Source organism: Mixophyes fleayi, chromosome 2, assembly GCF_038048845.1.
Source record: "Mixophyes fleayi isolate aMixFle1 chromosome 2, aMixFle1.hap1, whole genome shotgun sequence".
Lineage (NCBI taxonomy): Eukaryota > Metazoa > Chordata > Amphibia > Anura > Limnodynastidae > Mixophyes > Mixophyes fleayi.
This window is the reverse complement of record NC_134403.1, coordinates 292,806,882-292,878,970: the sequence shown is the minus strand read 5'-3', so window position 1 is coordinate 292,878,970 and position 72,089 is coordinate 292,806,882. Positions and strand designations below refer to the sequence as shown.

Sequence of the window (72,089 nt, the reverse complement as noted above, 5' to 3'; positions counted from 1 at the left end):
GAATGACAGGTATCCGGGAACATCTAAAATCACATATCTTTGGAAACGGTATGTCACATTGTCAAAAGGTCATCATGTTTGGTATCAAAAGATGAACAGAGTCATAGGGGATTTATTAATGATAAAATTGGATCGATGTAACGCTCTACAGAAAAAATAGATCACATAGCAGAATTGGTTAGTAAATCAACATGCAAAAGGTGATTGAAAAAGTGTCACAATCCACAACCCCCGGTTAGCATTAAATGCTGCCCCTGTGAAGACCATCCCATTTGCTTAAAAACCTGTGTTCTGAAGGACAAGGGGTCAACTTCTTGGGGATCAATCTAATTGAAGGACTGTCCATCTTTTCTGCCTGCCCCAGGCATAAAGATTATTATATGCAAGTGATGCTCTGTACTTTCATCCCATTTGTTTTTTTAACTGTTTGCAATTTTTTTATTTGTATGTCAAATCGTTATCTAACTGTTTTTTTATTCTCTGTAAGCATTGTACTTTTTGTATATTAAATCTAAAATTTAATAGTTCTGCCCTTATTACTCTAAACTAACTCATTGCCTGTTTAGAAGAGACAGATTGCTTGGCTCGATTAACTCTTTAGAAACCAGTGTGTGAAGGGTTAACTGTTTAGGTACCAGGGCACATAGTGTGCACAATTGGGTGACTAAGTCATAGGTTTGCTACGGGCCTTATACATAGCTGGTGGCAGTTGCTGAGAGGTGTGAAGCGTGCGTCTGTGTTGGGAAAAAGGGACCAGCGAAATCTGTAGCCTTAGAGAAAGAGGTGAGTGTGAGATTTGGGGCTGGTATCCTGTGTTCCCTTACAGTAAGCTTCTAAGTCACAAGTGCGCAGAGTGCGGTTTGTGACAGATAAAGGGGTTCAGGAGCGGTTTCCTGACAGAATAGAGGTGATATATTTTATGGCGGTTGGAATATATGATATATATAATATATGATCTAATCAGGAAGTAGCTAGAGGGGCTTCTCCCTGACAATTCTGATTACATCATTTATCCAAACTTAAAACATCTTTTTAACAAACTCATTCAATAGCACCTTATATAGTGTTGTCAGGGATAGGCCCCTCTGGCTACTCCCTGATTAGATATCTTATCATATATTCCAACAGTCATACAATATCACCTCTATTTTGTCAGAAAACCGCTCCTGAACCCTTTTATCTGTCACAAACTGCACTTTGAGCACTCGTGACTTGGAAGTGTTTACGGTATGGGGTTACACATAATCCCAACACTCAATCTTCTTCTCACCTATCGCACAGGCTACACATTTGCTGAATCACCCCAAACAGCGCTCACACAGCCACACCCACTTCGGTCTTGCCGCCACCTATAGAATACTGGCAATAGGACCCCAATATCCTGTCCCACACTGTCACACTATGAACACTCCTTGTTACACACAGCTAACAAGGCATCAGCAATCAAATGGTTAAGCCTTAACTACTCAAGGCTCTATGACACAAATGTACATTCAGGCACAGACTAGGCTTGGTATACAAATGTATTCGCAATTCACACTCACAATGAAAGGTTTTAGCATGGTCAAGCAATCTTATCTCTTTTACACAGGCAATGAATTTGTTTAGACCAATAAGAACATAAACTATTACATTTTAGATTTAATGGACAATAAATATATATAAAGTACAATGTTTACAGATTATCATCATCATCAACATTTATTTATATAGCCCCAGCAAATTCCGTAGCTTTTTGCTGGCGCTATTTATTAAGATGACATGACATACATAACAAGCAAAGCAGTTTAAAATAAAGGGATTAAATTCAGAGTATAACTAACAGATAAGTGGTATATTCTGGCCAAGGGAAATTGGCGTGAAGATAGATAGCTTATCAATAAAGTTTGATTTCCCAAAAGACTGACAATTTGCCCCCTCACAGCACAGGTTTTTAAGCAAAATGAAATAAGACGGCCTTCACCGGGGCAGTATTGATGGGGGCAGGAATGTCCCTTGGGTGTCACTATAGCTTCCTTACAAATATTCCAAAAGTTTTGACCTTTGGTAACTCTCCACAGATATATCCCAGAGACATAAATCCCCCTTCAATTAACCAGTCATAATCTCACGCACATTTAATTACCAAACATGATGGAATTATAACAATCTGACATCCCTTTCCCAAAGACATATGATTATAGCTGATACCTGATACCGCTAGTAAGTATAATTCAAAACCTGGGTGTGGTTTTTGCCCCTAAGTATGGAGTAGCACACAGGTTTTCCAAAATATTAAATATAAAGGCATTCCCCTTAAAGTTCATATTTCTATATACCTTCATAAAGAGCCTTCAGGTTTTACCTGGGTCTCCAAGATTCTCACCTAGGCATATGGCTCTCTAATTTGCACCTGGTTCAATTGTGTTTACAATACCTATTGAAAGGAATTCAATTAGGAAGTGGAATACAGGATCAAATCAATGGATGTGTATGATCTGCATATCTTAAATTGGTCTCCTCACAAACAATCTGCTCAACCTAGTTACCTTCTACTGAGCTTATTGACCAAATGTTTTAAAAAGGAAACAAACATTTATCTGAGGCACGATCATGTTCACTTCTATGTATCAATGCAATATTTTATTTGGGCACTGACATTTAATATTCTATTTCATCCTATCAGATTTATGCTCTCATTCTGACAAGTATGTTTAAAAGAAAGTACTTATCCAAAACCACAGGCCTGGATCAATTAGCCTGTTGTGTGTTGTTTTGGCTGATGCATTTAGGAAAGTTTCTATATTTTTTAAATGTATGTAATGATCACAGCTCACCTTAAATGGTCACAATCATCTTTAGAACATTGATTGACTTATTCATTCTTTAAATATGAGGCTACTATCTTAGGAGAAAGAAATGAAGTTTTTTAAAAAATTCTTAAGAAAATTATATAGCCTATAACTTTGCAATGAAAGATTTAGGACTAGATTTACTAAATGATGGTTTGCTCAAACCGCTGCTTTTTGGCTATTTTTCTGGCAGTTTTGAAACTGCTGGATAAATCCCAAACCACCGTTAAAATGGCCAGAATTTTCATTTTTTAAAACCACCACTTTACAAACCGCCATCCCGATTTTAACAATGATGAACATAGAAACAGCCAGATTTACTAAGTTGAGGTTTTCAAAACCTCCGCAAAACAGCCATACAAACGGCCAAAACGAAAGAGGTCGTTGTGAATGTGTATCCATTGCTAAGTGACTAAGGTGACAATTATGATTGCCCAAATAATTTAAATGTCAATTGTGCTTTCTCTTATATTCTGAATAGCAAAATAGTTCAAACAGCATGTTTGAGCTATCAAGCCATTCTGAAGCAGGTATTAAAACTGTCCTGTTGGTTTAGCTTTTTCAATCTGCCATACATCACCATTCATTTTTAAATTGAAGCCTCAAACCGTCCTATAGTAAATGTGGGGGTTTGGACCACTAAACAGACAGCGATGGTTGGCGGTTTCAAACCACCACCAAACTTGATTCTTATTAAATCTAGTCCTTAGAGCAGTGGTTCCCAAAATTTTCAGTTAGAGTCTCCATAATTTTTTCAAGGCACCCCTCCAAAATAATTACTGAGCAGTCCCGTTTTATAAGTAGGTGGGTTAATATAAAGTAATAAGTATTTAGGTCAGGACAGAAATACTTAGAAAGATGTTTGCAAAAATAATATACATACATCCAAGGGAAAAAATATTTTTATATATTTATATATAAATTATATTATTTATATATTATTATATATTTATTATATTTCTATGAAAGAATAATTTACAGCTAATATTAAGAGGAATAAGATCAAACAAAATAAAACAACAACATGTACAAAAATCATCACACTGTACACCTTCACCTTTACACTGTGCCCCTTCATCCTCACACAGTACACCTTCATCCTCACACTCTGTGTCCATTCATCCACACACTCTGTGCCCCTTCATCCTCACACTCTGTGTCCCTTCATCCTCACTCTGTGCCTCTTCATCCACACATTCTGTGTGTAAGATACTGGTGCTATTATCTGAAGCCCAATAGCCGAGTAGATATCCAAAGAGTAGTCAGACGTTAGCCGGGTCACTACACAAGCGAGTAGTCAGACGTTTGCCGGGTCAGTATACAAGCGGGTAGTCAGACGTTTGCCGGGTCGGTACACAAGAGGGTAGTCAGACGTTTGCCGGTTCGGTACACAAGAGGGTAGTCAGACATTTGCTGGGTCGGTACACAAGCAGGTAGTCACAGATGCAAGGTAGAGTAGCAGGTAGCAGGAGCTGAGCAAGCAGAATACTCAAGCACATGTTTGAACCAGGAAGTGTCATTTAAAGGCCACAAACAGGAAACAGAATCCAAGATGGTTTCTCTTCGATGCCAAACTGGCCATCTTGGATAAGGGCAAATCTAGGGGCAAGTTTGCAAATACAGAGACCTTTAGTGGTCGGAGGTGCAAATGTCAAAGTAATTCCTTACAGTATTCCCCCCTTTCAGTAACGGTGCTGGACGGTGCTTTGCAGGCTTTCTCCGGGTATCTTTGATGAAATTCACGCAGTAATCGAGGTGCATGGACATTCTCTTCTGGTTCCCATGAATTGTCTTCTGGTCCATATCCCTGCAATTGTATCAAATACTGAAGTTTATTTCTAAATATTCGAGAATCTATTATTTTCTCTACCAGAAATTCTTCATGTTCATAAATTTGAACAGGATCTGGAGGAGGCAAGGTACAACCAGGAAATGGATTTGAAACTACTGGCTTCAGTAAGGAAACATGAAAGACAGGATGAACCTTCATAGATCCTGGGAGTTCAAGTCGAAAGGCAGATGAACTGACTTGGGCCAAAATTTATATTCCGGTCCTAATTTAGGAGTAGGCACGCTTACTTTTAGGTTTCGTGTAGAAAACCAAACATCGTCGCCAACATTTAAAACTGGTGCAGCTTTATGATGTCTGTCTGCAATTCTTTTATAACTGTCCTGTGCATGTTGCAATGTCTCTCTTAATACTTCAAGATTATTCTGTAGCAACTCTAGTCTGGATGTAACAGCAGGTATGGAAGAATCATGTGGAAAATTGGGGAGTAGGCTTGGATGATACCCCAAATTGGCATAAAAAGGACTTTGTCTTGTGGATGAGTGTTGTGAGTTGTTGTATGAGATCTCTGCCATTGGCAGAACGTTAATCCAGTCATCTTGCAGATGGCAAATGTAGCACCGTAGGTATTGTTCTAAAGTCTGATTGGTGTGTTCTGTCTGTCCATTGGATTGAGGATGGAAAGTAGTTTATAATTTGATATTAATGTTAAGAGCACTACAAAACTTCTTCCAAAAACGTGAAGTAAATTGTACTCCTCGGTCAGAGACTACATGTAGACGAAACACTTCCCTGATTAGTAATTCTGCTTTCTTTTGCAGAAGGAAGTCCACAACAGGGCACAAAGTCGATCTACAACCACCAGAATTGTAGTCATACCCTTGGATGATGGTAAATCCACAATAAAATCCATTAAGATTGAACCCCATGGACGAGAAGGAACTGGCAAAGGCTGTAAGAGTCCAAGTGGAGCAGTGCTGGTAGTCTTAAACCGGGCACAAGTACTGCAGGATGATACAAATCTTTTAACATCCACCTTGTATTTCGGCCACCAGAAGTAACGAGATAATAATTCAAACACCCTTATGGCCTGCCAGTCTAGAATCATGGACAAATTGCAGTACTCTTAATCGTGCTGCTGCTGGTACATACAAGCGATGTCCATACTTCCAAATGTTTTCTCGATAGGTTAAGTGTAAATCTGTAGGGGGTTTAAAAGGATCGGATCAGTTCTATAACCCTCTTAGATGTCAGACAACAGCTCACCAGTGCCAATAGCCACAATGGCTAATAGTTCCTTATTTCCCACATCATAATTTCTTTCTGAAGCAGTCATTTGACGAGAGAAAAAAGCGCATGGATGTAATAACATCTTCTCTCCTATTCTCTGTGATAATATTGCCCCTACTGCTGAATCTGAAGCATCTGCCTCAAGGATAAAAGGAAGTTCTGGGTTGGTATATATTAATATGGGATCTGTAGTAAACTTTGTCTTAAGCAGAAAAAAAAAGCCCCTTCCGCTTCTGGAGACCAATGGAAAGACGATCCCTTCTTGGTTAGTTGAGTAATTGGTGTCATAATCTTGGAAAAGTCTTTAATGAAACGTCTATAGAAGTTGGCAAACCCTACGAATCTTTGTACCTCTTTTATATTCCTTGGGGCTGGCCAATCTACTATAGCCTGGAAAGTGCTAGGGTCCATTCTCAAACCTTGAGGTGAGATGATATCTCCCAAGAACTGAATATGTGTTTGGCGGAATTCACACTTCTCCAACTTAATGTACAAACAGTGTCTGTGAAGACATTCCAGTATGGTTCGAACTTCTTGTTGATGCTCCTCTTGGGAATTTGAGAAAATTAGTATGTCATGAAGATAAATGACAACAAATTGGTCAATTAGACCTTTAATAACATTCATGAAATGTTGGAATGTAGCAGGAGCATTGCACAGTCCAAAGGGCATTACCAGATGTTCAAAATGTCCATATTTACATAGAAAGGCAGTCTTCCATTCAAGCTAGCCACTGTCTTCTGAGGTCTTCTAGGACAATTTGAGACATAATGTCCTGGTTTTCCACAATAAAGGCCCAAGTTCTCTTGATGCCGTTGCTCCCTTCTCTCATTGGACCTACGTTTGTGAAGTGTGTCTACTTGCATGAGTTCAGACTCAAATTCCTTAGCGGATTTTACTTCAGAAATCACATAATAGTTTGAAGTTGGGGGTTCTCGATAACTGGGGTATGTCCAGGTTAAGGCTTTCCTTTCTTGTCGTCTCTCTCAATCAGTCGAGCATCAATTTGAATGCAATGGTTAATGAAAGGCTCAAGCTCAGTTGGTGCCTCTGCTTGGGCTAATTCATCTTTAATGTTCTCAGAAAGTCCCCTACGGTAGACAGACAGCTGCGCCTCAAAATTCCAAGTAGTGTCAAGGACCCATCTTCGAAAATATGCAGTATATTCCACAACTGAGCGCCTCCCCTGACGTAATTTCAATAATGTTTTTTCAGCAGAATCTTTTCAGTTCGGATCATCAAAGGTTTGTTTCATTACTTTGAGGAAGTCATCAAATTTCTCTAATATTAGACTAGAAGTTTCGATATAAGGAGAAGCCCATGCAAGGGCAGTGTCCTTTAGTAGCAAAAGCATACACCGCACCTTTGACTTTTCAGACTGGAAATGGGACTCATACAGTTGGAAATGCAGCTGGCATTGATTGATAAATCCGCAAAACTTTTCAGGGTGCCCTCCAAACCGGGCTGGTGGGAGAGGGAGAGCAGCAGGGGATGGTGCCGTTACAGGCACTCGTGGTGACCCTTTCCCCAACTCTGAGATACGTTCCTCTTGTTGAGACAGTCTAATTAGAAATTCCTGAAAGCCACTCTGTGTGTCACAAGCTTTTTGTGAGACAACTTGAATTTCTTGCTTAACCTGTGATTCGAGAGCCAAAAAAACTGTCCTTCAGGAATTTCAGCTCCGCCTGGCATTCAATTAGCATGGTAGTTAAACTTGCCATGCGCCGCTTAACAGGTATACCTTCGGCGGGATCTATTTCAAGGCTTGAGTATCCTGTACTGGTGGTATTATCTGAAGCCCAATAGCCGAGTAGATATCCAGAGAGTAGTCAGATGTTAGCCGGGTCGGTACACAAGTGGGTATTCAGACGATGGCCGGGTCAGTACACAAGCGGGTAGTAGACGTTTGCCGGGTCGGTACACAAGAGGGTAGTCAGACGTTTGCCGGGTCGGTACACAAGAGGGTAGTCAGACGTTTGCCGGGTCGGTACACAAGCAGGTAGTCACAGATGCAAGGTAGAGTAGCAGGAGTTGAGCAAGCAGAATACTCAAGCACATGTCTGAACCGGGAAGTGACATTTATAGGCCCAAACAGGAAACAGGATCCAAGTTGGTTTCTCTTCGATGCCAAACTGGCCATCTTGGATAAGGGCAAATCTAAAGGCATGTTTGCAAATACAGATACCTCTAGTGGAGGTGCAAATGTCAAAGTAATTCCTTACACAGTGCCCCTTCATCCTCAAACTCTGTGCCCCTTCATCCTCACTCTGTGCCCCTTCATTCTCACTCTGTGCCTCTTCATTCTCACTCTGTGCCTCTTCATCCTCACTCTGTGCCTCTTCAGCCTCACTCTGGCCCCTCCTTCATTCATTCTTTTGCCCCTCCATTGCTGTTTCCTATCACTATTTCCCCTCCATTTCTTTACTTACCATACTTGGCCTTCTTTCTTCTATTTCTTCTGTCTATTCTTCTTTCTTCTTACCAATCCAGTGGCGCCCAGGACCCAGTATCCTCCTCTCTCCTGACGCTCCTTACTGAATATGACTGATGTGATGACATCACGCCCGACATTCAGTGAGAACCGAGGAGGGAGGAGAATGCTGGGTCCTGGGCGCTGCCGGATTGGTAAGCTTTTTTTTTTCACACTATTTCTGCACTATCAAATTCTGGTCTTCACCACAACTTAGTGAATGCATGCCATGACTTGATCAAAGTATATTTCTGAGGACCTCAGAAAAATATGTGTCAATGCTTATCTGGCTAGAAAAGGTTACAAAAGGATTTCTAAAGACATTGGGGGATCACCAATCCTCTGCCAGTCCGATAATGTACAAATGTTGAAAATTCTACACTATTGTTACTCTCCACAGGAGTAGTCGTCCAACAAAAATCACTTCAAGAGCAAGGCATATAATATTCCAGGAGATCACAAAGAGCCCAAAGGTAATAGCAAAGGATCTGCAGGTCTCTCTTGCACTAACTAATGTCATCAGGCAATCACTGAACAAGAATAATGTGAATGGAATGATAGCAAGGAGAAAGCTACAGCTACTCTACAAAAAGAACATTGCTTCCTGTTTAAAGTATGTTATAGACTACCTAGATGTCTACTGAAAGATTCTTCTGTGGATGGAGTCTAAAATAGACTCCATCCATCTTTGGCTTAAAGAAGAACATTATGTTTGTGTTATGAATCCCAGTGTATTCACGAAGAGCAACAGAAGTGTAAAGCAACGTGTCTTTATTCAGGTAAATACACAAACAAAGATTACTCAGATCCACTGATAAGAACAGGTTCCTAAGGAGACTGTATAGTAAAAATGGCAGGAACAGGTATTGTAAGTTTTACCCCAGTCCAGAAGGCACAAGGCTGTCCAGGAAAGCAGACAGAGTCCAGGGATAAGGCAGTGATCAGACAAACAAATCCAAATAGCCAGGCAGAGATCAAGCAAATTAGCGAGGTCCAGAAGTCTGTCCAAAAGGTCAGGGCAACAGGCAAAACAGCGTGGTCCAATGTACAGGCAAATGATTCGGGGTCTCAGGCAAGCAGGCAAGATCCAAGGTACAGGCAGGGGTCATACACAGAAGTTCAGTCCAGCAGGTATATACCAAATAGCACAGAAGCAGGTTAGCAGCAGCCAGGAACAAACGGGATGAACTGCCCAGAGCACAGCTAGAGGCAGGTACTTAAAGCAGTGCAACAGTTGCAGTTCTAATCAGGCATAATGCAAGGAGATTAACTTATTCAGGCACGTAGAAGAGTTCAGGAACAGAACAGCAGCACCTCTGGTGGTATGAGGTACTGCTGCTAGGTAAAAACAACAGACAGAGTTGTAACAGTTTGGAGAAAATAAAACACTGCATTCCAACATAACAACATCAACTAAACCATGACACATGATGATTGCAGTATAATGGTATTTTCTGCCATGGGACCAGGACAACTTGCCATCAATGAATTTTGGATTGTAGCAGCAAATTGTACAAGAGAATATCAGTGTATCAATCTGTGAACTGAAGCTCAACAGAAGGTGGGTCTTGCAGCAAGACAACAACCCTATACAAACAAGTCAGTCTATAAAAATTGGATGAAGCAGAAGAAATTTCATGTTTTGGAAAGACTTAGTCAAAGCTTAGATCTTAATCCAATCAAAATGTTGTGGCAGTACATGAAGTGTGGTGTTCAAATTCCTCCAATCTCATGTGTGGGACTGGTCAACAATTTCTGTAAACAATTGATTGAAGTAATTGCTGCTCAAGGTGGTCATGCCAGTTAATAATATCATAGGTTCCCATACTTTTTACGACAAATAAATATACTGTTGGATCAGTTTGAAATTAATAAATTAATGACAAAGTATATCCTTTTGTGTTTTATTTGATTTATTGGGTTCTATTTATCTATTTTTATGACATATATGAAGATCTGAATACATTTAATGTCACATTTATGCAGAAATTCAGAACATATTAAAGGGATCACAAACTTTCTACCACCACTGTATTGTAAGTCACAGTTGGAGGAACTGTTAGATGAATATGTCACCTTTAATAATATTGCAGAGACTTTCAATATTACACTTTGGGATGTCCATAAATGCGTCATTAGGGGGAATTGCATTTAACTAGGGACATATCTGAATAAATTGCTGGATCAAAAAAACAAAATTAGAATTTCAGAAATGTAAAAAATAGGTCATTTCAGTGAGGGAAAAAGCTGGGTGGGCTCCTTGCCAGAGGCCTTTTTACACTGTGTGCTCTAACATGTATACACACGATTAAAGACAACAAGGGCAGAATCCACCACAAAGATAAGGACGTAGTGGAATCCATTTGAGCTTACTGCTCTAAATGATATAATTTATTCCTACACACCTCTCCTTTGACTACTCTCCAGACTGCGAGAGATATAAAGAAATACCCAGAGGCAACACGATTTCCTGAGATTTTAGAAGACATAAGGAAGGTGCTTGAGAAACCCTTTTCTCCTTCAAGATTGGTTGAGGCCATTTAGACCTCCCCACAGAGGAAAATGTCAGGACCTGATGGGTTTTCAATAACTTACTACAAGATCTTCAAAGACAAACTATCTCCCCTTCTCCTGTCAGCATTAAATGAGGTTTCCATTGATACTTACATAGACAATCATTGGAAGCCCACATTACTGGGTTGGTAGCTTATGCTCTAACTATCAGCCCATCTCCCTACTGAACATAAATATCTAGTTGCTTGCCAGTCTTATCGCAAACCATCTTAAATTCTTTCTCCCTAGTTTAATTTACTGTGATAAAGTGGGATTCATCCCTGGCAGAGATGCATGATATAATGGCACCAAAATTATATATTTTATCTATCAAACAACAAAGTCCTAAACCCCAACACTTGTCTCAACAGAGACCAAAAATGCCTTCAATAGGGTTAACTGGCAACTGGTTCCTTTCTGAATACATAAAAAACCTTCATTTTACAAATCTCCCACAGATAAGCTCAAGATAAATTAAAGGCTCTCTGATCTGGTCCTTATCTCCAATGGCACATGTCAGGGCTGCCCTCTGTCCTCCCTGCAGCGTATGGAGGTCTTGACCACAGCAACTTGCCTAAACATATCCACATTGATAGTTTCCGGTTAGGTAATAAGTAAATTAAAGGCTCTGTTTGCAAATGACCTCCTGCACATAATTACAAATCCCATCATGTATCTTCCCAATTTGATGGTTGAGTCCAAAAGATATACAATTTTAAAATTAATTATTCAAAATCAATAGCTCTAAAAGTTATGTTCCCGGTTCATATATGGGAGCTGCTTGCAGATAGTCTCTATCTTGCCTTGAATTACTTAACACAATATATTGTACTCTTCAACAGATCTATTAATGGGTCACACAAATATACCACAACTACCTTCTGGAACATAGCAGAGATATAGCATTAATTCCACTAAACCTGGCATAATAGTTTGCAACTATACATATGAAATATGATCTAGTAATCCTAATTCCTAGAAGTGGTACTTCATCCCTATAGGTTTCATATAGGAATTTATACATCATTGACACATGTTATTTCGTCACTTTATTTTGTTACTTTTTGTTACAAATATATAATTGGGTCTTCCAGTGGTGGATTATAATAAGGGCGGATGGGACAACTACCCAGGGCCCAGTGCAATTATGACTCCATAGCTCTAGTCCTATCGACCCAGGTTTACAATCTCCTGTTTTTTTCATTACTCCCTCATTTTTTTAAATGACTTGTTAATTAGCATACACACATGGGGGGCTTGGTCTGGCTGGCCCAATCTTATTGCGTTCCCCTTCCTAGTGGCTGACCCTTCCTTATGGACTAGCCATCTATTAAATATCCTGCTACTATCAGTGGTGATCACCCCCTGCACTAACTAGCTCAGCTCCCTAGGGCAGAATGCTTAGGCTGACAGACAGGCTGCACAGTTAGTCAGGGCAGGGTTCTGATTTACACCTCCTCCCTAATGTCTGACTGGATTGCCAGTCCCTTCCCCCTTCCTTCTCCTCTTGTTTTTCACTTTGTTTACTACTGTCACCACACCTCCAACTGCCCCCTTCCCTCCCGCTCTTACCAAACACCCTTATTTTTATCACTGTCCTTCCCTCTCCTCCTATTATTTACTGTCCCCTTTCATGACTCCTCTTCTCCTGCTCCTACCCCCCACCCCACCATGCTTTATAACAAACACGAGTCAGTCACAGGAGTCTGCCTCCCACAGCTTTCAAGCCCTGCAGATGGGTATTAATGTAATGTAGTTGAGGATATTAATATAATGTGGGGGCTATCCATGTAATGTTTGGTTAATCGGAATATTAATATATTGTAGGGCCTAATAATGCAATGTGGCATTTCTGTATTATATATGGGGATAATAATTTAATGATGGGGCGAGTCGGAGGGAAGAAGAAATATTTATTTAATGTGGGTGTTACTGATTTAAAGTTGGGTCTGGTTTGGGGGAAGGAAGCCTAAAGTGATTGCTCATTGGTTAGCTTTCCATGAGGCCCCAACATTTCAGGGTCTGGCCAAGTATCAAAATACCTTAAAGCACCTGCAGGTAATAGAATCTGCAAGAACAGAAAAGAGCAACCCAATCTGCCAAATGTCCAATACTGGTCAGCTCATGAAGGGGGAGCCATATGCATTTAATAGTGATGCTCACACTGCTTATCCATGATGTGGGCGGTCTGGCAAAGTGCCAGTGACATCATCAGTAGTAGTCTTTGGTGCTCTGTAGAGAAGTCCTTCATATATGTAGCAGCAACAGTTGGAGCTGCTGTGAAGAAGACCAGAGCCTTCCTTTACCGTACACTTCAGCAGGTATCGGTTTTGGGGGTAAGTCTTGGGGCACATGTGAGAAGAGACAAAGTTGTGGAAGGATATCTGACAATGGCAGAATGGGGAGGGCATATATTGTAATGTGCCACAATTCCCCCTCTCTCATTGTTACATATGATATATGACAATGGGAGAGAGAGATTGATCGGCATATGTGACAAGTGGTAGGAAATTGGGAGGAACATATGTCACAAGGGTTTGTAGAGTGGGGTATAATATATGAAAAGGGAGAGGGGAGTGGTGGAAGCTGATGTAACAAGAGTTAGAAGAGTGAGGGGGAGGAGCATAGGTGACAAGGGTTAGGAGTGTCAGAAGAGAGAATATGTGACAATAAAACAGTGCGGGAGACATAGGTGACAAGTTGACCTTGTGTGTAGGGACATATGTGCCAAAGGGCAGTGGGGGGGACCTAGGTGACCCAGTACCAGGAGACTTCATATGCATAATACAGCATGCCAAACATTTGCAGTGTGCGCCATGTTGCATACTACATATTTCACATGTAGTTGAGACTCACGTGTTGGGTGGGGGCCTATGGTGTACATGCAGCCTTTGGCTCAGGATCATCTTAAACTACTACTGGGTATTCTCAAACATGTTTTATTAGAATTTTCTTTTGATCAGCTGCACTTTCCATAAGCAATATACGCTGTACTTGGATTCCAACAATATGGTTCTTTGTGCTCCATTGAATTTGCCAATCGTTTAGGGTCTTTTGAATTCTTATCTAATTAATGAAAAGGATTGATTACCCTTCTATGATAACAGGGAATCTTTGACAAAAGCTGGGTACACACTGAAGAATTTTTCTGACTGACCTGCTATCTCAAACGATTATACCTACGACTGAAGGTCCGATCAGTCTGGTGATTCATCCATACACACTGACACAATTTACCTTCAGATCTGTGCTCTTCATCTGGTCCTTATTCTGGTCCTCTAGTACACACTCACACGATATCTTACCAAACAGTAGGATGTCGGCTGATTTGTCCAATTATTGGATGAAAATCCTGTAGTGTGAACCCAGCATAAGTAACCAATATATGGTGACAGAAAGCAGGACTGTGAAGTATGTCTGTTTCTTTCATCAGAATACATTAACCACTTGTTTGCACAGTGATTTTCTGAAAAATATTTTAATTAAAGTAACTTGTGAAATTAGAATATAACATGATAATATTATCATATTATATTCATAATTATCCTGACTATTATATAATCATGACCCAAGCCACAAAAAACATTAAACAGTTTACATTAATGAAAGGGGGTTCATGGTTTCATGGTTTCCATCATGTGCATTTCCAATTAGACTCACAGTCCCACAAGAGTAGACACAGATTTATATTCATTACAATGGGATGTGGGAGTGCACTTAAGAATGAGCTAAGTGGACAACTAGGCACATTCTTGTAAACAGAAAGGCTCTGCGTGTTTGCACTTTTGTAAATTATTTTTAATGTATGCAATTATTTCTGAATCCCTGATACAGGGATTAGAGATGATGCAATTGCATGCCATTTACATTAATTTTTTGTAACTATTTTCCTGTAATCCAAAGTCACATAATATTAACACTCACGTTACATTATGCAACATGTTTTGCTCAGTTAATATTCCTCTGGATTTATGGCAATTTTGTAAGTATGGATCTGAGCCAAACAAAAGACTGATATTATTTTGGACAGAGCAGAGAGCAGATTGATGTATCTTGCTTTTGAAGCAATCATATTCTTACTTGTCTTGCATAATCCTCATTTGATACTCCGGATTTTAGGACCATTAAATGATCACTTTCAGAGAGACACAAACCAAATGGATACTTATGCAAGAGAGACAAGGACCATTCTGCGGCATGGAACAAAGGACATACCTGACCTACAAACTAGGTAATATGATCATTTGTGCCAATGATTTTCTCATAAAATTGTTATTGTAATTAATCTTATAGAAGGATAGTAGTACAAAGAGTATTGTTTATATATAGAAACAGCTTAAATGTCTACATGTTAAAAAAATCATGTTATCAGCTATTAGTTTTAAACAACTTTGCTGTATGCATTGTGATGCTTCATAGAAAATGAATAGCTGTAAAGTGATATTATTAATGTCACGCTAAAAACTGAATTAATTAGGGAGTCATTCTCATATCTGTACTTAGGTGGTTTCATTATTTTCACCTTACAGTATTTAAAATGTTAAATCATTTTTCCCTTTTTCAGACTCCTTTACGGGGCATTGGCAATGTTATGCTGCACATGCTAATTATTGTGTGAACTATATCAAATTAATCATTACATTCTTTCTGACTCGCCATTATAAGGAATGAATGCACTCCATTAAGCATTAACACTGTTTTACCCTGCTGCTAATAATATGGAACTAACTACTAACATTTAACAGTGACCACTCAGACTTTTTAACAAATATTCAAATGTACATATTTTTTATGTAAAAAAGTATATCTTAACACAGCAACACACCATGGGCCTGATTCATTAAGGAACTTAGGCAAGAATTTGAGTAAGTTTTATTACTTAAGTTTTCTGTACAAAACCAAGTTGCAATGCAAGGGGTGTACATTAGTTTATTATTTTGCACATAAGTTAAATACTGGCTGTTTTTTCATGTAGCATGAAAAAACAGCCAGTATTTATTTTCAAAATATTAAACTCATTTATATCCTTTGCACTGAAACATGGTTCTGTCTAGAAAACTTAAGTAAGAAAACTTACTCTATTTCTTGTCTAAGTTCCTTAATGAATCAGGCCCCATGTCCCTAACTACTCAAGCTCTAGTTAAAATTATATGAATGAATGTTCTAATTATAACACAAATGTGAGCATGATAACACCTGTACACAGGCATGCAAAATGTGTTTCATTTTATAGGCTATATTTCTGTTCATTATATTTCAGATAAAGACCCTTGCTTGTAGACATTTTTGAAATGCACTGGTCTAATGGTTGTAGTGATGTTTGCCAACATTCTAAATGGTAAGTTCTTTATTTACTTTTTATATTAGGGGATTCACCACCCAAAATGCATAATTTAATTGACCATCTGGTGGGGGTCAGGTAAAGCAGCCTTCTGTGCAACGCAAAGTCAGAGACAAAATCAATGTCATTCGACAGTCGGCAATTAATTCAATAAAGGTACCTTGAATATAATATAATATAATATAATATAATAGAACATTACATAGTGCCATTTGGTCAGTTCAATCCTCTATAACACCTACAAAGCAGGTGTCTGCTATTTAAAGGACAGACTACCAATTGCCATTAGCCAAAACACTGAATCAGCTGTATAATAACTTCCCATTCAAGAAATAACATTCCAATAGGCATAAAAAATACAAATCTCCCAGGCAGACCTTAAAACAGAAGCAATACACAAATATTGGAATATAGTAATTGTAACATGCAGCCTACAGTAGTAGAAAGTACATATACGGTAAATCACAATGCAATAAATAGCAAAGTCAAAGAAAGGTGCTATTAAAGTAGACCATATTTCACGCACATATATCAGAGCTATAAAACAGCTTTTAAAAATAGTTTTTTGTAAATGCTATAAAATTCAATAATTAAGTTAAAATAATGAAAACACTAAACAGACTATGTTTACACAAATATAATGTATAAGATGAAATACAGCTACATCACAAAGGCAAGTGAATGCCACAGTTAAAAACACAGACCTCTAATAAGGATCAAATACAGAGGAACAAAGCTGCAAGCTGTCTAGATGGTCTGCAGCATTAATATATGTTCACATCTATCAACACTAAGTAAGCTCAATAGCAGTAGGATTGAAATTCACAATATAAGATAAGCATAATACCATACAGATGCTATAAAAATTATCAGTGTAACAGGACTATACAGACAATTTTAAAAGCTACACACAATGGTATACCTAATAATCTGTAGCAATGATATACAGTTACTATAGCAATAAATTGGAAAAGTGCCATGGAGAAGATGAAGAATGCTATGACCAATGCAACAAGACAATACAGTCAATCTGAAAGATAGTCTATAGCATTAATATATTTACATATACCCAGATAAACTAAGCAATGTAGAATAAATTGGAAAATAATAAAATAGTAAAAAAAGAATAAACAAAGTGCCATAGAAAAACTCTAAAAGCTATTACCAATATAGTAGAACTATACAGTCAATATGAAAAGTCTATGTATAGTATCAACAATAGAAATGTAACATATCATATAAGCTATGCAATACAAAAAATACTATGAGAAGGACATAAAATAATCATATACCATTTCCTATGTCATAGAATATGAAATGCTAAATTAACTTACTGATTGTGATTGTGTCGCTGGGCTTTAAATAGCAGACTCCTGCTTTGTATCATTATGGCCCTTGATAAAAATCCTTCAGAGGATCAGAAAGATCATCGGCCACTATGTGATGTTATATTAAAGGGTGACAGGGTAAGGACTGTGGAGCTGAAGATGATCGTTACATACTAGGAATACCCAGGAAGAACAGGTATGAATAGCAGAACACGACCACAGATACAGGACATGGTAATAGGTTAACACCAATCAGATAGGGCCAAATAAGCATATATAGATGTGTGTAAAAGGTTAGATACCTTTGTTCAAATTACATGTTTCACTGAATATATAAGTGAAATAAAGTCAATATGAAGTTGACACAGCCTCTACAAGGTACAAACTTAAACATGACATATTTCTATCCATTTTAATGTACAATAACTCTACTTTATTGATGCATTTAGCACATTAAAAAATAAAATAAAACAGTGTTTGTGACATGTGCATTTGTTTGGGCACCATTCCAGTCAGTATTTACTTACCCAAAATGACTTTTCTTTCGTGCAAAACTCTTCTAACTCAGAGACATAGGTCTGCTGTGCACTGCAGTTCTCTCCACTGACATTCCAACAATATACAAATCTGGGTACTATGAAGACCATTCAAAAACCTAAATGTTTTGTTCTTGTAAATACTTCATGATTGATTTTAAGGTGTGTTTTGGATCATTGCATTATTAAAAAAAACAACCTCTTTTTAGATTTAATTTCTTCATGGATTAGGATTTGTTGATATTTAGTTGAATCTATTTTATCTTTCACCTGGACAATATTTCCTGTGCTGCTGTCTGCCACATAAACTCAGAGCATTATAGATCCAATGACAGACAAGGTGTCATTTACTTCAAATGCTTCAACTGTTTTGTCTGCAAACATATCTTTGTGGTTGTGGACAAAAACGTATTTTTGTTTTACCAGTTCACACTACTTTGCTCCAAAACATTTCCGCCTGATTTAATTAAAGACTTTTGTGAGGAGGTTGTAGTAAAGATTTACTCTTTAAAGCTGTACTTACGGCCTACTACTCTGGTTAAGCTAAAACTTTCTGCAGGTCTTTTTTTAGTGACACGTGGATTCTGTTCTGCATATCACTCCAGTTTATGAGCAGTTCTATTAAATATATTTTGGGGGTTTTCAGATCTTGCTTTGACTTGTCCATCATAATTTACATTTTTGTTATGATATCTCTGAAAGTGGAAATTCCAAGTTAGAAGTATGTAGGTTTATTTATATAGCCTACCTCAATTATTTTTATTTTAAGCCCTCTGTTAGCTGCTTACAGAAGCCCATGATGTTTGGGAATGGGTTCAACACCCTAAGAGGTTAGAAGGGTTAGAGTATTATTATCAACTGTGAATTTGTCTTCTTTTGGTAAAGCCTTACAAGTCGACTACCAGGTAGCCCTAACTCTACACATGCCACATTCACTGTTTTATTTGTTCCCACACCTGCACCAAAACTTCTAACTCTCTCTTGGAAGCAATGACTTACATGAATCATTTTACATAATACTAAGCATACAGCATAGTTGCCTACCATTTCGAAATTGAAAATGAAAAACATTAGTCTTTGGGAGGCATAGATTTCTATATTCAGCATTTAGGTTAGCTACGACAGTCTAGCTCTCAGAGGGATACCAGTCAGATTTCCAAATTAGATCCTACCCTGATCTCTTTAATAATAGAACCACTAGATACCAATTGCAAGATTTAGTGATCATACAATTATAGAATCCCTAAATACCTAATGGAAGATCTAGTGGGCAGACAGACTTAATATATGATTTATATATAGGGAGACTATTATGTTTAATAACCAAGATATGACGACAGTGATAAATATATAAAGAAGTGGGTGTTTATATCTGGTGATCTAATATTCACAATGATCGAAACGAAACTTTTTCCACTAAGGGAATTTATGCTGGTATTTGGTAAATATACTTGTGCATCCAAACAGGATATGAATAAATGGATAGCAAGTATTGTGATATTTAGTATACTGAAGCTATATAAATATTTAATAGATATAAGCTATGTTTCCTATATAGAGTAATTACTTAAATAAGTGGGAGTTAAATCTTCAAGCAGTCTATGAATAACATACATACAAATAAATACGTTGAACTAGACTAATCTTATTTGATTGTACACACCAAGCCCTTGAATAAAGTGTTTGGAATAAACAATATATAGTGTGTATGTGTAGGTGCATCCAAATGATAGATATGGGAAAGAAATAATGACACTAACACCATAACAAGAGTCAACATGTTTATTTATTTATTTATTCATTCATTCATTCAACACAATAGGGAATCTATGGTACATAAGATAAAAAGATACAAACTTGAACATTGTAAGACACATACAATTTAATTCGATAGTAATGATGTGTGTCTAGACTGCTGGATACGGTGAGTAGAGAAGTTTAAAGCACATTTTTCCTTCTTATTCACTCTTCATCTATTTTTTAATATTTCACCGCTTCTAAATAGGATATATGCAAAACTGTAGGAAATATTTTTTTTAATGTTTGATTAAGAATGAATAAAGGGGATACCATAAGAAATTTTAATGATATATTAATAATAAAAATTGTAAATAATTATCTTTTTTCTCTATCTCTTTTTGGACTGGCGAGCCTTTTTAATTTCCAATTCTGGTCTTTTGGTTTCTGTGTTGAGAAGTTGGAAGAGCACCCCCTCAGCTATATTAATATTGCATAAGATAATATAGGAATGAGGATAGTCCTGAGCTTGTCCGGATTTATTTTTTCTTTGTTTTTGTATAACTATGTCTAAGTGTTTGTGTTGACAAAAATCAATAATGGGTTGGTGTGGGGGAGAAAAATAGAATTATGTACCAGCCAAATCATATGTGAAAGTAAATCTAAGCAGTAACCAGAGGGGGTTGTGTGTGTGTGTGTGTGTGTGTGTGTGCGCGTGTGCGTGCGTGCGTGTGTGTGTGTGTGTGTGTGTATGCATGTGTGTGTGTGTGCGTGTGTGTGTGTGCATGTGTGTGTTGTGTGTATGTGTCTGTTGCAAGGCAAACAAGTATCTTTAGTACGGCAGCTACCAATTTAACCACACAGAGGGAAAGAAGATTCCTTCCTGCCAAACATTATATTATTTCTTAATTCTAGTTATCGATACAATTTATTGTAAGAAGGGAATTGCAAAACATTTTTTAATCTGTCAGAAACCTCCACAGGCTGACTACCCTTGGTCCCTTACATTGAACAGTCTAATATTGCTCCATTGTATAAATTATTTTTTTTTCAAATTCCCCACATAATGATTTACATAAACACTGATGTATGTGGAAGGACACAGCTGTCTTTCTGTCAAATGTACAATAAATCCTCTCTCAGGGATTTCACCCCTGCTCCTAATGCTCCATTATATTATAATCCTCACCCACAGTCAATCCATTTCACTTTGTAAAAGCTCAAGGCATTGGATAAGTTAATGTAATTAAACAAAACATATATGCCATCCCTAATATTAATTTACCATTGTGCGCTGTCTAATCCTCAATCGTGTCAGAATTCTAATACTGGACACATTGAATGATTGCTTTTAGGCATAATTTACTTGCTATTTACTTCACTAACCCTTGGAGTTATCCGTTGTTGGCTTATATTTACAAATATCAGCATTTCAAATTTTTTGAGTGAACACTGACTTAGTTGTAATGTTAAATTTCCCTTGAAATCACTGAATACAGTCTCTGACAGTACAGTTGAATATGTACATGTAATTATGTAAATTTAACGGCCACTGGTTCAGCTTTTGCCAATAATCCAGGGATCGCAAGCATAGGCTGGCAAATATTTCCCCTAATGTGGTATTTGTTTGATGCCTACCAATTTATTTTGGAAGAAGAAGTCTATAACACAAGCATTTTTACAACGCAAGTAAAATAAATTTCGGCCATTCTGTCCCCATTGTGGTATTTGTCTGATGAAGAATGAGGATATTTATAAAATTGTAAAATTGTCATGTAGCTGTGACACTTGCCATAAGGTATAATGTCTAAATATTTTGCAACTCATCTAGCATATAATTTTAGTGTACAAATTGTTTACAATAAACACAACCACATTTGTTAAGTTTACTGTATATGCAATGTAAAAGGCATAGGTTTTACACTGTTGAGCTTAGATACTACTCTCCACTGTCAAGAGACACCTCCACAAAATAGAATTTAATCTAGGTTTGCAGGAAGGCAGAAAAATCTGAAGTGATGCATTGTACAAAACTGTAAAGGTAACATCAAAGTACAACATCCTTCCACTTTAGAACTACCCCTTTCCTTGAATTTCATTTTTCCATTTTAAACTGATTGGTTTAGCCTTAGTTATGTCTTAAATTAATTGTAAGGGGAAATTCAATAGTGCGCAGAATCCTGTCAGACCTTGCGTGCACTTCTGGGTATCAGAGCAAGTAAAACAAAGTTGATTTTGTTTTAGTACTGTAACATCCCATGGAGCCTCATCACATGAGGACCCAACAGGACTTCACACACAATTGAAGTCCTACCTAAGAGTGAGGGAACATTAGGTCTTTATAGAAGATATGAAGGTGCAATATAGACCCCATTTAAAGTATAGCACAAGACCCAATTAAAACCAGATCAGAACTGGTCCAAAATGTATCCTTTTGCAGAGGGAATGGCCCAGCAGAGCAAGGAACTCCACATACAATTGAGCACCGTTATGCGTACTCTGTACATAGCAAGGAAAGCCCTGACTCTGCCAAATCCAGCATTGGCCAGTGCAAACTTCTGCTCCTTCATAAATGTTGGCATCTTGCTCCTCTGTGACAGAAATCTAGTGTCTGTCTGATGAAAAACATGTATTTCTAAAATGCCTACTTAGCGGTCACACTTGAGATAAGGTTTAACATCTGAATATCTTACAAACTGCCTACCACATTCACTGCGATAAAAAAACGGTGTTTATAGCATACACAATTTTCTGTTCGAAGCACAATGCAGTAGATTACACTACCTTGGACAGGACTCATTAGGGTATTTGTTTAAGGAAAGGAAAATGCCCACTTTTTAGTGTTGTTGTGACACTGATCTAATGGTAAAGATGTGTAGAACAACCAACAGACACAGCACTATCACCATACTCCATGCTGACCAGCTTATTGTGCTCACTAGGCTTTTGAACCTTAAAGGATGCCCATAGGCTCCATCTCAATACTTTTGCTGTTCTATCTGGCCAGTCAAAGATGACCATAGTTGCCGTCTTGTAACAATAATGCACCAGTACATGTGTTTTAGCAGATTTACATTCTTGGACTATTTAGTATTCCCTCTCCAGTCAGAAGGTTATTGATGGATAATGGCTACAGCAGGTGCTGGAGTAAAAATAGATCCTATTGAACTGCTTTTTGGGTGAAATGTGACCTTTCATAATGGCTTTATCATAGTGCAATGTACAGATATATTAGCAATGCCAGCCCTGTCTCCAGAGCATCATGAGCACAGGGAGAGATGGTTGGGAAAATTTCAGATCCAGGCACCATTTATAAATAGATTTGTATTGGGCTTCTACATAATTCAACAGAACAGAGAACAAAACAGATATGATCCCTGCCTTAGATAATGTAGTTACATTGAGATTTATATATAGATCTTTCTGCTACTTCACCATGCATGATAAATTGTTGAGTGTTATGGGATTGTTTAAGGATCTGTACCATTTATACACCCCCACTGTCTTAAAGGTAAGTAATAATGCTTCTGTAGCAGGAGATGATGAGGAAGCTAGCTTGGACCATGCTCAGCATTCAGGAACTTGTAAAAAGATATAGAAGTCCTTGCTTGACAGGTACAATTTTAGACTAAGGTTAGTTCAAGTGAGGCCCTGGAACACATGTCCTTCATATAGTGGATTCCAATGTCTGTCCAATTGTCTTTAAATCTAGGATTAGTGACTAAAGGGATTTATATAAGTATATATATGTTTGTGGTGGTTCATTGCTTCCCAAACCTTAAGTGCATAGAGACATTAGGAAGTAAATTATTGAGGGGAGGACCAAGTCTGTTATTTAGCCAGAGAAGAGGACTCAGAATTACATTATTGTTGTTGATTTTTCCATAGTTTCGCCAGACTTTGCCAGAGGATGCATTGGCCCATTATAGCAAATATTCTCTGCAAGCTGAGAAGCATCTTAATTTCTGTAAGCAAAGGGAGAAAATTAAGGTAAAATAATTCTGGTAGGGGAATGGCAATTGGTATACTCAAGTATTTGAGTGATGTATTTTGACAGACATATGGGTACTTTGGTGTAAGATGGGCTAATAAGTATTTACCTTATAGAATCAAACTTTGCTAAATGTGTCTAGGGGAGTGGGAGCTACCAAAGAATTCTCCAAGTTGGTAACTGGAAATATATCATCTGCAAATAAGCAGATCTTGCGAGTGGTTCCCCGCTCATATTTTGAGTGTCTGGTTTCTATAACATAACACTGAGAATGGAATTTAGATTTAGTACACTTTAGTCCTATGGAAAAAATATTTTCAGTATGGAATATGTTAATCTTGATTACAATTTATAACTTTTTGCTCTATGTCAAGTTTTATAAGTAGGCGAAAGTATTATTTGAGCATTGTATTTTGTAATATATTGTTACCAATGAACTTATATCACTTTGAAACAGACTTTTAAGATTTTGGCAGGACCTGGTATGTTGCAAATACCCTATCTGAACAGCGAACTTGTTTTTAAAAAGAGGACTTATCCAGAATTTAAGACACTATATCTATATTTATTTATTTCTCAATTGTTTAAGAGTCTTGCTACAACCCAGGCAGGGAATAATTTGTTTTATGCATTTTTATAGTTTTACAATGTTATATTTCGTAAATAAGAGGTAATATGCCAGAGTGTCATTTTCTCTGTTTCCTCATCTCCTTCCATTTGAGTGGTTCAAATAGGAAAACATTGAGAATATTGAAACATAAGGATTTCCAGTGATCCTGTGCATTTAAAGGAGTTCACATGACAATTATTCAAAGTATCAATGCAAAAGCGATTTTATAGGACACTTTGATGGGTCTACAGATAGAATTTCTCTATTTTTTTATTTGAGATTCTACAATATGGATATTTGGTAAGTATGGTTTAATTTAATTCGGTTGATCCAAATATTCTGGTAGGATAGACAGGTAGTTATTAAAACACCAAGTTCTTGGCACCTTATTATAAGTCTTCCTGAGTGTTATGCTGATGTGGAAGTGCTCTGAATATATGGTAAATTATCGAATGTAATAGCCACTTATCTACAAGGAAAATTCTATAACTGAATAAGTATTATGCACCTGAGAAAAAAGAGTATAATCCCTTTTTGGGGCCTTCTCATGAACACTGGAGTAGCTCCCAGAAGTCTTGTCCAATTCAGAGTTGGGGGCCAAAGATGATCATTGGTTCTCTCTGTGCTGAAAATTTCTCAGAATTTTTGGGCACAATTTGAAGTACATTTTAGAGTTAAATAGACTAGCTATGTAATTTTTCTTTGCATGCCCATTCGAAAAATACCTCTGACGGAAGCATCTGTTAGAGATGCGTGGAGGAGCTGTTGTTAAAAACTGTGGGCCTGATTCATTACTGATCTGATCTTATCTTGTGCGGAAGTTGCGATGTGTATTTTAAGTAGAGATGGGCAGGCCCGGTTGAACCCGAACCCACTCGAACTTCGGGGATCCGAGTACCGAGCCGAGTCGGCTCGGTACTCTTGCGCCTATTCGGATTTCAAAATGAGGCAAAACGTCATCGTGACCTCGTCGGATCTCGGTTCTCGCGAGTTTTAGAATCAATAAATACCCGCCTCCACGACGATCTAGCGCCATTTGAGAGAAAGACAGAGAAGGGTTAGGTCACAGTATAGAGCAGGAATAGAGCAGTATAGAGCAGGCATTTTTCTGAATTTGCACTACAAAGTGTTTGGGGTCTCATATACCCCCTTCTAAAAAAGCTGTATTTTGTGAGTGCTGAACTCCTAATATAGCACTGTATTTTTCTGACTTTGCACTACAAAGTGTTTGGGGTCTCATATACCCTCTTCTAAAAAAGCTGTATTTGCTGAGTGCTGAAATACTAATATAGCACTGTATATTTCTGAATTTGCACTACAAAGTGTTTGGGGTCTCATATACCCCTTTATAAAAAAAAGCGGTATTTGCTGAGTGCTGAAATTCTAATATAGCCCTGTATTGTTTAGGGAGGGCTAGCAGGGATTAAACTGTATTTTTCTGAATTTGCACTACAAAGTGTTTGGGGTCTCATATACACCCTTATAAAAGAGCTGATTTTTCTGAGTGCGGAAATCCTAATATAGCAGTCATTGCACTGTATTTCCAAAGAGAAGCATGGATGACGCAGGGGACAGACCACAACAGTTTGACATCTGGGGGTAAATGTATCAAGCTGAGAGTTTTCTGGCGGGTTTGAAAAGTGGAGATATTGCCTATAGCAACCAATCAGATTCTAGCTATCATTTTGTAGAATGTACTAAATAAATGATAGTTAGAATCTGATTGGTTTCATAAACCCGCCGGAAAACTCTCAGCTTGATACATTTACCCCCTGGTCTGGTTTGAAAGATTTTACTAAAAAAAGTGTGACCTCGGCCATAACTCCATACGATCCTACTATTAACATGCAAAGGATGGTGGAGAATTATTTTCAAGAGTTCATTGAAATCGAAATGTCAGATAGTCCCTTCCCATACTGGGAGGAAAAACAAGCAATTTGGAAACCCATGTACAAACTCGCTTTGCAATACCTAAGCTGCCCACCCTCCAGTGTGTACTCAGAAACAGTTGTCAGCACATCCGGGAAACTTGTCAATGATCGACGTAGTTAGGTTACTTCCTAAAAATGTGGAAAAGATCTTCCATGAGGAAGGCCTTTACCGGCAAATACATCAAAGTACTGACACTTCTCTAATGGCGGATTCCAGCGGAGATGAATTAATAGTCTGTGATGATGATGTACACACTGATGAGGGTGAGGATGATGCTGAAGATGATGACGACAACATCTTGACAGTGTAGAATTCATTTCACAGCACTGTTGGTCTAACATGCCTTTAGGGCATTGATAGCTGGTTTAGTGGGGGACAAAAACAAACCAAGCACTTCAGCCACAAAAGTGGCAGCCCTTGTCGCTGAAGTGCTTGGATTGTTAAAGTGTGCATGTCCTTTGTAAGATTCAACATATGGGTGGGTGAGAGGGCCCAAGGAAAATTCCATCTTGCACCATTAATCTTTCCTGACACTGATGTGTGTTTCTGCTATTACTCTAACAAGCCCATTGTTAGCTTGTTCAGGGAGGGCCTAGCAGTGATTAAACTGTATTTTTCTGAATTTGCACTAATAAGTGTAGGGTCTAATATATACACCCTTATAGAAGAGCTGCTTTGCTCATTTTTATTAATCTACAAGTTTTTGCAGGCTTTTTTTCCTCATTCGCACTAATAGGTGTAGGGTCTAATATACACCCAAAGACGAGTGCTCCATTGCTAACGAGCAAGCAGGCTTGTCTGTAGAATTTGCAGGGAAATTCAACAGTGTTACATTGAATAAACAGACACATAGGGGGAGAAGGAGAAGAGGGAGACAGAAAATTAATCATCTTCCTCTTACTCAGGACTGTCAATGGTGTTATAGTCTTTTAGTAGGCTGTGGATCAGCCTGCGACAGTCCTGGATGGTCATCTTCTCCCTTTTCAAGATGAGGTGATTCCTGGCAAGCAAAATAGTGTCCTTAAAGCAGTTCATTAGGCTCTAGGCCTCCTGGATTGCCCCAATGATGTGGGTCCCAGGAAATAATCCATAAAATACCGAATGGTATGAAAGGCAAGTTCTGGGCACACTGTCCTTATGTTCATGTTCCAAGGCATCCAACAGTGCCTGTGCAGTGGGGCAGTCCCAAAAAATACGCTGTGCTGTTTCTCTTCTGGTGATGCAGAAGGAGCAGTGGACATATTGGCACAGGTTCCGGGAGTGCATGAATGTCCCGAGAGGCAGAAATCCTTGGATAGCCATCCATGCAATGTCTTTGTGTCTAGTAGTCAGCCTCTTAGAGGTCACATTCTCCCACACGTGTTTTGCTGTGTTTGTAATCAGCACTTTACATGAAAAGTACCTAACTAGATTATAATTTTGTGGGAATTGGGGCTGATTCGAAGCTCACTGATGAACTGTTTTTTTGCTGTGAATTTCAATGGCTCTTTTTAGTGCATTGTTTGGCACCCTGGATTGGTGTGTGTCTGATAAAAGCATGCATTCCGGGGGGGTCAGCGCTCGTTGCCATGTATTAGCTGTAGAATTACCTCACTTATCCAAGAAACAGGTGGAGCAATTGTTGTCATGTATTAGCTGTAGAATTACCTCACTTATCCAAGAAACAGGTGGAGTGATCGAATGAACCATAACTGGTTTCATGATCCAAGGACAATTCCATCTTGCATCACTTTTCTTTTCTGCCACTGCTGTGTGCCAATGTGTCCTAGATGTGCTAGGAACTGCAGTGTGTTTGAGTCATTGCTCTGTCGCTTACCATCCAGCCAGATTGCTGCAGTATTTGGCTGAAAGTGTATGAAATGCATATTGTGACCAGTGAGATGGTAAAAATTGAATGGAAATCACTGGAATTTAGTGTTACTGAGGTTAATAATAATGTAGGTACAAATTAATACCTAAATTATGTTTAGCCCCCAAAAATTTTGGGGGGCTAAACATTGATTTTGAATACCAAACATGGCTTTAGCATCTATGTGCAGCTTGTGGGCCTGAATCATTAAGGAAAGGGACACAAGAGGAACTTTGGCAAAACCAGCATATGTTTTTAATTAGCAAGGAGTAGTATTTTGCACATAAGGAAAGCAATGTGTTTTTTTCATGTAACACACAAACACTTGATAGCTTCATTTTTACTCTGACCTTCATAGGTGATCTACGACACGTTCTACCCAAATTATAAATCTGTTCTCATATTTTAAATTTACCTCCCCCTCAAATGCAAGTTTGTTAGACCAAGGTGCATTTTTTATTTATTACAATGTTTTTCATGCAAAAATGATTGTGGCCCACAGGACTAAGACTTTGGGGGGAGATGGTTGACTTGGAGGGGACATTTGAGGCTAATGCAAGTATTGTCTACAAATCCTTTTCCTCATCTACCGCTTTTATCTTATGTATGTCAGCTTCCCTAAAAATCAATGCAGCCAACACTTGACCACCATAGTGGCTTAGTGGCTAGCACTTCTGCCTTACAGCACTGGAATCATGAGATTGATCCACAACAATGGCCTTATTGGTCTGGACTTTGTGGGCCTGAATAAGGGTGACAGTTAACGAAAGAGGAACTTTGAAACTTGGCCATGTAAAATAGTGTAATGTATGTGGTAAATGTGCTATCATTACTTGGAAAAGTCACATGAAGACATATGTGTTCTAATTACATTAAAAAAAGACTTTATATACAACATTTTTAACAAGTACAAAAAATATACATTGGAAAAAACATATTAAAATGAATCATACAAGCGATTATAAATGAACAATTTTTTTTTTTTTGCAATTTTTGATATTTTCTTTTTTTTTATTGTATTTATTTATTGTTTTTATTGTATTTATACAGTTGTTTCATTAGTGAACCCACCGATGGTGGGTTCCCCTCCTCATTTCTGGTGTCTTCTGGAGCTGGTAAAATCAAGGAGAAAAAACACAATTAGCACGGTTAGGTTATTTATCATACATAAAGTAGTTCTTGAGTCATTGTTTGATGGACTCAGCAGAGGTGTGAAGTTTGACGTAGGTTAAAATTGTCTGCAAACAATAATAGGATGGCAAACACATTATAGGACAAATACTTTCTGTAAATATATATATATATATATACACATTTGTGTGGTGGCCAGGGGAGGGGGGGTCGGAGGGTTTAATGATTCCATAAAAACTATTATTATGGCCATCATGGTTGAAAACTGTGGATTGGTGAACTAGCTGTTGGCTAAATGGCAGGTGGGAAAACAGTACTTTATGATTACTACAGTGGACCTACCCACACCAACAAATATATCTCTTTGTTTGTGGAAAAAAGTTATATTCCACCAAAGCCTCCACATGGGCCTTCTCTTCCTCCCTCTTCGGGGCGGCCGCCGCCTCCTCCACCTCCTCCACCTCAACCCCTGCCGGCTCCTGCTCCTCCTCCTTCACCTCAACCCTGGCCGGCTCCTGCTCCTCCTCCTCCTGGACCTCTTGTTGGAGATGGCTGTGACGGCCTGTTGGAAAAAGTATAACACATTAGTTTCTTTTTAAATGTTCTCCCTGTTTCACAGTTATCTACATATAGCCATATAATAATGTGAGCTGATATTGAGAAACATGCATTTAGCCACAGAGATAATTGAGTGTCTTTAAACTAAAAAATTACTATTTAGAGACACACACCACTTTCAGTTCTTTTAATCTTTCAATTTTTAATTTTCAAAATAAATGCTACATTAATATTTTGTTTTTCATGATCAATATTTATATAATATAACTAATGCAAGATTAGGGAGACATTTGGGTAAGGTCTTGTAATATGGAAAGATGAGGTTGGCACTAATGTGTGCATTGCCCACCTCCTAGTGTTATCTTAAAAATGTTTGGAAATTTCTTATCAGCATGTTTCCTTAGTGGTTAGCACTTCTGCCTCACAGCACTGGGGTCATGAGTTTGAATCCCAAACATCCCCTTAACAAATTAACTTGACACGTGGCCAAAAGCATGTTGCATTAGAGGGGGAGATATTTTTATAATTAGTGGACAGATTGATATGTTTTGGAAGGCCATGTCCTGGTAAAAGTTTGAAAGTATTTTTAAAAATAAAACAAGTGTTTTTATGACAACATTTCATACAATTAATAGAGAACTCATGGCTAATAATCTCCTACCTTAGCTCCAACAATTGTAGCTGATGCCAATGCAGGTCGCTCCAGCGCCGCTGGAGTTGTACCGCCGCCAGATGAATCGGCACACCCTCTGGTACGCCCGCAGTTTCATCTCATTTGAGATATAATGGCCTTGTGGGCATACTGTCCATGGCCTCTGCCAACACCTGTAGCTCACGCCTTGCGAATATGCTGGCTCTAATTTTGGAAATTATGTATTTTCCAATAATCTGTACTATGATTAGTACTCAGATCATGTGTCGGCGAGCTCATGTCACTCGTGGACCTTTTCTACACCTGTGTGCAAAATGTCTGCCTGTCATTCATTCATCGTATCCTAGCAAAGGGGGAGCGGATTTATGGGAAATGTACTCTGTTATTTGCAATTACTGGCACTTTATAACAGGAACCTGTAATTGCAGGCACCTGATAACAGGCACTAGATTTATAAGTGTGGTAGTTTTTGTCCTAGCTGAGTTGTAAATGTTAGTGTAGAAATAAAGTGTAAAATTTTGATGTAACTAGCAGAAAAAGCAGACAGCAATTTACTTATAGTTTAAAATATGGGTCTGTAATTTAAAATATAACTTTGTGATATGGTTTTGATAAGGTTCAAAGTAACACATTTATTGGGTCATAATCTGTCTCATGAATCTGGTCCCTCCTATCCTCCTCACAAACTTAGTCAGTAATGAAATTTTAAGCAACACAAAGGGTATAGTGGTGTTATTGACAGTGAGTGAGATTGGAGGCCAGTTGGTGACTCTGGCATGAGGGCCAATAAAGAGCTCTATATAGAACATGATTTGCTTTAGCTATCGTTGTGACATCCATGCGGCTAATGCAGAAAGACAGTGTTTTACAACAGATAGTTCTGAAAAACATAGGTCAGGGAAAGCAATGTACATTTGGGTGTCCTCAGAATTGAGGTGGAATTGGAGGCCAAATTACCAAATTAGTACCCCAAGACAAGAGATGTACAATATTAAAGTACAATATTTAGAAAAAAAGGAGCCTTGTGAGACCTCAATAGAGAGTGAGAGTGAAAGGGAGAATGTACCATAGGTGGGTACAGTACAGGAGCCGTTAAAGAGGTAGGACATGACCTAGCAGAGAACTGTGTCTAGTTGGACTATGTAGTGAAGGATGTCTAGAAGAAGAGGGTGTTCAACAGTGTCCAAAGCAGCAGAGAGTTACAGTAGAATGAGTATTGTGAAATTAAAATATTAATATTTATTTATAAACATAATTTCAGTAATCAAATGAAAGGCAAAATAAAACACACTGAAAATACAAACTCCTTTGTAAAAACAAACAAATACAAAACAAATATCACATACAAATGTTACAAGGCAGGTCATGCTGGAGCCCATAATGTCCGAATTCTTTATCTGTTAAAAATATGAGAGAAAAAGAGATCAACCTTAGGCCACTTTGAAACAACGTATTGCTTGACTGTGTACTTTGTAGACACCTGGGGCTAGATTTACTAAGCTGCGGGTTTGAAAAAGTGGGGATGTTGCCTATAGCAACCAATCAGATTCCAGCTTTCATTTATTTAGTACATTCTACAAAATAATAGCTAGAATCTGATTGGTTGCTATAGGCAACATCCCCACTTTTTCAAACCCGCAGCTTAGCAAATCTAGCCCCTGGACTTTCAAGCTGTAAAATCTACAATTTGTTGCCTATAGACAGGGCCGGATTAACCATAGGGCTAACTGGGCTACAGCCCAGGGGGCCCTTTTTAGTGCTCAGCAGCAGTATTGATCAGTTGGGGGCGGGGGTGCCCCCGGCCCGATCAATGCTGCTGAGCACTTTTACTGCGGTCCTTCCCCGCTGCGCTGTAGTCTCCTTACTGAGGAGATCTCATGAGTCTCCCTCTCACGAGATCTCCTCAGTTAAGAGCATACAGCGCACCGGAGAAGGACTGCAGGAGAAGGAGGTAAGTGCCTTGGGGGCCTCTCGGCTCACCGGGGGAAGGCGGGGGCAGCTTAGATCACAGAGGGGGGCCCTCACGGGGGAATGGAGGCCCCCTTAGCCCAGGGGCCTCCATTCCCTTAATCCGGCCCTGACTATAGATAATTACATTCTTTAAAAGGCAACTCCTTCATGTGTTGATCCTCCTTCATGAAATTATCTTTGCCGCACCTCCTTTGTGCTCCAGATGACAGCTGGGTCATAAGGTCTGTTGGAATAAATTACAAACATTTAGCTATTTACTAAAATGGTGTCTGTTTCTCACTTATCCTCAAAATGAAAGAGAATGTAAGGTATCTCCATTTGAACACATTGCCAAATCAGTGCCTTTATATCAATTTACAGACAACACTTACTTTATGTACTTTACCTGGGCAGAAAAGAACATTCACATAGTGAGTCAGATATATGATTAACACGACTATGCTTGAATACTGAATATTTTTCAGGTGAGGCAGACATGTCCCAGTTAAGTCTGGTAGTACATCAATGAAAGCCTTTAGTTTGGACTATTTTAACCTAAACTCTAACAATCAATCTTCACCATTATTTTTATAAGTGCTATGGCTCTAAAACTCACATCTGATCATCTCAGCAGGGGCAGAGGCAGCCCTTCCAGTCCAATTTCAAAATTGCAGATTTCAAAGGTAAACATTTTATTTAAGCCAAAACGGTCTGGTGCATGCATTTGTATATGTTTAGAAAAATGAAACAGGCCTTTATTTTCATCAGCTAACAACAATTATATTTTTAGGATGTTAAGGAATTTTAAAAGTGTGAAATAAACCATATTAGAAAAATATTTTACCTTGCAAATCAATCTGGAATCTGAAGTGGTCTGCCTCCACAGTTTCAGGAGGGCTGGGGATCTGTTGGATAAATATGCAACATGGGGAAAGAATCATCTTAATAGATATTAGATTAAAAAGCATCACAGCAATCTCCCCCCCCCAAAAAAAAATTGGGTTCAAATTTATAATACAAACAACACACACATTAAAATGCACCTTACATATTAAAATAGAGATGCACTGTTATTGTGGAACATAAAATATCTTACAAACACAAAGTTTTAAAGTGTCTATTAAAGAGTAAGCTAAAATATAACTCTCAATACAAATAAAAGTCCACTATAAAAAGCCACACCAGGAAACTCCACTATAGACTCCTGACCAACTTCAAGTGCGCATGAAGCAGTCTATCATAGTGGATTGTAATGAGACAACTATATGCAGGTGTATGGGCCACTGTGGTATCAGATGACGAGATCTGATGCTGGGTCTATGCAACGCTGGTTACGGAAATCTATTGTTTAGTTTTATACTGATTAAAATATGTTTGCATTTATTTCTGATGCAAATTATTCTGAGATGCATTTGCATAGACTTTCTTATTTTAATTTTTATAAAACAAAACATGATCCTTCATGTCTGTTACTAAGAAGGTGTGTGCAATTGTTCATTTAATTATGCTCATTAACACTTTAGGCTGCCACTAGTGCCTGTATTGTGTTGTATGTTTGTTTCAATCTGAAGTATGCCTTAGTGGTTAGACAAAGCAGCTGCCAACAGTAGGGTTATGAGTTTAAATCCAGAGTCATGCCTGTATCTGTGTGGACTTTGTATATCCCCATGTTTCTGTGGGTTTACTCCAATGTGTCACTTATAGAAGAGTACGCTAGTATATGTTTTGGTGTTTGCTCTGTCTATAGAGTATTGTATTGTGCATGTAAATTTATGATTGCGAATCATTAACCGTTGAATTCTCATCCACAGTTATTTACAATTCAAAATTACAGAAGACACATTTTTCATGTTGGATAATAAGAGAATGTGTGTGTAATTCTTTACTGTTTATCCTTAAATCTTCATGTTTTCAATAGTGCCTGTGTTGTGTTGTATGTTTTTTAGGAGCACTATAAGTATGCCTATATTGCACGTTGAAATTTGTGTGGAGCTACAACACAGACAAGAAGCTGTTCCAAATAAAGTGAATTCAAACAAATAGAAAATATCCACAGATAAAAGCAAAAAACACCTAAGTGCCAAAAAAAGACAGAAGACAAAAAATGGCAAACAAATTAAAGTCCAATTATTATTATTATATTATACATCAATGAATTTACATAGCAAATTATTAAAACTGTGCATTTACCAAGGATTTAGGGCTAAAATATTTCATTGTATAGTTATTGACATTAATAAAAATTAAAAAGAAAAACAATTTGTTATGAGAGAAGTGTATGCAGGTGTATGTTGTGCATATTTTTTTCTATTCTATGGTCTTTTTAAGCAAACATTGTTTTTAAAACAGTTTAGTGTGGTGGCTTATTTGGCGCTGCTTCTGTGTGCAATTGTTAATTTTTCACAATAAAACTTTAGCTTGCCAGTAGCACTTGACTTGCATGCAATGGTGTATTGTTCAACTTTTCGTTCTAGTCTATATCATGCTCATATTGTTTCCACTTCCATGTTGGCTTAGTGGCTGGTCAATCCACATTTCAATAGTGGGGTCATGAGTTTGAATCCTAACTTATGGCCTTATGTCTGTGGATTTTAAATATCCTCCCATGTTTGTGTGGGTTTCCTATGTGTCGCTTATGGAAGAGTATGCATGTTTTATGTTTGCACATTTTATCTATATAGTTTTAACACATTAAACTGTAATGCCTTTTATTTATACTGGCGTATTATTAGCCGTTTTAAAAAATATCAAACAAGGTATAGGCTAACTATGAGATATTACACATCTACCACTTCACATTGCAATTTATTAAAACTGTGCATTCACCATGGTTGTGTTAAAGAAAAAAGTACATTGTTTAATGATTGACATTAATATAAAATAATTTAAAAAAATAATTAAAAAAATCTGAATGAACTGTATTAAGATATATGTTGTGCATATTTAGTTGTGAATGTTTTAAACAAACAATGCTTTTTAAACAGTTTAGTGTTGTTATTCAACGCTGCTGCTATAGCTTTTTTGGACTTAAACATGACCCCATGCTTCCTTAAGTTTAAGCATGGAGTTAAGAAAAATGGAAAACATTTCTTCTTATCTATCCGATGGATCTGGAGATAAACGTCTACTCTTCTTAAGTCAGTACGATCTCCGTCCATTCTACGCCCATTCTCCTCTCTTTCCCAATCCTTTTTTCTTAAGTGTTTGGAGAACTTCTTAAGTGCAGTTAAGAAGGATTTTCAACTTAACATAAGAAAATCTTAACTTGCGCAACGGACTTTCCTTCTTATCTCCCTTTTCTGGGCATGCGTAGAGACGATTTTCATAAGATCCTCAAACGGCAGATAAGATCGCTAATGAATCAGGCCCTGAGTCTCTTGTCAACTTATAATATTACTCTACAGTCTAATTCTGTCTTAAGTACCAGCTGTGTCTTATTTGGAGAGTTAAGACCCTTTGTGTTGAGTGACAGGATTTAGTGATTTAGCTAAGTTATCCTGCTAAGGATGCCTGTATAGTAGAATGATGTCCTAGTGTAACTGATGATGTTTTCAGTAAGTTGGTTTGCTAGATTTCTAGGGGGGTTGGATGGGACAGAATGAAAAAAGTTAGAAAGGAGTGAACATAAGCGGAGTCACACTAGTTTGTGATTGTTAGCGATCTCTGCTGCGGATTGCAATATGACACATACAGTGCTTGAACCTAAACCTAAAATTAAATGCAGTGCTAACTGGATATCTAATGATATAAAAATGATACATACACTTGCGCTTCCTTCTCTGCACAACAAGATGATCACATGGATGGACCCATTATTCACAGAAAATATATATCTCTTTTATATGGATTTGTCTAGCCTTCAGAAAGGACTCATGTGTCCAAACAGAAATTAAAACATATAGTGTAATATGTAACAACAATGACACAAAAAAAATGTCCACCACCGCTGTATAGGATTTTATCACTCTTCACTGTGAATATCAAAAGCATGAATGGAAATACACTCGTGTTCTTCTCACTTCCAACCCCTTAGGGCGGCGGTTCCCAAACTGTGCGCAGCGGCTCCCAGGGGTGCCGCGGTACTGTCACTGGGGTGCCGTGGGCCACCATAAAAAAAAAAAAAGCACAGAAACTTACCAATCCGTCGGGCGCCGGGACCCAGCAGCCTCCTGTCCCCCGCAGCTGTCACTGAATATCGACGTCAGTAACAAGCTGCTGCGGGAGAGAGGAGGCTGCTGGGTCCCGGCGCCCGACGGATTGGTAAATTTCTGTGCTTTTTTTTTTTTAATGGCTGGCGCCTGGCGCGGGGCAGAGTGAGAGGGATCGTGACAGAGGAGGAGAGCAGAGGATGGTGACAGCGGGGCAGAGGAGGGGGACAGAGAGCAGAGGAGGGGAACAGAGAGCAGAGGATGGGGACAGCGGGGCAGAGGAGGCGGACAGAGAGCAGAGGAGGAGGGCAGAGGAGGCGGACAGAGAGCAGAGGATGGTGACAGCGGGGCAGAGGAGGAGGACAGAGAGCAGAGGAGGAGGGCAGAGGAGGGGGACAGCGGGGCAGAGGAGGGGGACAGCGGGGCAGAGGAGGGGGACAGCGGGGCAGAGGAGGGGGACAGAGAGCAGAGGATAGTGACAGCGGGGCAGAGGAGGGGGACAGAGAGCAGAGGATGGGGACAGAGAGCAGATGATGGGGACAGAGAGCAGAGGAGGGGCACAGCGGGGCAGAGGAGGGGGACACAGCGTGAGAGGGGCAGTGGAGGGTGACACAGCGTGAGAGGGCAGAGGAGGGGACAGCGTGTAAGAGGGCAGAGGAGGGGGACATTGTGAGAGAGGGCAGAGGAGGGGGGACAGCGTGACAGAGCAGAGGAGGGGGGACAGCGTGACAGAGGGGGCAGTGTGAGAGAGGGCAGTGTGTCTGGATGCAGAGGGGGCAGTGTGTCTGGATGCAGAGGGGGCAGAGTGTCTGGATGCAGAGGGGGCATTTTTGCATACAACTAAATAAGTATTTCTGTCCTGACCTAAATACTTATTACAATTTTTTGACCCAACTACTTCTAAAACAGGACTGCTCAATATTTATTTTGGAGGGGTGCCTTAAAAAGATTTGGAGACTCTAAGGGTGCCGCGAACTGCAAAAGTTTGGAAACCACTGCCTTAGGGTATATGCTAACAAAAAGATGCTTCACAAAAACGCTTCTCAAATTCAGGCTAATATTTCTACTGCTTCTTATGACACATAGAAGCCGACCCCCATGCACAGACGTTAAGCATGTAGATAGAGAAATGACACCAGAGAAGGGACCTTGTGCATTAACATAATAAAACTTTTTAATATTTTAATATTGATAAAACACATAATGTAAAATACTGCTGCTTTTTTATTTGAAGCTTTCTTGAGTTATAACTTTTCCAGAGAAAAATAAAAATGAGGAGATTGAGATCTTGTGGTAATATATGACTTGGGTCCAAGTGCTCCCTGAAACAACTAGGCCCTCTCCAGTTACTCCACAGCCACTGTGACTTAGCCAAGTCCCTGGCTTACTCAGTATAGTGTGTGTTCTGTGGGGGTAAGGACTTCTGGGTGCTTGTAGGTTACATATTAAGAGACTTTGTGCAGGCAAAATATAGGGTTGTATCTGGCAACAAAAATGTATAATTCTAGAAGCAGTATAACTGGAAACAGGACACAAGATAAACAACAATCTGAACTCAGGATAAGGTCAAATTATTAGAACTAATTATTTAACTAATGCTAAGACAGATATTGTTCTGTGCAACAGACTTTTAAGAGCATATTTGCCTGCTAATTCGCTGAGGTCATGTAATAGATTTACCATCCATGAAACACGCAGTGTAGAGACAACAACCGGGAATGACATGGTACTGCACAAATTCCTTATACATCTGTGGCCTGATTAATTAAAGAGCGTAAAAGTATATGTGTGTATACTTATGCCCCATGCTAGCATAGAGACAGCACAGACATGTGGCTTGAATGTGTACATAGTGTAACCCTCTTTTACTAGGTATTTCAGAGGCGTCAAGATGGGGGAGAGTGGGTACAAATTACCAGGGCCCAGGCCTGCCTGTGGAGCCCGGGCCTCCACTGGAAGCAGCCAGGTAATGTATTTTTTTCCCCAGCAGATGGCGTGTGTGTGCACGCACCCACGAAGTGGGGGAGATTTAGCAGAGGGAGATTACGAAGAGAGGGGGTTAAGGGGAAGGAAGGAGCTGAAAGCTGCTCTCAGTCTAGGGACAGTGGGCCTGAGTCATTGAGGAGAGTAAAGCATAAAAAGGAGTAACTTTGCACCTGGGTAAAACCATGTTGCATTGGATAGGGAGGTAAATTTAAAATATGGGGACAGATTTATAGTTGGGTAGGGCATGTCCTAGATCAACTTTAAATTTCAGTATAAAAATAAAACTATCAAGTATTTGTGTGCTACCTGAAAAAACAGCCAGTATTTAACTTATGTGCAAAATAATAAACAAATTTTTTACCCTTTGCATTGTAACTTAGTTTGATCCGGAGAACATTTAATGCTTTTTTGTTTCATTAATGACTCAGGCCCAGTGTGTGACATTACACTGTGTGACAGTCTGCAGGACAAACTGAGGAGCTCTAAATCTCGTGAGACCAAGAGCTTCCCTGCACATTTCTACAGGAAGTTCCCACCCTGATGGATGTCAGCAGCAAAAGTATAGCATAGGTAAGTACAGTGGGCTGGGTGGGGGTGTCATAATATGTCTGGGGAGCAAGTGTCATAATGTGTCTGGGGGTATCATGATGTTTCTGAGGGGTGGTGTGATGTTTCTTGGGGTGTAGCATGATATGGCTGGGGGTGTGTGATGTGTCTGGGAGGTGGCGTGATGTGGCTAGGGAGTGGCGTGATGTGACTGGGGGTGGCGGATGAGGTTGTGGATTGGTGTGATGTGGCGTGATGTGGGTGGGGGTGGCATGATGTCGGTAGGTGGTGGCGTGATGTGTCTGAGGGGTGGCGTGATGTTTCTGGGGGAGGTGTGATGTGTCTGGTGTGATGTGACTGGGGGATAGCATGATGTGCCAGTGGGTGGAAAATTGTGGCTTGGGGTGGCGTGATGTGTGTGGGATGGAGTATGATGTTGGGGTAGCATGATATGGCTGGGGGTGGAGTGATGTGGCTGGGGGTGGAATAATGTGGCTTGGGGTGGCGTGATGTGGGTGGGGGGTAGTGTGACGTTGTTGGAGTGGCATGAAATGGTTGTGGGGGCGTGATGTGGCTGGGGGTGGCGTGATGTGGATGGGGTTTGCTGTGACGTGCCTAGAAGGTGGCATGATCTGGAAGGCAGATGGCGTAATGTGTCTCAGAGGTGGAGTGATGTGTCTGGTGGGTGATGGGAAGTGGCTGGGGGATGGCGTGATGTGGCTGGAGTATGTTGTGATGTGGCTGGGAGTGGCGTGATGTGGCTGGGGTCTGGCATGATGTGGCTGGGAGTGGCATGATGTGTCTGGGGTTTGGCGCGATATGGCTGAGGTTTGGCATGATATGGCGTGGTGTGTCTGGGGGTAGCATATGTGACTGGGGAGGGCGGGAAGAACGTAATGCTTATTATAATGTATGTATTATATAATGCGTGATCTGTGTTATGCACTGTGTTCCCTTATTGCTTGAATTTCCATATTTACGTTTTCCAAACATGTCCCAACATTCCAGGATCCAGACAAGAATTCAGTATCAGGTTGTAAAAGCTGCAATAACAGGTAAGTGAAAGTAACACCGTTTTAATATATAATATGTCATGTCTAAAGCAGCCACGCCCCACGCCCCTGCAAAAATTTGGGAACCACTGGATTACACAATAACAACAGTGGTGAATATCATAAAGCACATGCCAGAAATTAATTAATTCAATGTATACAGAAATCAACACATCATCTATATAATTTAACTAATCTTCTGAATCATATCATATTACTCACTAAATCAATCATTTATACCGTACATACTCGAGTATAAGTCGATCTGAAAATAAGCTGAGGCACCTAATTTTACCACAAAAAACTGGGAAAACTTATTGACTCGAGTATAAGCCTAGGGTGGGAAATGCAGCAGCTACCGGTAAATTTCAAAAATAAAAATATTGGGGGTGGCTTCTATGCATTCGATAAATACATGGTAGACTAAATGGATGTTGGAGAACATTGCTACTTGTGTCATATCTGCCAGAAACATGCCAATGAAAATCCCTCCTTGATGCGTACATGGCTGGAACACGCGTCTCCTAATCGTACTGGGTTATGAATGTCACCCTATAGTGCTCACTCAAAACTTCTAGTCTGACAAATATGGGAATTACCCAATCCATTAGAGTTATTAATCTGCTGTATGAGATAGTGGGAGTGTTCAGCCTTTTACTTACTTACCTGTTGTCCGGTCCCTCAGCTCTTAACTTCCGCAGTGGAACGCATGTGTGTTCCACTGACAGGAAGTTCGGCATTTGGAACGAAGTTTGCGTTCCAAATGCCGAACTTCCTGTCAGTGGAACGCACATGTGTTCCACTGCGGAAGTTAAGAGCTGAGGGACCGGACAACAGGTAAGTTCACTCGTGTATAAGCCGAGGGGCGGCTTTTTCAGCATAAAAAATGTGCTGAAAAAGTTGGCTTATATATGAGTATATACGGTAATTAATCAACCCTAAATTTACACATGACCAATTTGATTGTCATGTTACTAATAATTGTTCTTTATTAACTGCTACTATAAAACTATTACATTATGTATGAAATCACTGGTCTTATACTATAAAATATATATTCTTATATATTGCGGGCGCGCAATATTACCGTCATTATGGTAATAGTGCCCATAAATGCCGTTATTACGGTAGTTTTCTCGCTGGATTTCAGCTCGCCGCTCAGGGAGCGGCGAGCTGAAATCTGAGTAGAATTACCGTAATAACCTGTTTACTTTTTCTGCGGCGGAAAAAGTAAACAATTGAATATGCCCCTCTGGGTCTTATTCATTAAGGAAAGTAAGGCAAAAAAATGAGCACGTTTTCTCCTGGACAAACCATGCTGCAATGCAAGGGGTGCTAATTAGTTTTTTCTTTTGCACATAAGTTAAATACTGTCTATTTTTCAGTGTGCAAATACCTGATAGCTTATTTGCACACTAAAATTTAAAGTTATTTAGGACATGCCTAACCCCAACTATAAATCTGGGATCACATTTTATTTTTTTTAGATCTTATAAAAGACAGATTTTCACCATAATGGTTATAAAAAAGTACTTATTGGACTCCAAATGCTGAAGCATACATGATGGAGTTATAAAGTGTTTAATAAATGGTATGTCAATAAAACATATAAAGTAAAGCTTAAAAAAAGTATTTATAGTACTGATTAAAAAGTAGTTTTTCTTCAAATAATTCTTATTGCTTGTCATAGGTGAATTTTCAGCTTCAGGTTCATGATATAAATGCTTAGAGTTGATTGCTATTTAATTGTTAAAAAGTATATAAATAATGGAACATTTTTTTACTAATTCCTGTTGAATAAAAATAATTCAAGTTGTGCTATCATAAAAAGAAGGCACATTATTTATTTTAAACAATTTACATTTTATCATTGTTTTAGCTTTTAATTAATACAATATGTTGGATTTGTTTAACTAAATCAGAATATTTCAAATTAGCACAGAAAAAGTGATGGAATAAGCCAAAATTTACTGTTTCAGAAAGAGTGTGCTCTGTTCAATGTGGCTGCTTCTATCAACAGATGTGACTCTGCATGAAAATACATATGATGTACAATAACCAATTTTTTTGCTCCACTCATGGGAAATAAAATCTATTTCTCGCCATATTGAAGCTGTATTATAATATATAGCACATATTAAGAAGTTTGCTGAACTTTTGCAGATGGTGTGTGCAGATAGCCTGCAAAGCAAAGAAATATAAATAGTTGTGATGAGGACCACATTTACTAACATTTTACATACAAGACAGTCTCAAATTATTTTCTTCTCTTTCATTTAGAAATTGGCAAGAGCCGAAATATTCTAAATGAAGGAGCTGAACTATTACCCTCAAAGGAACCTACCCGAGTGCTTTACATGAATGCTGTCACCCCCTCAGAGGGTTCTTTAAACAAATGGCTCCCAAACTTCTCTTTCTTGGGGACCAATAAACTGAATGTTCATGATGGTAAGGAAAAGCTAGGGCTGAATTATCACTGTGACCCAAATATAATAACAGGTATTACATATTATCTTTCCAGTTACTTGTGGGATGATTTATCCATTAAATACACTCTAACATAAACACGATTTTCAAGTAATTAATTAAATTAATGCTTGAACACAAAATATTAAATATATTAAGTATTACAGAGACCCTTTATTTAATTAAAGAGGATACTAAAATATTACATGTTTAATGTATATATACAACGTATTGCACTAATGAAAGCAAGAAAAAAACATGTCTTACACCACTGAATTGTAACCACAATGTTTACTGTCTTTGTTACAGCTCAGAAGAGTAGGTTTAGGGTTTACAGAAATCATGTCCTCAACATTGTTTCTCAAGAAAGCAAATATATTAATTATTTATTATGTAGCAACATTTACTTATATAGCGCTAGCATACATTGCAGTACTTTACAATTGGAAACAAACACAATAATCAAACAAGACTAGGCATTATCAAACAGACACAGAAGAGTCCTTTGCTCATAAGCTTACAATCAATTTAAATGGGCAATACACTTTCAGTTCACACACATTAATCTGATCATTTAATTGTTTAGCTGTGGTACTCATAGCTACTGTAAAAAAGAAAAGATTGCTGAATAATGTGTCATTATTATGACATTATTACTGAACATTATTATGCTTACTTTTTTGTTGTTGTCTAAACTCTCTGGATAAATGATTTTCACATATATCTGCTTATTGATCAGTGGCTAGCATTGCTGTCTTACAGTACTGGGGTCATGGGTTGGAATCCAATCACCCTGTCTATCTGGATTTTGTATGTTTTTCCTGTGTTTGTCTGAGTTTCCTGCTGGCAATAAATAAATATTCTGCTCAGGAGCCACCTCGAGGTAACTGATCTCTGGCACTGAATTAGGACTGTTTGCTGCCCAGCCACTGGATTGATTATAGTGAATGTGTTAATGTGGTAAGTGTAGTGTTAAAGAACAGACTACCATTTGTTTAAAAATAGGGTCACTGGTCACTAATACTTTGCTTTAGTGCAGGTGAGGAAAGAATTAAAGTCCAGATTTCATCTATCACTACTTCTCGTATGGAGGGACTTAAGTCAGGCAATATTTCAGTATCTTTCTCTCAAACCCTGGTGTTATGAACTTGCCCATAGAGAAGTCCTCATCCAAGATGGCCGGGACTGTTTCATGAAGAGTCCATCTTGGATTTCTGTTATGAACTTGCCCTTAGAATATCCCTTATCCAAGATAGCCAGGACTGTTTCATGAAAATGCCATCTTGGATATAATTTTCTGTTTGGGCCTATAAAAGACACTTCCTGTTTGAAGCCTGGGCTTGTGTATTGTGTTGGAATCTGAACTAGATGCTTTCACAGAACCTTGCTCCTTTTGGGATTTGGATTGCAATCATTTCATACTTACAACTGACATTTCACTGAATTAAGATAATTGAATTTGCTTGTTGTATACTTTAGATTTGTATATTTTCATAAATCCTGTTTACCTCAGAACTACCTGACTATTGGACTTCCACTTGTGATACTGGAAGTGTGACAGAATACACAAGCCAAAATGGCGGAGTCCGTCAGTACAGGACCAACTGCTTTACAGCGACTTTCAGATCTGAGTTTCAACATGCATTCTACCTCAAGATAGCTACAGTAATTTCACACAAAATTTGAAGGACTTGAGACCCAGTTTACAAATAAGTTTCAACTACAAAACCAAAAGGTAATCGAGTTGCACATAAATGCTCAAGAGCTTAAAGATCAGTTAACTTTCCAAAATGGAGTTATTGCAGAACTACAGACTTGGCTTAAACAAGTTCCCACTGTAGTACCTTCAACAACAGTATGCCAACCTACTCTCCCATTACCACTAGCTTGATTTTCAAGTGATTGTAAAAGATACAGAGGTTTTATTAATCAATGCAATATGGATTTTGATTAAAATTCTTCTTATTACCTGATAGATGAACTAAAGGTACGTTGTATTCTTTTATTGGTGAAAGATGATGCTCTGGCATGGGCTTCTCCTTTGATAGAAGCAAAAAAGTCCAATATTACAAGATCTTTCTGATTTCATGGATGCAGTGAATCAGATATTTGATGATCCGAATCGAAGTGCTACTGCCGAATTGCTTTTACTAAAGATGCTTCAGGGAAAACATTTAGTAGCTGAATACACCTCTGATTTCGAAGATGGATCTTGGACACAGATTGCATTCCTGCTGCCCAGCTGTTTATTGAAAAGGTTTATCTGAGTTTATTAAAGATGAATTAGCTACAGCTGATGCACACACTGATTTTGAGGACTTTGCTAACATTGTATTCGTATAGATGCTCATCAAACGGAGAAGAAACAAGATAGATGGGGCTCCATGTGGACTCGTCACAAGTATCCAGAACCAGCCACATCGAAATACCCTGGAACTCCTACAGAACAACAAACTGATGAGCCTGGGCCAATGCAAATAGATACCAATCACAAACAGATTTCTATTGTAAGAAGAGATCTCTGTTTGTATTGTGGCAGATCTGGACATTATGTATCTAATTGTTTTCAGCGACCTCGCAAGACATTTGCTACATTGAACCTAACGATTCTTATCAGGAATCCATTATTTCATGTTCTTTACATAAAGTGATTGCCATTATTCCTCAAATCTCTTCTCTGTCTACAATTGAGAGAATGAACAAAAGAATAAAATTAAATTAGAGTCTGGAGCCAGTGGTAACTTTGTGAATATAGATATTGCTAAACGAAACCATATAGCATTTCAAGAAAGAAAAACTCCTGTATTGATGGAGACAGTTGATGGGTCTCCTCTGAATTCTGATCCCAACACACATGAAAGAACATGGTGTGCCTGATAATCGATCCCAACCATAAGCAGGATCTAACTTTTTTCCTCATCTCATCTCCAAAAGTTCCCATTATTTTGGGTGTCCATTGGTTCACTATCAATAATCCAGTTATTAATTGGGAGTCTCAAACTCTAAATTTTCAAAATAATATCAGTGTGGTCCCTCTTGATGTACAAAAAGAGAATCAGATCTCAGTGTCTACCTCTGCTATTGAAGAACAACTGCCTGTTCAATATCAGAATTTTGTGGACATCTGTAGCAAACAAAATGCTGACAGATTGCCCCCCCCCCTCTCATTGATCATATGAATGTCCCATAGACCTATTAGCTGTGGTTGCTATTCCTTTTTGGTCGGATTTATCCATTAGCTGAACCTGAATTACAGACACTAAATCTACATGTTTTAGCATCGTGTTGGATGATGAACTATTTCAGTAAGTCTCAGCATTGTAATTTTCTTTGTTTATTATCATATTCTATTCTTGGGGCTTACACACCCTGCTTTACAGCTGCATTACTGATTGAAGTTGATTAATTCAAATACATATTTTTTTTAGATTTATTGATTTTTTTCTCGGATCCACTTCTATTAAGCAACATATAGATCTTAGTGGTTTTATACTTATTTAGAATTAGGATGAAATCCAGCTACTTGGTGCAAAATTTCCACCTGGAAAAAACATTTTGTTCTGCAGGTGGTAAAGGTAAAATTCACAAACTGATTTAGAGTCCTGAGGAGGGAGTGGCCTAGACCAACTATAAAATGCAGTTTTAAAATAGAGCTGGTCAGTGTGTGTATGCAGCATGCAAGGGCCTTCGTTTGCTGTGCATGCTATCATTGTTTGCAATTGCACCCCTTGCAGTGCAACTTGGTTTACTTGGCCTCAGTTCTGAGCAAAATTTTCACTTAACTCTAAATCAGCTCCTATATATGATGCACATGACAATACATAAGGGATTATTAGTTTTTATGGTGGCATGAGGCTACATAATAATGTGGTATAAGCAGTGGTGAGATTCAAATAAATTAATAAAAGGTTCTCTGCCCGAATGACTGTTTTAAGTATACAAAAAGATATACTGAAAAGTAGTTTAATATTTCATGCATTTAATACTCAAATAAGAACAATAAAAGAGGTACTCAAAACTAGATTATGTTATAAGAAAGAGTTTTAAAATATTAATGAAAAAAATATTAAAATCTTTCTTATTTTATTCTGCTAATATCAAGATAATAATAATAGTGAGTCATATTATGCCACACAGTAGTGCCCCCATTTCAAATTATACCACAGTAATGCCCCCAGTTCATATTATGCTCCTCTTCATCACATTGTGATATGCTGCTTTTACCCCCTTTCACACTGTACCATGCTTCTTTTGCCCCTGTACACTGTGCTTTCACCCCCTTTCACACTGCACCATGCTGCTTTGCCCCTCTTCACACTGTGTCATGCTGCTATTAATCCCCTTCACACTCTGCCATGCTGCTTTTACTCCCCCTTGTTTCCATTCCTTCACTTACCTTCTCTATTGGATTCTTTCTTCTCTTTTCTTCTCTTCTTGTCTTCTTGCTTGTTGACTCCTCTCTGTGCTGCTCCTCATTGAATGTGTGACGCCGCGAACAGGTGAGTATTTTTTTTTAAAAAGTACTCTGCTCTCTCCACCAACGAAGAGGGTGGACTCTGGAGCAACTGATTCGCCGAACTCACCTTAAAATGAGATATCGGTTCTGCCGAACCATTGTGAACCAGCTGAATCCCTCCACTGGGTATAAGGCTAAATGGCAACATTATCAGGCTATGTGAGCATGGGGATATATGTGTTAGACAGTAGGCTGAAGATCATACATAGTTTGGTAACCTGTACTTTTTTGCAAAACTATACAATTTAAAGATTTAAATTTTAATCATACAAACAAGTATATTCTTTTCAGCATTGTGTTCATACTAAGTATATACTATTTTTCCATACTATGCACATTGTGCGTCTTTGCACATGACACTTAATATATAGTTTTTGTTATAATGTTCACTCCATTAAATTAATGCATTGATTGTGCAGCATGCAATGGCAAGTTAATCTTTCTGTCACATGCTGCATGAGCCACACTTACGCTTGCAGCATGCGGTGCTATAGTAGTGTGCTAAAGTCACCGTCCAGCTGTGCACTGCACTAATTTGTTATTATTAGTGTTTTGGACGCTTATTATGTTATAGAAATCACAAGGTAAAAAAATCATATCAGCAGGTCTGATTCTGACACAGTACTAAAATAACAAAATATAAGATTATTGTTAATGGTGAAGATTTCTTGATTCATTTTCCAATCAGTACAGTATAACTGTCTCAATGTTAACAAACTCTTTGTCACATCTAACCATAAACCATTTATTTCTCTATGGAGCAAACAAAATTTAATTTTAAATCTTCATATTTTTAAACACATTTTTATTTGTATCAATACTTGAATTTTTAAAAGTCAGTTAATAACACTGTTTTTCTTAGATTATGTTTACTATAATGATTGTTTGTCTTTTGTTCTCCTAGCTGTTCTGTTCATCCAACCCCTTTATGCCATATGGGCCTGCTTCCGCTCCTGTCCATCAAGTTGTGCTTGTACTCAGGAACGAAACTGTTCTGTTTTATGTGATAGGATAGGTCTCACAGAGATCCCTAATGAATTTCCGTGTGAAGCTTCCTTTATTAACCTAGATAAAAATAACATCAAATTTCTCTCGGAATTGGCATTTGGGACCTTGCCTTCTTTAAAATGTCTCTCACTTAGTCACAACAACATATCCTTCATCACTCCAGGAGCTTTCAAAGGATTGCCCAACTTGATTGAGCTCAAAATGGCTCATAATGAGTACATTCGTTATTTGCACACTCGAACATTCTCAGTTTTAAAGAAGTTGCAGACGTTGGACTTGGCAGACTGCAATTTGTTCAATATACCAGACAGAATATTTGTGGAACTTCTATTACTGCATGAACTCATATTTTTTCAAAATAATTTTCGTAGGATTCCAGGAGCTATCCGTGGTATGAGGAACTTGACTCATGTTTACCTGGAAAGTAACAGGATTGAGGCAGTGGCCTATAATTCTCTTCAGGATATACCAAATCTAAAATATCTCAACCTCCAGGATAATAAAATAAATGTTATTCATGATAAGTCATTCCAAGATTGTCAGAAATTGGAGTACCTCTTTCTCAATGACAACTTATTGAATGAGTTACCAGAAAACTCTTTTAAAGGACTGATGAGGTTAAAGATGCTTAATTTAGGTGGAAACTTTATACATAATGTCTCGGGAGTTTGGTTTCAAGATCTAGTTGAGCTAGAAGTCCTTTATCTAGACCGGAATAAAGTAAGCTATATTGAGGAAGGGGCTTTTGAAAATCTTACCAGCTTGGTATCATTACACTTAAATAGCAACAACTTGGCCACTTTATCATTTGAGGTCTTTAAACCAGTTTATTTTATAGGAAGACTTTTTCTTTTTAAAAATCCTTGGGAATGTGACTGTAGGATTGAGTGGTTAAGAGACTGGATGGAGAGTTATAAGCTTGTTCGTGATATACCCTGCTCATCACCAGCATCATTGGCAGGCATTGACCTCAGAGATGTCTTCTTTAAAAAGTCCCCTGAAGGAGTTTGTGTTGACCCCACAGAACAAAATGTAACTCTTTCCATTCCGCTTCCTACAGAAAGGCTACAATCTACAATGGAATCAAAGTTGAGCAGTCTAATATCTAGACTACTTATGCCCAGAGGAAATCATGAAGACCTCGGAAACCTAACAGAGAGTTTTGACAACAGCACATTTTCTGATGGCAAAAGCAGCAAAACCTTTGCGTATTCCTCAACACATAATGTGGTGTATATACTGTTTTTTAACTGTTTTACGATGGTTATGTTTTAGGTTTTTATTTATAATTATTTACACGGACCAAACCTTCTAATAAAGAATAGTACTGAACATGATGATAGTTGTATATTCCTTGGTTATGTATCAAACAGTAGCTGCTACTGTATCTTTTAATTTAAAAAAAAATGCTGTACATGATACATGTTTCATTTTTATGATTATTAGGTATCTTCCCTTCCCAAGTTTTAATAAAGGCTTCCTGTATTTATTTTTTTTCCAACAAAACGTTATTGAATATTCAGTAATACATTTTAAACAGGTAAACTTTACCAGTTATGTAATAGATTACATATGTGTAATATAAATTATTATATGCTTTGAATAAATACTATAAATATATATATATATATATACTCCAAAAATATTAAACCATATAAATTGAATATGCTTGCAACCAATTTATTATATTGAAACAGGGGGCACAATAAATTTATTATACTACAACAGGAGACACAACTAGTTTATTTTCTTACACCAGGGGCAGAACTAATTTATTATATTACAACAAGGGGCACTACAATTTGCTATATTACAATAGGGGGCACAACTAATATATTTTATTACAACAGGGAGCACTTCAATGTATTTATTTTATAACAGGGGATACTATGACTTTATTATATTTAACAAGGGGCGGGCACTACTAGTTATTTTATTATACTGGGAATATAACTACTTAGTTGTTTAAGACAGGAGCACTACTTATAATTTTTATTAATAACAGGGCACTAATATTTATTTTATTACTAATGGGAGCTTGAGTAGTTTATTATCCTGTGGCCCACCAGCCAAAGGTAACATGAGGTCCTCAGTGTTACTCAGCACTGGACCATGTCTCTCTAGGTGCATGGGCCCAAACATTTTTTCGAACTCCCCCTAGAGGACCAGGATCAATGCTGAGTAGGCTGGGCTTTTGTAAAATGGAAAGGAGGTTTTTTTAAACTTTATTTAAATATTACTTTTTTCACGCACCGACAGGCAAGATAACTCAAGCTGCTTTTGGTTTTCTTAGACAGGTTTTTAAAACAATGCGCTTAGATGTGCATTTTGCCCTTTAGTAAACCTCTCAGTTTATACACTCCACATGAAAGCATCAGAAATCCTGGGGGTTTGAACTAACCTCAGGTTAGTAAATCTACCACTATATGTTAGCGTTCAAGTTATGCTAATTTTCTTTAGAATGTTTAGCATAACATATACCTTATTATAAACAAAGATAATTCACATGCCTCACTGGTAGCATATTTATCTGAAAAATAATACTAAGCAAAAACCATTTTTCTTTTATGGTGGAGAAACAAATTAACTCAGGAAAATAATGGGCTCAGTTCTCTCCAGAATCCTGCATTGATTTAATGCCAAATAATAATCTGCTGGCACAGCACTAAGTCTCAGTACCTTTTTTTTTTTTTTTTTTTTTTTTCGTTTTTTTATTTTATTTTTATTTTTTTTCAGTATATTTACTAAATGGCATGTGTGAAAAAGTGTAGATGTTGTCTATAGCAACCAATCAGATTCTTGTTGTCATTTTGTAGAATGTACTAAATAAATGATAACTAGAATTGATAGGTTGCTATAGGCAACATCTCCACTTTTCCAAACCCGCTTTTTAGTAAATATACTCCCATATGTGTCAGCACAGAGCTGTTGAGCTCTATAAATGTTGGCTCTTTCTCACTGAAAAATAGCAATGCTTCAAAGCACCCATGTGACACTACCCTTAAAAGGTTAGAAACACATCTGTATACGATTTACTTCTATCCAGTATTTGTAAAAAAAAAAATATTTACTGAATACTATTTATTTATATCCCCCCACCATATTAAGCAGGGTGGTAAGAAAATATTGTCATTCATAACAATCCCTGGATCTTACCATCTAAATTCTCTACCATACAAAAACACACTAGGGTACATTAAAAATATTTACTAGGCCTAGTGCTGCTAATTAGTTCTGGAGATTCAGATTTTAATCATCACATGAGTTATTTGCTTGCAATGATTTCTGCACCTCTATAAGTAAAAGAATATACTTGGAAGATCTCACTTCTAACTCATTACTGTTAATATAGAAATATTACACATTCAGTGCACACATGTCCCCTTTAAGTAATATCCTGTTCAAATAATACAAGTGTGTTCAAAGGCACAAAGATCCTCCAAGATGTGCTGCTTCCCCTTTATCTCCTGGTTTGTGTACAACGATCTAACAAGAAAAGAAAGAAAGAGGACACTCCATAGTGCAATTAAAACATTTTTTTCCAATATCACCTCTGAAGTGAAATGACATGTGATAATGCAATATAAATCATTTCAGTTTACCACCAAGGATAGGGAGAAAACAATATACTCTGACTCCATGCATTATTCGATTTGGACTCATCTGAGTGATGAGTCCACATCAAATGCAGCGCCGGCAGCATTTAGGATTTTCTTAGACATTGTTTATTTTTTATTATTGATCCTGCGCACCTGAAGCCCCCCTTGTGCCGACTCCAGCTGCTGCTTGCTCCCCCTTCCTTCTTTCTCCTCCCCTCTCATCCCCCCTCCTTATCTGGCTGTGGGGCTTGGTGTCATAATTACGTTCCGACGATGTCAGTGAGGAGCTGCAGGGAGAGGATCTGACTGCCGACAGAAAAGAAGAAGACGGAAGCCAGATAAGTAAAGATTTGTCTACAAAAGTTGAAATCAAGAATGGGCGCTGATGTGTCACCAGAAAGCAGCCCAAGTTAACATATAGGAAGCCATCTACTCCCCAAAATCATGTATAGCAATAAAAATGGTAACTCACAACGCTGAATGGTTCACATACATAAAGTGCCAGCATCTAACATGGATAGCTGTAACATTAGAAAATATACATAGAGCAGTACAGTCTCAACATATTATGGAGATATGTAGGATGTCTTTAAAGGTGATCCCTCTTCCACAATGTGTTCTAGGTGGCTGATTATTGGATAACCACGTGTGGGAATCCCCGAAGGGTATATGCTTACAAGATGGTTTCTTTAAAATCTGCACATCAAACAAATTTATGATGAAGAACACGAGATCCTTTGGTACTTTAGTCTCCAGCAAGAAACATGTGTACAAAAGATAAAATCATAGCATAATACCGTTTATTACAAAATGATTCATTACATATAAAACACAGAAATTGGTCTGCTTCTAGGAGCGTACCTCACAGCAGAATAAAAACAGCAGATAGATATTAAAGATGGGGTCAATTACCCACACGACAGTCAATCCTCAAAGCTGCATCATTCCTCCGGTAGTCCTGAACGATAGTCACCCCTGTTGAATCAACGCGTTTCAAATCCAATGGATTCTTTATCTTGATTGTGGAAGAGGGATCACCTTTAAAGACATCCTACATATCGCCATAATATGTTGAGACTGTACTGCTCTATGTATATTTTCTTATGTTACAGCTATCCATGTTAGATGCTGGCATTTTATGTATGTGAACCATTCAGCGCTGTGAGTTACCATTTTTATTGCTATACAAGTAAAGATTTGTGTTTGTGCAGGGGCATATTGCAAAAAGAGGGACAGTATGCTGCAAGGTGGATAGAGTGTGCTGCAAGGGGTGCAAAGTCTGTTGCAAGAGGTGTAGATTCTGCTGGAAGGGGGGGGGTAGAGTGCAATGACGAGGAACAGAGTGTGCTGCAAGTTATGCAGCATGTGCTACTAAAAGGGAGACAGATTGTGCAGCAAGGGGGGCAGAATGTGATGGAGGGGGGCAGAGTGTGATGTAAGGGGGACAGAGTGTGATGTAAGGGGGACAGAGTGTGATGTAAGGGGGACAGAGTGTGATGCAAAGGGGAGAGAATGCTGCAAAGGGGACAGTGTACTGAAGGGCAGAGTGTGATGAAGGATGGCAGAGTGTGATGGAGGGGGGCAGTGTGTACTGCAAGGGGATAGTGTACTGAGGGGCAGAATGTGATGAAGGGGGCAGAGTGTGATGAAGGGGGGGCAGAGTGTGCTGCAAGGGGGACAGTGTGCTGCAAGGGAAACAATGTGCTGCAATGGGGACAGTATACTGAGGGGCAGAGTGTGAGACTTTGACTAGGGACGCCAGAACCCTCAATCGGGCCCTGCATCCTTAAAAACAGTTGTTGTTTACCAAGTGAAGTGAAATTGGTTAAGAGAAAATATATAAGACGCGAAATGATGACGTATATTCAGATTAATACGAGCTGCTTTGTGAAAATGAATGAGTGGGGTTGTACCATATGTATAAGAAAGAATCATACAGTTGCCAGGATTCTCTCATAGAAGGTGAAGATTAGATATGGACTATTTAGAACCCTTAGGAACTCACTGAAAATAATTGCATACATAGTGTAATCGTTTCATAAACCCTTTAATCAATAATAAAATTGCAAATACATTAGAAATAAAAGCAAATTTTGATGCACAATCAAGTCCAAGGGAGTTGGATTTTATGGAGACCCAGTGACCCCTCTGCCTCACATGGGCACTGGAAGAAGGCAGGCCAGTTTTCAGGAATGGTGTCCACATAGATCAAAGAGTGTCCACAGAAAACCCTTATGTGTTTTATCATGTAATGCCTTAGGGGGCTTGAACCAGCGAGATGGACAGTGCTTACAATTTTAAAGTTGCAATTTTCATTTTAGCATTTGTTTATGACAGAAAAGAAACAAACAGAGGGTGTGATTGTTATGTAAAGTCACAGTGATGTATCAACAGTCTAATCTACTGAAATAGGTTTCTGTAAATGTGATAACTGGTCATGCTCTCATTGCTAAGTGATTATTTTACATTATGCAAATTATAAATCCTATTACAAATTGTATTGTAGTACCTAAACTTATGTTCTCTAAAGTTCTCAATTGTTTGACCATGAAAATGCAATAGACCGGAGTCATGAAGACACATCTGTATCATACGCAAAATCAATCTTCGCATGCCCACAACCGGACCATATGCTAAAAAGGGGGGCCTTGTCTGCTCCATCTTCATACACAAAGGACACTTACTACAGTCTACGATTTCAGGGAGCAAACTGGGCTAGGAAGAGACATTTGACCTTAGTCAATTTACAGTAAGGGCATGCCAAGCTCGAGTGAGTGCAGCAAGCTCGAGGTGTCTCAAAGTTGTTCTTCTGCCATATCTTTTGCACCAGCTATAGAGCTATTCTAAGTTCTGATTCCCAGTGATGTCAGTATCATATGCATGCCTAATAAATGGTTTTTTAAAGAAATATATATATATAGATGCATATGTAATCATAAATGACTATATTATTAACAAGTAACATTAATTGCTTTTTTTATGTGCTTTCTTTTGACATTTTATATTCTACATATTCTACATATTCTCTATATTCTATATTCTACATATTCTCGCCGCTTCTCCTCTGTCTCCCCCCTTTACCAATCCCTTCACTGGCTCCCCTTCTCCTACAGAATCATGTTCAAGCTCCTTACATTTACCTTCAAGGCCCTCTCCAACTCCACTGCTCCCTACATCTCCAGACTCATCTCCATCCATGCTCCATCCCGCCCTCTGCGTTCGGCCAATGACCGTCGCCTCTCTTCCCCCCTGGTCATCTCCTCCCATGCTCGCATCCAAGACTTCTCCCGTGCTGCCCCCCTCCACTGGAACCAGCTCCCCCGCTCCATCAGAACTTCACCCAACTTGTCCAGCTTCAAACGGGCCTTAAAAACCCACCTCTTCCTTATAGCCTTCCAATCCCCCACTTAACTGCCCTCCTTCCTGTCTCCCACCTCCTCGTCGCTCTCCTCTCCCCCCCCCCCCCCCCGTCTTTGCCTCCGCTCTCCCCCTTTCCTCCTCCTACTCTTGCGTCTCTGTCCGTCCTACCCTCCCCTTAGATTGTACGCTCCTTTGAGCAGGGCCTCCTCTCCTCCTGTTCTCCACCACCTTAACTCTGCTCTCCAGCTCCTTGTCTCTTCCGTGAGGCCCTTCTACCCCTCTAGCCACCCCGCTGGGGCTCTCGCCTGTCATCTAGCTGTACTTTGAGCTTCCGAGTTACTGTGCTTTTTGTTAACTGTTCCGTGATGTCTCACTGTCACGGGCACTAGGAGTTGCTTACCCGAGTTTCACCAGATGGAACTCTGCTAGAGAGGCGGGGTTATGGCACGCACCTCAAAGCAGGCAGATGAATGATTGGAGCGACACAACAGCAGGAGAGTAGAGATAGTCTGAGGAAGTCAGCGACTTGCAGCTATGGTTAGAGGAAAGTCAGCGACTTGGTGCAGTGAACTGGAGGCTGAAGATAATGTAGACACGAGGAGTGGACGTGGATAGGTGATGGTAGGTAGAAGAGGAGTCAGTGGTCTGCGTACAGCAAGTTGTACCACCGCTGTGATAGGAGGACTTGTCCAGGTGCGGGTAGGTAGCAGGGAAGTCAGTGGTCTGCGTGCAGCAAGTTGTACCACTGCTGTGAGAAGGAATGAGGACTTGTCCAGGTGCAGGAGAGTGAAGTTGAAAGGCAAACTGTGGCTGTATGGAAACAGCGTGAGTAGAGCAATGTCTTGTGAGGCAGAGATGGAAGGCACAATGAATAGTCTGTATGGAGTAGATGCCTTGCAGGGAGGAGAAGCTGGTCACAGCAGATATGCACAATAATGCTAAGTAGTAGCGTGAGGAGATATCGTAGCTTGAGTGAAAGCTTGTCCTAAATGAAGCAATGCAGTTACACAGTCTATATGGGTACTTGTACCCTGTGCAGCAAACAATAATGGATACAACTGGTATGCGAGCAATAGGCAATAGTCAATAGTCAGTAGTGCATACCCAATTGTGTAGATCCGGAATCAGCTGAGAAGTGAAGCGTTGTAGCGGTATGGGAACCGCCGCTGAGTTGAGCAGGGAGCAGCGTGGAAGCTGAAGCACGAGTATAGCTGGAAGCAGTTTGGAAACTGTACACACGAGTAGAGTTGGAAGCAGTTTGGAAACTGTACACACGAGTAGAGCTGGAAGCAGTTTGGAAACTGTACACACGAGTAGAGCTGGAAGCAGTTTGGAAACTGCACACACGAGTAGAGCTGGAAGCAGTTTGGAAACTGCACACAGGAGTAGAGTTGGAAGCAGTTTGGAAACTGCACACAGGAGTAGAGCTGGAAGCAGTTTGGAAACTGCACACAGGAGTAGAGCTGGAAGCAGTTTGGAAACTGCACACAGGAATAGAGCTGGAAGCAGTTTGGAAACTGCACACACCTATAGAAGTTCACTTGGAGTGAGACTTCAAGATCAGGCAACTACCTAAGGCTGCAGGTGCCTTAAGTAGGGAGGGGTGATTGATCCATCAATCACATTAGTGGTCAGGTGTAGTTGTTAAAGGGACCTGCGCATGCGCAGTGCGACAGGATGGCGGACGGCCGCGGTTCAACACAGGTGTGAGCGGGAAAGATGAAGAACCACGTACCAGAGTGGAGGCACTCACACTCCGGTGAGTGACACTCACCCTGTACCGTATTTCTGTCTGTCCCTGTACGGCGCTACGGATACCTAGTGGTGCCCTATAATTAAATAATAATAATAATAATAATAATAATAATAATACATAGGTTTTGTACGTATTCTGCAGTGTCTGGTCTAGGAGAGCAGAGTAAACCTACACCCGTAGTCAACACCACATGTATCTTTAGCTCCGTTCCTTGTTGACCTTTGGGAGTATGCAGAGCCAATTTACGTGCAGTCAGCATACGTGCCTTAAGGGCCCAGGCCCAATGGGTTAACTAGGTCTTTATGGTGCTAGGTCATAAAACACTAAGACATCAAATTGTTGTTATAAAACATATCAGACAATTTAGCAAATTTATATTATATCATATCAAAGATCAACTTATTTAATCTCTTCCAAGGTTCTTGTGTAACTGTGACCTATTACCAACTCAGATAGTAGAAACAAAATGCCAGATGTTTGAGAAGTGGTTGGCTGACCTGTTTAATGCATTACATAGAATGACTTTTGCTTTCCAGGCTATTTATGATGGCAGTAATCCTCTTAAATACTAAATTCATACTTTCATGCTTTCCTAAAGCCCTTACTCAACAAATGGAATTAAGTAACCCTTATGGTGCTGGTCAGAATTTTAGCTCATTTCTTTTAGCTCAAGGTGTTGAAATCGGAGGGGACAACTTTAGGTTGCTATGTTAACCATTTCAAATCAGGCATATATGAAATAGTGGAATTAGCTCTGATTCTGTCTGCACAGTTACAAATGTATTCCCACAGCATCAACTAGTGTAGTCAAGCAGCATGTGACATGATTTTAAATTATGACCTGAAAAGACTAGATATAATGAAAAATAGAAAATGTTAATCAGTATTATGAAGAACATTGTTACTAATAATTCAAATGAAGTAGAAGATATTTATTCATTATGTAAACCACAGCTTAATTCAAGAGACTAGTAGTCAATTAATATACACACTAGAGCATAACAATTTGACATACTTAATATAATGTAGGACTCCCATAATTCTGAAATGAAAGCACTGGAGACACTGATGTGATTTGAGGGAACCCATGGGTCCTTTATATATGGGTATATAAGGCATCTGAATGATGGGAAAATAAACAATGTGAGATTTTAATGGAATAAAAAGTGGACTGTCCTGGAAAAAAAAGGTGATACATAAAAGAACACCTTGATCTTCATGCACCCAAAGGGCATTCATAACACCAGTCATGCTCAGTTAAATTCAAATCTTCACTTACAGTTAGGTGCTAAGGGTAGGTTTTCTTTGCTATCATAGAGGTGCTGATAAGTGGTGGAGGTTTAGGTTAGGGTTTAGGATAGCTTAGTTTTTTTCAAACCATTGACCTAACAAGGTCAATTAAAAAAATAAAATAAAATGTAAATATCTGTGTGTGCTGCCAGAATGAGCATATTCAGTAGTAGGAAAGCACCTCTCCCAATGCAGTGCAGAGCTGGGTTGGGAGATGTTCACGGAAGAGGGGAATGTCCTGTATGCCACCTTTCTTGTAATATGGAATAATTTGGTAACCATTTATTGTAACACCAAAACTACATAAAATAAATAAGAATACTTTATTATTGTAACATTTCAAGACCGTGTAAGTCTCTATCAAATGACATGCTACATTAAAAATAATAGAGGTAATTATATACTGCTAAGACCAACAGTTCACTTGCACTCTGCTATGAAATCCATGCAGAAATATGAGGGATCTTCTCTCTATTTGGATCTAGCAAACAACACAAACTTGAAAAAAAGTATTTGATTCAAAAGAGCAAATATCACAAAATAGTACTTTTATAGATTGTCTCTTGAACATAAAGTGAAATATTCAGTAGACAATGGCACACATATTAAACACAAGCTTCACTAAAGTCTGGTACTTTGCTTTTTGCTTACCATGTCTATAATACTTATTATCAGAGCATGCAGAATACCTCTAGTTTCTTAATTCTGAATTTAAACAATGAAAAAATATAAAAGTGGGTGTTCAATTAAGTGTGGCAGCCTTCAAAGTGAAATAATGGATAATCACCTTCCCCAATAATAAAAGACATTCAAAAAAATCATTCACCTCAATGGGCTCTACACGTTATCACTATATAGCAAAACACACTGTGAGTTTGGCATTCCAATACCAATAGAAGTCCTGGAAAAATCCAATAATTCTTCTGTATGGTAATATTTAATCAGAACCTACCGAACATGTAGAAAAAAATAAAAAAAATATAGTGAAATATTTAAAGAAAAAAACACACTCAAAAACACATAATTCAAGGGAACAGTGCTCAAAGTAGTGTGATAACAGATGTGGCAAACCATGCAATTACGTTCCAAGTATTACAGTGACCAACCAGACACATATATATATACATATATATACACATTATATATATATATATATATATATATATATATATATATATACACGTTATATATATATATATATATATATATATATATATATATATATATATATATACACACGTTATATATATATATATATATATATATATATATATATATATATATATATATAGAGGGTTATTTGCAACACCTCTCCTGCATAGGGAGAGGTAAGATCCCAGAGAACTTGCAGCTACAGCACGCAGACAGGGTTAACCATCCACTTAGCCTTGTTTCAATCAGATCCGTTGCCAGAGGTGTATAACATCAAGCACCTAGCCATACAGTCTCCATTTGCAAATATTTGTGATGCAAAATGGGTCGTTCTGAAGAGCACAATGACTTGAAGCGTGGTACTGTGGTACTGTAATAGGATGCCACCTGCAATAAAACGGTTCGTGAAGTTTTATCCCTGCTGGATTTTCCACAGTCAACCAAAAGTGATATTATTAGAAAGGGGAAATGTTTAGGAGCAACAGCAACTTAGCCATGAAGCGGAAGACCAAATAAAATCACAGAGCACAGTCAATGACTGCTAAGGCGCATGGTGGGTAAAAGCCGGCAAAGCTCTGCTGATTCCATAGCTGAAGAGTTTCAAACTTACACTGGCATTAATGAAAGCACAAAAACTGTGCAGCGGGAGCTTAATGGGTTTCCATGGCCGAGCAGCTGCATGCAAGCCTCGCATCACCAAAACAATGCCAAGCATCAGATGGAGTGGTGTAAAGCCCACTGACACTGGACAGTGGAGCAGTGAAAATGTGTTCTGTGGAGTGACGACTAACGAATTATGTATTAAAGTAATTCTATAGTTTTCAAATAAGCATTGCATAGACGATTGTATTGGGTTTCTAACGCACAAAGTGATTTATTTTAGCAGATGTAAATAGTCAACAATTCAATACATTATTATATTATGATACAGTACAGTACAGCTAATACCAAAAGATAAATACATACCGCTTGCGCTACGCTGCGCTAACCACGGGCCCAGTGCACAGTAATTCACCCTTTGAATACTGTGAGCAGTGAAGTCTGAGGCTGGTGGGGGTGCAGCTATGATTATATATACAGTACAGTGTTACAGAGTGAACAATGGAGATGACGTAGCTTGTTTCTATAGGTCCAGACGTTGGGTGGGTCCAGGGTAAACAGGTCATAGGCTGATTCAATCTAAGGAATCCAAAGGTGGGGGTCGTCTCTCCAGAGGATGTGAGCATTTCATAGCCAGCATCATACAAAGGTTTATTCCCTAATATCAATAACTAAAGTATGCGATGTGCGATCTCTTCGCCGACTGCACCGGACAGCTCAGCTGCTGATGAATAGGGTTTTAATATGATACTAGACATGCCACCTTTCCTATTATCTGAACCATATATATCACTGAAGTGCACATATAATCATATTATATAAACTAATAATAAACCAAATACTATCTGCTCATAAATTACTGTGTAATGGATCCAATATGAATATGAATTACATAAATAACTAAATGTTGTCATGCGAGTGTGTGTGTGCGTATTTTACCAAGCGATCGCCGTATGCCACGTGTAGCGTGGCATACTGAGTGCAATCGGCCAATAAAACAATATTAACCAATATACTTTCGTTCATCCAATTATACGACTTCGACACACACTTCTCTGTTTGGCAGTCAGATGGTCAAATCTGGGTTTTGCGGATTCTGGGAGAACGTTACCTGCCTGACTGCATTATGCCAACTGTGAATTTTGGTGAAGAAGAGATAATGGTATGGGGCTGTTTTTCAGTGTTTGGGCTAGTCACCAGTGAAGGGCAATGTTAATGCTTCAGCATACCAAGTCATTTTGGACAATGCTATGCTTCTAACTTTGTGGCAACAGTTTGGGGAAGGCACTTTTCTATTCCTACATGACTGTGCCCCAGTGTACAAAGCAAGGACTACAAAGACATGGCTAGATGAGTTCAGTGTGAAAGAACTTGACTGGCCCACACAGAGACCTGATCTCAACCCAATCGAACACCTTTGGGATGAAATTGAAAGGAGATTGTGAGCCAGGTCTTCTCCTCCAACATCAGTGCCTGACCTCATAAATGCTCTATTTCCAATGTACAGTCGGCTGCCAATCCTCAAAAGAAGAAGGCGGTGTGTTCGTATAAAATCTAAAATACAAACAGAGGAATAGGGCGCACAATAGAGTAGTATTTTAGGAATATAGTTTCCAAATCCTTAGGTAAGATATATATGCGCATCAGACTGTCAGAGTGTGTAAGCACGTCCAGAAACCCACATCCCTGAATATTCAGGATCGATAACAGGTGTGGTAAGATATACCCAGAAAAACAGAATAACCAACCAGAGATAGTGCATTAACTTTTTAAAGAACAGTGCACACCATTCCCACTCCAGTGTGTAACTGCGTACCAGATGGCTTATCTGTGTATAGTCCAGTAGGCTGTAACGGGTCCACTGTCTTTCAGATCCACATGATGAATTTATACCTTGTGTTCAGTGTGAAAAGTCAGGCTACCAAGGCCGCTGTCACTGGAGCCTTCTGTGTTTTTTCTGAGTATATCTTGCTGCTATGTGGAAAATTTCAAGGCAGATGAGGTGGCATTTTCATTTCCATGTATCATTCAGATTAGCTTTAGGATTTAAATAACAAATTCACCCAGGATCACATAAAATCAGTTATTTTCTAAATACCAAGCAACACTCTGTGGGGCAGACATTACACCAGTAAAGCATCTGGTAATGGGGATAAGTAAGTCCTAAACCTTTGGGGGGCGGAAAGAACCCTTCAGGTGAGGAGCAAAATCTAAAGTATGTCTTATAAAAGAATTTGACAGTGAACTAAGATGGTCACATATTGGCCAATACTGCCGCTGGGACACCTTACAATTTGGTCATGTACATGGGTAACCAATTGGACAAGTTTTGGACATATTAACTCACTTCACAAGGGGGCCTTTAGTGCAGTTACATGATGACCAAACACAGGTTAATAACGTTGATCTTCTGACCACAAGTTTCCCAATTGCCCAATAATTATCAGATCAATTTCTATTGAGTAAATGATTTTGCTCATTTTGTGGCCACATACATAGTCGTATTGGCCAGCTTTAGAACAGGTTTTCAATAAGACCTTGCAATTGAAAATATTACTGTGTAATAATTAAAGCTAACTCACATCTGGCGATATTACAGTCAAAATTGGACAAATATCTCAATATTGCACTTTGGTCCCCAAAACAACTATGATGGCAGATAATGATCCAATTGAAATTAATTAGGATCATTACCAGGTAGGATGTAAAATGGGGTCTGTAGATCCCATGGGAGCAGTCATATTCTAACCACACTAATAGGCCACAATGAGGTCAGAAGTGTCACTTGACTGTAGAGTTAAGAAGAAACTCTCCCTGATCCCTAAAAAAAAAAAGTCCAGGGTTTGAGTAGTCAGAGATCTTTTCACATAGGCTTGACTTTAAAACAAAGTAAAAAATGAAGAAATCTCTGCACTGACAAGTTGGAGCAGCCTTCCACTCACCTACACACTATCCACTAAATGTGTTACAAAAGATTAATAATAAATTAAATCAAAAGACTTCTTTGAACTTTTTGAAAGTATATACATTTTCCGGGACTTATAAGTTGTTATAAGTTATAAGTTGTTAGCGCCATTTCCACTTATCTTTAGATTTCATAGGTTTGACTTTGCCTAGTAGTCAACCAAAAACCTTATCACTACCTGTAGAGATGGTGAATGAGCTGCAGTTGAAAGATATGAAGGCCAGAGCTGCAAGTGAAAGCCTACTAAGAGCCTTGTGGAGCTGAAGAGACATTGAGTACATTTACAGGTATCCTGGGACCAGGGCTGGCCTGGGACTAAAAATCAGCCCTGGCATTCATGGTCCACAGGCCCACCTCAGTTCCAACAGGAAAGAAACCGAGGTGGGCCTGCGCGGCGGCACCGAAAAAGGTGTGACCACATTGTGTTGTGGGTGTGGCCAACACGGGGCAATGATACATTCATTAAAATAAAACATTACATTTATCACGCCACCCCCGAGGCTTATGGCAACCCCAGCCCACTGTACTTATCTATGCTTCTGGTGCTGTTGACATCCATCAGGGTGGGAACTTCCTGTAGAGTGAGCAAAATCATGTCAGACTTAGAGCTCCTTGGCTTGCTCTGCAGGCTGTGTCCTATCCAGAGACTTGGAGCGGCTATCTGCTCCCTCCTGCTAACCAGAGCTAGATTAACACTTGGGGGGCCTGGGGTATTTAAGACAGGGAGCCCCTTTTATATAACATAGCTATCATTTTAGACAAATGTTAGACAAATACACAGGCAATACTGTGTGCAATACTGTTAGTTGCACGCAGCTCTGCCTTCACAAGCAGTACAGTGTGAAGCGGGACATACCTCCCAACTGTCCTTGTAGTCGGCCCAAATCTCACTAAACGAGACAGTCACCAAAATTCGGGACTTCCCCACCAGATTCAGGACAGTTGGCAGACTGTCCTGCTCTCTCCTACCTGTCTTGTTAGTTTCACCACCTCTGGCTCCTGGTGTCTTTAGTTTAGTTGCTGCTTGTCTGGATACTGGAATGCTGGAGGCTCTATTTGGAAGAAAAATGGGTACATGCAATTTAGAAAACTCCAACCAGCCCTGGTGTTTAATCAATACAACCCATGTTTTATAATTAGGCCTCCCTCCAGCCCCAACATTAAAATACTAGTATTCACATTTAATATAAATAGCTGCTGCTGCTGTTGATAAATAATGATATTTCCCTCCCTCCAAACAATGCCAGCAATAAATGAAATAGCATTTACAGTTAATAAACATACCTATTTCCTGCAACCATCACTGCCATTAAATAATTCATATTCCCATTTTTTTCCACAAACAGCCCCATTTTCAATTAATAGCCCCCAAACCACCCCATCATTAAATTAAAGGTCCAATCACCCTATCTTAAATTGCTTGGCCCTAATATAAAATTAACCCACATCACCCCACAAATAAAATAGCACTAATAAATAATTAGCCCCCACCTAAACTTCACCATTAAATTAATAGCCTACCTCCAACATTATATTAACATTCTCCTCCTTCCCTCATGCCTGAGTACATGCCCCCAATTGATATTATGCCACACAGTAGTGCCCCAAAATCATATTATACCACACAGTAGTGCCCCAAAATCATATTTTACCACACAGTAGTGCCCCAAAATCATATTTTACCACACAGTAGTGCCCCAAAATCATATTATGCCACAATAGTGCCCCCAGTTGATATTATGCCACAATAGTGCCCCCAGTTGAAATTATGGCACACAATAGTGGGCCAAATCATATTATCCTGTTTTTTGTGTGTCACCTTCTCTCTCTCCCCCCCCCCTGCCTGTTATTGTCTGGCACCTTTCCTCTCCCCCCCCCCCCTGTTATTGTGTGGCACCTTTTATGTTCTCCCCCCTGCCTGTTATTGTCTGGCACCTTTTATGTTCCCCCCCCTGCCTGTTATTGTCTGGTACCTTTCCTCTCCCCCCCCCCCCTGTTATTGTCTGGCACCTTTCCTCTCCCCCCCCCCCCTGTTATTGTGTGGCACCTTTTATGTTCTCCCCCCTGCCTGTTATTGTCTGGCACCTTTTATGTTCCCCCCCCTGCCTGTTATTGTCTGGTACCTTTCCTCTCCCCCCCCCCCCTGTTATTGTCTGGCACCTTTTATGTCCCCCCCCCCCCCCCCCCCCCGGTTTTGTTTACTTACCTTCTTCTCAGCTTCTTCTGTTTCTGTCTCCTGTCCGCTATTCAGCTGCCTTCCAGGACCTGTACTGATCACATGTGACCAGGAAGTGTCAGTGCACTGACTGCTCGAACTGGCCCTACTGACCATCGGCCCTTCTGCCATTTGCCAGAAGTGCCAGATGGCCAGTCTGGCCCTGCCTGGGACCAATAGTGCACCAAGACCAAAAATGTCAAAGAGTCAACCAATTTAGAGAGTAAGACAGTGAGCCTTAGCATAATTATAGAGAATGGGTACTTTGTGCTGTGCCCACAAATACTGGGTGCTCAAAGTATTTTGTTAAGTAAGGAGCTGATGAAAATAGTTTTTCTAACAAGAACAATAAAAATACAAATACCAGTGTCTGCCTGCCTCAGCGCTTGTATTGTGATAAAAGACAGCAATGCCAAAACTACCAACAACACTGCAAAAAGTCCACTTTCCAATGACATTTTATAAATGTTTTAATACTAAAAACACATAAATAACAACAATGTTGGTTGAGCATGCATGGTAAATCATTGTTATTCTATATAATTAACCTTCAGTGTACACTGATTAAAGATTGAGGAGCAGCCGCTGCTACTATAATATGTCTCTATAACTAAAACATAGGAACAAAACTGCAGTGACAGTTTGAAACAATTCAGTTATATAATTTAGCTGTTAAAGTAAATATATTTAAATAAGTGGACTAGTGGTCTTTGATAGCACACCCATTAAATAGTTTCAATGTAAACCACAGAAACAACTTGGATACAAAGTGGTATAGATGAATTCCACAGTTATACAAATAATGGGACAGTTCAGTACCTGATTGATTCGCCACAGCTCTAGTTAAACTCTCACACCTCAGTGTTAGTGCTTTAAAGGTACTAACACAGTTGCAAGGAGACAAACACCACTGTATTTTATATTATAAAACACCACTTGATTCAGAATCCTTTAACTTCCCACCTTTGTCATAGAGATGTTTCACCTCTTGTTCTGGTTTCACGACTCACTGTAGCCAGGGACAGGTTCTGGCCCAAGCAGATTATTTGTTTATAGCAGCAGTGCCTAGAAAAAAGTATGTTCTAATAACATATAAAAAAAATAAGTCCTATTTTTCTCTATAGATTTATGTGATGCAAGTAATTAATTCAGTAAGACACTGCATGAATTTTCAAAAACTGTGTATAAAAATAACCTTTAGTAGTGTTCTCTTTAGATTTAGATGTAGAAAATTTGTTTTACTCTCTCTTAACTAACTTTCAACACAGTGTGGCCCACTCCACACTGTGCTTGGATGCAAATTCCTCTACCCCTGGCTAGCCCCTCCCCAGCTCCACCAAGCGGTGTTTCACAGGCCCAGCTGTAACTACTAATATTCTAGGAGTTATGGGTTATTCCAATGCATTCATAGTAGATAGCATTTGCAATACATCATGGATGCATTAAACAACTAACCCATTGCCCATTCCCTAGCATTCACAGCTAAAATGTTGGATCGATGAAAAACATATGCCACTCAGTCAGCATTGGCACCCCAGTATTTTTATTTATTTAAAAGACAATATTGTGATTTCATCACTATGCCAGTGACCTTAGCATACTTTACATCTTTGCAGCTGCCCTGTCAGACAGAGCGTTGAGCTGGCTCTAAATGTAGATGTTCCGAATGTTAAAAGCAAAAACACAGCACATATCCCTTGCCAACCTGCCAAATATGACATTAAAACATTCCCAAGGCATGCAAACAACAACACAACTTTCTATGCCACACATAAATTTACACAGCCCTAAGTTCATATTTTATGTAGATTAATATTTTATTAGAAATGATAAAGGGACACTATATGGAATATATGATGCCTGTTTACACTATGAAATAATTGAAAGTGGACATTTATTGTCTATTGCGCCCAAGTTAGTGAGTTAGTGGCTCTTAAAAAACATGCACACTTGATAAGGAAAACATCTGTAAACATGCATGCTAATTCTTCATATGCATTTGGTGTTGTACATGATTATGTGGGTTTTTCAATTCAGGGTGCTACAAGTGAAAAATGTTTTTCATTTAATTATAATTGTCTTGCTCATGCTATTACTAAATGCATCACACACCTCAAAATACAGAATGATTTTTTCACAGGAAATGCCTTGGTTGAATGCACCACTATAACTATAGCTCTATCTCATGCCACACCAGGTAATCCACAATTGTTTTTCACTAGAACAATCATTCTCTCCTCTTGCCATTTAAGAGGACAAGCTACATGGTGGCTTTATGTTATATTGCAGTCCTATCACTTGCGGAACATTGATGGCCAATTTGTGGCACCTATTGGTGACACTGCCATATGTTGCTCACAATCACCCTGGAGGTACAAATGTGAGCAAGGGATCTAATTAAGATTAGATGGTAATTGTTGAAGTTAAATAATTGGATGAATGTGGTAATTAATAATTTCTGTACACTACTATCGATTGCGATGCGACTAATACGCAACCAAATCATAATCTTAGCAACATGTAAATAAGTTTAATTTCTTTCTTTCACTTAATATAAAATATGTGATGAAGAAACTAATTAATGTTTCCAACATGTTAATTGCACCGAGTTTGCAATAGCATGAGAACATTTCAGGAAGTATTCATGTAGCGTTCGCACATTACTTTTCATACACCAAATAGCAATTCCAGAGATGCCATAAAAGAACCAGTTTGTACAGGTCCAGAGGTGGGAGTCTGAGGAAGGACACCTGGCCACACATAGAAAGATGACCCCCACCATAAGAAACAATGACCAGAGGAATCAGCCAATTGGGAGTTCTTGGCAGGTCATGACCCATCGATCTCTGGATGTGGACTTTAATATTGTATCTGTGTATCTTTGTGATGTCACTGTTTTTTATGACTGTACAGTGTATAAATTGTACACCTTTGGCTTTGAAAACCAGAGCGTTCTGATTGAAACCTGTTGTCGGTGCCAAGCGGACAGGCGTGTGCATGCGATACTTTGCCCTGAAATCTGTTTTGCAAATAAAACTCTTGTGCTTTGGAACAATAGTGATTGAATCAGAAAATCTTTATTCCATACATTACACTGGACGTATCAGCTGAGGGCTCGTGAAGCTGACTCCACACTACTCGAATACTCGCAGACCTAAGGATTTCAGTTTCTCACCAAAGGGTAGAAGACACGTCACATAACGTAAGAACGCATATCGTTCTATTCTTTCATTTTACATATTGTGTTGATAAACCAAACTACTTCTTTAACAGTCTACCAGAGGTGCTGGAGTGAACTTGAAGGGACAGAGGGGAAATTGTTTTGCACAGTCCTAATCCGTTTGGTATGCACATTGTTTGTTTGTTTGTTTGTTTGTTTGTTTAAATAGCGCATATAACTTTTCTACACTGTCACAGATTTTAATATAGATATATTGACAGATTCTGTTATGTTATAATATAAAAAAACAAACTGTTAAACGTATCTAGGAAAGACAGCTACCAACAATAGGAAATTTTACTAACAAAGTATGTATGCAATTGTGTGTGTATGTGAAGCAAAGTGAATAGTTCGCAGTGGTATGCAATGCAATTAGACCAATTGAATAAAATTAAAATCCTTGCTGGAAAAAGTTTGCAGACAGGAAGAGAGAATCATTGCTAGGAGAAAGTTTCCAGACAGAAAGACTGAAACCTCACTGGAAGAAAACGTTTCCAGTGGGAAGAGTAAGGTGACGTTGCTTTAGAAGCGTGTAGCCCCACAGACGTGCAATCATAAACTTTGTGCCTGTATTTGGTTAACAGATCATAAGATAAAGGCTTGATTACAAGACAATGTGAATTAGGCAGAAATATCAGGGGGCCACATACAAATAGGATAAATATGTGGTAGAGCCCCAAGGGTCTGCAGTTTACATTATGAGTAGGAAATATGGCACGAAAGCATCTATGTATTGTAAGACTTGTAAAAAGTGGACAAAAATAACTTCTGAATGTGTGCAACCCTTTCCTAGTATAGACAGCTTTAATCCTGAGATGATGAATATAGTTAAAGACCAGATTTGAATGCTGAGTTCACGAAAATTGCAACTTCAACATATCACATGTTAAAATTTGTGGCAGTGTGAGGGCAAAGTTTGTTGTGAAAAATTAGCGCAGGCGCAGCAAAATAAAGAACAATGTTCAAATCCTGAGCATGCAATAGCACCATCTCCACCTTATGAAAATAGTAAATAAAAAGTACAGCCAGAGAACAAAGTAAACCCTGTACATTATATCCTGTTTTTGAAAAAATTAAATGTATTCATTTTAGTGATGAGGCTGCAGTAGGTCATACATAACAGTTGTCAGAAGGATTGCAGAGATGAGGAAGTGGGAATATTGTCTCACCCTCATTTTCTGCTACAGATACCAATAAAACTCTCCCACATGCTAGTAAGCACAGGAATATCTATTGTGCAGAGACAATAATTCCAGCTATTGACTCTGGAGGTAGTGATACTGTAGAATTACACCCAGTAAGAACAATAGCTGTTCCCAATGTTAAGGCAGATAAGGATGAGGTGGCTCCACTCAGAAATATAGCCATGCATTGCCCTTGGAGCAGATCTCAATTGCATTCTATTTTATTTTGATTTTCCTGACCCTAGGAAAGATTTAATCAAATGTAAAAAATGTATTAATTATCTGGGGAATGTACGAAAAACCAATTAATAAAGATTGGCAGACAGCGTTGAGGGCTTTTCTCCTCCCAAATACTGATATTCAAAATTATAACAAAAATATTTAACTTGAGGAGAATAGAACTTTAACTGATGAGGATAATCAGACAAATATAAAAAACATGAATGTGGTAATTATTTGGTACAAAATATTTACCATGAAACAAAAGGATAGTGAAAGTATTGTAGATTACTTTGCAAGGGCAATGTCAGACATGGCTATGTACATTGGAATCCAAGACATCAAGGATAATGTTCACCATATGGAAGTAGTGGAGTCAGTTTTAATGAATGAGCTAGAAGTAAATTTAAAAACTATGGTACAGACTGCAATTTCAAAATGAAGAGGTATAACAGTGGATGCCCTCCGGGAGCCTGCTATTAGTCATGATAAAAATATCACTAGAAAGACGTAAATGCAGAGCGATAAACTACAGCAAATGTAGGAGTACACAAACAAAAATGTTACAACTGTGAGAGAGAAGGGAATCTTGCTAAACAGTGTGGAAAGGATAGCAGAGGACAAGACAATTGGTCAATAATACACATGATAATCTCTGAAATTTGGGCCATCTACAGACGGTTAAATGAATTATTAATCAGAACAAAGTACTGAAAATTAAAATTATATCTCAAACTCTCCCTGTAGACACAGGGGCTGCCAGATCTATATTAACTTCTCCTCTAAATTTGTCAATCATCAAGGTTCCAGCTGTGGGAGTAAAAGGAGAAGTGCATCATTATCCCTTGACTGTACAGGCAGAAGTTACTATTGGGCCATTGCATACTAAACATTCTTTTCTTCTAGCTGCAGCGGCCCCGGCTATCTTACTTGACCAAGACTTATTATGTAAATGGGTGTTCAATATACTGTACTTATGATAGGATGTTTTTAGATATTCCAGGAAACCATTCACAGGTGGTGCAGGATATACTGGACACCCCACAAAGACTAATGTTGCACTTCTCTGTTCGCAGATAGAAGAAATGTTGGCATAGATACCAGATTCCTTATGGACTAAAGATAAACAGGACAATGTATTGATGGCTAATATAGCTCCCATAATGGTTAATTTAAAAAGTGTCAGCCAAGCTTCAAAAATACCACAGTAGCTATTAAAACCAGAAGTGGAATTAGAGCTTTATCCTGTGATTGAGAGGCTGCTACAACAAAGAATTTCAATTTGCACATCGAGCACAGATAACAGTCCTATTTCCTGGTGAAAATGAAAGGGGGAGGGGCTACAGATTAGTACAATATGTAAGGGGGATTAATAATGTAGTCAAGAGTCAATTCCTTGTAGTGCCAATCCAACTGTAATCCTGATGCAAATACCTCCCTCTGCAAGTCATTTCAATGTAATTGATCTGTGTTCTGCTTTCTTCTCTGTCCCTCTCCATCCTGACTGTCAATACTTCTTTGCTTTTTCTTATAAAGGGGTACAATATACATGAACCAGATATCCCCAAGGGATCATAGACAAGCCCAGTATTTTTTCACAAGCCTTGCATGACTTTTTCAACCGAGCAATAGATCAGATCTAATCCAGAATATAGATGATTTATTGCTGTGTTCTCGTTCATTTATGTCATAAGTGTCTGATACAAAACAATTGTTAGATTTCTCACAAACAGGACACAAGGTTGCAAAGGATAAATTACAGCCATGCCAGACAAAGGTCAAATAAATTTGACAACGGACAGGATTAAGGCTATACAAGGCATAACACTGCCTCAAAACCAGTAACAGATTTGTTCTTTCTTGGGGATGTGTGTTTACTGCAGATCCTGGATACCAGGTTTTTCTATATTGGCTTTACCACTGCAGAAGTTAGTCTCATCCTCTAAGCTTGCCTCACATACTGAGGAATCAGAGCAAGCATTCCTCAACCTTAAAGAGAGTCTGAGAAAAGAACCTGCTTTGGGAATACCTGATTATGAAAAACGTTTTGAGTTATACTGTACTGAAGCTGCTGGTTGTGCTGCAGGATTCCTGACACAGAAACATGGGGATGCTAGCCGACCGGTAGCATACTATAGTGCACAATTGAACACTGTGGCAAGATCTCTCCCTACGTGTATAAGAAGTGTACTAGCAACTGTTCTTCTGGTAAGTAAGACCGAGAACATAGTACTGGGACATGTTTCAACTGTCTATACA

The 72,089-nt window shown here is 38.8% G+C and overlaps 1 protein-coding gene across 2 annotated transcripts; it reads left to right on the top strand.

The window, feature by feature from the left end:
- The first annotated feature begins 15,006 nt into the window (after positions 1 to 15,006).
- Positions 15,007 to 49,602, top strand: NYX (nyctalopin). 2 transcript variants are annotated; one of them, XM_075198178.1, is made up of 4 exons: positions 15,007 to 15,164; positions 16,194 to 16,271; positions 42,561 to 42,728; positions 48,167 to 49,602. In XM_075198178.1, the coding sequence occupies exons 2-4, from the start codon at positions 16,238 to 16,240 to the stop codon at positions 49,543 to 49,545; spliced, it is 1,581 nt and encodes a 526-aa protein (XP_075054279.1). In that variant the 5' UTR covers positions 15,007 to 15,164; positions 16,194 to 16,237; the 3' UTR covers positions 49,546 to 49,602. The 2 variants fall into 2 exon arrangements, with proteins under 2 accessions (XP_075054279.1, XP_075054281.1); XM_075198180.1 differs by lacking the exon at positions 42,561 to 42,728 and having other exon boundaries at positions 15,008 to 15,164.
- The last annotated feature ends 22,487 nt before the right edge of the window (positions 49,603 to 72,089 follow it).

What these genes read in the sequence shown, in the direction of transcription:
- NYX (XM_075198178.1), top strand. Translation starts at nt 16,238, where the DNA reads ATGGTTGTAGTGATGTTTGCCAACATTCTAAATG. An exon ending in GTTTGCCAACATTCTAAATG is followed by an intron (nt 16,272 to 42,560) that starts GTAAGTTCTTTA and finishes TCTTTCATTTAG; the next exon opens with AAATTGGCAAGAGCCGAAAT. An exon ending in TAAACTGAATGTTCATGATG is followed by an intron (nt 42,729 to 48,166) that starts GTAAGGAAAAGC and finishes TTGTTCTCCTAG; the next exon opens with CTGTTCTGTTCATCCAACCC.